Source organism: Tauraco erythrolophus, chromosome 3 (assembly GCF_009769465.1).
Source record: "Tauraco erythrolophus isolate bTauEry1 chromosome 3, bTauEry1.pri, whole genome shotgun sequence".
NCBI classification, from domain to species: Eukaryota; Metazoa; Chordata; class Aves; order Musophagiformes; family Musophagidae; genus Tauraco; species Tauraco erythrolophus.
This window is the reverse complement of record NC_141467.1, coordinates 101,578,000-101,629,758: the sequence shown is the minus strand read 5'-3', so window position 1 is coordinate 101,629,758 and position 51,759 is coordinate 101,578,000. Positions and strand designations below refer to the sequence as shown.

The window sequence follows — 51,759 nt, the reverse complement described above, 5'->3', positions numbered from 1 at the left end:
TACCTGCACCAAGAAGTTATCTTCCACATGCTTCAGAAACTTCCTGGACCTGTTTGTGTCCGCTGTATGATATCCCTAGCTGACACTCGGGAAGTTAAAATCCCTGATAAGGAAAAGGGCAGTTGATCTAGAGATATCCCGTTACTCCTTGTAGGATACGTCATCAGTGTCATCATCCTGGCTGGCTGGGAGGTCTCACACCTGGCTGAGCAGTCTCCCACAACAACATCTGCTTTATTTGCTTCATCCTTGGCCAGAGGCTCTGAGCCGTGTCATCGCCAACCAAGTGCCACAGTCCAGTCCCTCCCTTGCGGTGCCACCTCCCCACCTCGCCTGCCCTGCCTGTCCCTTCTCAAGAGCCTGTAACCATCCATCACGGCACACGGGTCTCAGGACTCATCCCACCAGGTTTTGCATAATTATGCCCATGATGTCACAGCTCTGGGATGGGGCCAAAGCTTCCAGCTCCTCGTTTCTATCCCGTGGTGCCCGCATGAGCATAGCAATGTTTCAGATGTGCTCCAGTGTAGTTGGCACATCATGGAGCAGACTCAGGGAACTTGCTAGCACACTGTCCCTCAAACTTTGGTATGCCACCTCCAGACTTATCTCTAGTGAATCTGGGTTTATCCCTTTCCCTTTCCAATCCAGTTTAAAGCTCTTTCAATCAGTCCTGCTAACTCCTGTGCAAAGATCCTTTTCCTACTTTCAGACAGGCACACCCCGTCCGTCACCAGCAGGCCTGGTGTTGAATAGATCAACCTGTGATTAAAAACCCCTAAATTCTCCCAGTTACACCAGTCATGGAGTCAGGTGTTGATCTGCTGGGTCTTCCTGTTTCTTCCATCATCATTTCCTGCAACTGGAAGGATAGAGGAGAACACTACTTGTGCTCCTGATCCCTTAACCAGTCATCCCAAGTCCCTAAAGTCTCTCTTGACCACCCTTAGACTTCTTGTTGCAATTTCATCACTGCCTACATGAAAAATTAACAATGGATAATGATCCAAGGGCCACACCAGGGTAGGACACTTTCTCCTCACATCTTTAACCCAGGCCCCAGGGAGGCAGCAGCTTCCCTGAGAAGCAGGTCCAGTCGGCACATTGGGCCTTCTGTTCCCCTCCTATGGACAATCTTTTTTTCTTTACAGAAGCAGTTTTGAGACAGGGCACAGGCTGACATAACCTTGGCAACACCTCCAGACCAGATGAACCATCGTCCTCGTCGTCGTTTGGTTCCACCTGCAGAGCCTCAACCCTGCTGTGCAAAGGCACTTGTCACCATTGCTCCCCATCAACTGGGTCACCATGTTCAGCCAGGCTGACAGAGGACAGGGAATCCTCCCTACCATCATGTGCCCTGTCTGCCTGCTGAGCCTGGCCCAGGGAAGGCAGGATGCGATTCCAGCAGTCTCTCTCTCTCAGACTCCCTGATGCTCCTCAACTCACCTCCTCCCGGAGCTGTCACTCAGGGGGCAGTTCCTCCACCCGGGAGCACGTCCCACAGCTGTGCTCGCTGCTGCTGCCTGGTGCTGGCGTAAGAGCCTGGCTCTCGCTCCCCACCGAGGTTCCCTCGGGTCAGGAGCCCCGGGAAAAGTCTCTCTGAGCAAGGGAGAAGGAGAACAGACTGGAGGATGCAGGGGCTCTGGCCGGCCAATCGACACATTTCATAAATTTATAAGCATTTGTAAAACTTACGCTTCCAATTCACATAGCAACCTCTGGAAACCGTTTGGAGAGCGAGACAATTTCAGGCAGAGCCTAAAATTTTCCCGCTGTTTGTCAGCCTGTTTTGAGCCCTGCCAAGCTGCTTTTTAACTGCAAGGCTCAACAAAAGGTTTGCAAAACCTGAGCCCTCAAGCACTAGTGTGCACAGCGATGCAATTTGCAGGAGTCCTTGCCACGGGCCAGCACTGCGTCACGCTGAGCATTGCGTGAGCATAGGCAGAAGATGGGATCTGCCTCAAACTGCGGACTCCAGGATGAAACAACAGCCAGAGATGAGCACACACGAGCCAGTACCAGTCCAGTACCAGCAGGATCCATGTGGGCTTCTCACTGGCAACTAGACCTGGCAAGCTCTCAGTAGGTATCGTGGCCAAGAGGACCTCTGAGGACCACTAGCAATCTGAGGATCCCTTCCTACCACCAAGGGGCCCACAGGAAGTAAATGAAAATCCACTGGAAAACGGAACAAACCCTGCAGCACTGTTCCTGGAGGGTCGTTTCCACAGCTGTCATGCTGGAGCAACGCTGAAATGTAGGTGAACACATACCTGAGCTTTCTCACCACACCAGGAGAGACAAACCAACACGCCATTGCTCTCCTCAAGTCAGCTGAACTGGTATTGCTGGTATTCCTGATCTTGGGGATGGGTTAGTTTCCTTCAAGGATCTTTGCACCTCATGGTTTTGTCTGACATGGTTAAACTCTTCCCCTACATGCTGGTGTTCAACAGCTGGTAGGAAAGAAAGCAGTGCTTTAAAAAGAAAACATCTATTCAATAAATCATGCTCCTATTCGATAAATTTCTTTGGTGTCTTGTATCAAGAAAAATTTACGAGCATGAAAACAGACATTTGTCAGTTTTGTCATCTGACATTTTTACAAGCTGAGTATGACCTGGTTGAGAAGGCAAATCCAGGTTTTAAAAGTCTGGCAGGAATCAAGAATCAATGCAGGCAGTGACAGGCAGGTGGCAGGTTGGTGTAGCTGGGCTCATCTCTGCAGCAAGTGAAATTTCAGCAGCACTTGTGTGTCTCTGTACAGAGAAATATTTAATTCAGTAAATAATTCATTTCACTTACCACCACAGCCAGACAGCTGCCAGGGCAGAAAATACAGAACCTGGAAGTCACAGATGAGGGGCTCAAAGGAGGACACATTACGAGCACAAGCTGGTTTCAGAAAGGCAACCATGCAGAGAGAAAAACCCAGGTAATGATTCTCTGTAGCACACAGATAAGATGCAAGTCAGTGTTAAAACACATTCTTGTGTTGTGTTAAATGTGTTAAAAGTATTAAATGTGTTAAAATACATTCTTGTATTATGTATTGAGTTACACAGGAAAAAAAACAAGGTACAAAGAGAGGCCAGAGTATCAATATAGTGTTTAATATTCTGAAATTGAAAAATAAATCCACCTAAACAGGTAAAATTTCAGTTATCATCATATGATAAAACCTTTCACCAGCACATGGAAAGAGTCAGAAATATTACACAGAGTGTATTTCCAGTAGTTTATAGCCTTATGTATAACAAGAGTAGCAGCCTATTTTTTCCTTCTATTTACAATATTTTAAATCTTGCATTCCACTTTACTCAGCACTGATACAGATAAAATTATTCTGCACGGATTTATTGTTTTACTTGTAGATAACCATCATCAATGGAAAAACCAATGTGCACCAGGAAGCGATCAGGAAGCGCTGCTCAAGACAATCCCCTAGACTGCAATCCAAGGACGCTCACTTCAGGAATTCAAGAGCAGTTTGATGACTTTGCAGTACTTAAAAATTAAGCAGGTGCTACACAAAATAACAGCAGATCCTCCGATTCCAGCAACAGCGGCTGAAGGGAGGAGTGGCTGAGGTTTGCTTGCACAGCAACTGGAAGTTTGCTTCCAAAAGCAAGTATAATATATATGGAAATTAAATAAATTAAGCGCTTCAGAAGGAAAAGGAAAAAAAAAAAAAAACACAAAACAGTATCACAGACTGTTACAAATGCCAAGTGCAGTGCATTGTTTTTAAAGAACAAAAGTTTAAAAAGTAAAACAGTCGAAGAACATCCAAGTATCTTGTTTCACCAGCAAGGAGCTTTCAGTGCTACCAGGGAGAGCCTGTCTGTGTCCACATTTTAAAGAATACGGCACCACCAATACACACGGAGGGGTCACGGACAGTTTTCCCACCTAAATCCAGCTGCTAGTTCAGAAAGATACTCAGCATTTGCAGCAACTCCATAAATACAACAAATGCACTTAGTTTTTTCTTTTCAGTGACCATTTCCAGCTATTACAGGCTGTAAAGACAGCACCCAATCCCTTTTTTTTTTTTCCCAACAAGAGCTCCAGTGGGATTACTGAGCTACCTTCGGCTCTCCCCATGCATTCTGCACCACGCAGCCTGGCCTGTAACCCCGATCCTTGACAACATCACACGTCAAGTTTAAAGCCAGGGACGCCTCTGTTCACATTCCCGTTTCTTTATCCAACGTGTAGCAGCAGCACAAGGTGCAAGGAGAGTTTCATTTCTGTTTCCCTTTTCTACAGCGATGTAAGTATTAAAATAACTCAATAAATACCAAAAAAATAATACTGACAGGTGGTTGAAAAACATGCAGAATGCTGGAGTAAACACAGCCTGAGGTCTTCACTGTTTTCCCACACGTATTTTGAACAGCTGAACTATTCAGCTTTCCAAATGGCAATCTTCCCTTCTTCCTTCCCAGAGCCACTGAGGACATACCTGTCCTCTGCCGAGCACAGCGCCTTCACTGTATCGGCGTGACCAACCAGCTCTTTCTCCACAGTCTTCTTCTCACCACTGATCACATAGATCTTCCCTTTGCTTTTGCCTTGCGATCTTCCACTGCTGCCAACCCACATCTGGAGGAGAAACAAAAAACACCAAACCACGTTCATTTTCACTACTTTACATTTCAGTCTAGGACACATAGAATAGTAGAACAGTTTGGGTTGGAAGGGACCTCAAAGATCATCTAGTTCCAACTCCCCTGCCATGGGCAGGGAAACCCTCCACTACACCAGGCTGCCCAAAGCCTCATCCAACCTGGCCTTGAACACTTCCAGGGATGGGGCAGCCACAACTTCTCTGGGCAACCTGTTCCACAGTCAAGGAGTTTCACACGTCACATAGGTAACAGTGAGGGTTCTCTCTTACTAGGCTGGAAAAGGGAAACACTGAAAATTTCCTGTATATATTTATCTGTTGGAGTGCCTGTCTGTCTCTCTCACACGTTCCCTGCTACTCCTCAACCTGCTCACCTCCTCCGGGAGCTGTCACTAAGGGGGCAGTTCCTTCACCTGGGAGCACATCCCACAGCTGTGCTTGCTGCTGCTGCCTGGCGCTGGCATAAGAGCAGGGCACACCCTGCAGCCTGGCACCGGGGTGGCAGCGTCTTCCTGCCAGAGCTCTGTCTGGGAAGCTGCATCAGTCGTGGTGGAGAGTAAGACAATTTCAAGTAGAGCCTAAAATTTTCCCACTCTTTGTCAGCCTGTTTTAAGCCCTGCCAAGCTGCTTTTTAACTGCAAGGCTCAACAAAAGGTTTACAAAATCCAAGCCCTCAAGCAGATGGATCACAGAGGGATATTTTTCAGTTGTTCCTTTTGTATTGATGAGTTGGACTACAATGTTAGTTAAGGTAGAGCTGAGGGAGGAGTAAGTAGAACAGAAGAGGAACAAAGTTCTTAAGTAGAACAGAAGAGAGCTTAATGCCTTGAGGCTTCCAAACAATCCTCTAGCTCCCCTAAAACGGGGATAAATATACCCATCTCTACTTTGGGGAAGGGTATCTCAAACGTTTTTTCCATTTCAGTTCACAAAGTTAACCAAGGGCTGAATATACAGAAAGCTTCCATGAGGCACTTCTTGAAAACAATAGTTTTTGAGGAAGGAAGGAGGCAAAATCTGAGAAAAAGATTCAGAAAGTTGCATTCCCAGGAGATATATATTAACTATTTATTTGCAAATTAACCCTAAACTTGTCCATGTGGTGGTAGTTGTGTGTCGTGGTTTAACCTGGCCAGCAACCAAACACCACACAAGTACAACCATCGTGCAGAAAGAGGGGGCACGCAGCGGGGGGCCAGTAACGACAGGGACACAGATGCTAAGTAAGGTAGGAAGCCGTTGGCTCCTTTGTGAGTTAGGAATGTGGTAATGAAACCAGAAAAAAGCCAGCCAATTGGCATTTGTTATTTGTCTACTCACCCTTTCCAAGGCTTAGTCTTAGGAGCACTGACATGAAATATCAAGGGACCTAAACTTCCAGTTTCTACGGTTCCCTGAAAATGTCAGTGGCTAATACAAGTCACCATGCACGTAATTTCTGATGAGGCTTTTGGCCTGACACGTGTTCTGAGGTATACCTGTAACAGCCAGTTGTGTTGGGCAGTCGTTGGCTTCTCTGATTTCCAAGAGGAATTAACGTTTCACATCAGTACAGATGGGAACACCAAGTAAGGAAGCTAAACCAACGACAGCCCAGGAGAGCTGCCAACAAACAAAACTTCAGTAAAGAATTTCACAACAGGTGAAAACAGTCCAAACGCCTCTCACCTGATTTTTAACTCTTATCATACAAGTAATCTCAGAGCAATCTTGAAGATGAATCTTTTGAGGTGCACGTGAAAAGTCTCTGGTGTTCCAAACATACAGGTCACTACTCCCTGAGTAAGACGCCCACACTTCATCCCTCTGGAGCACAGAAAGATATGTTTGACATTACTGACAGGAAGTAACTATACGTAGTAACTATGGCTTGTAATGCCATATAATCATGCTTCATTTGAACTCTGTTAGCAGTTTAAATATAATACCTCGGGAAAGAGCTGGAAGCAGAGAAAATGAGAACACACATCCTCCAGGTGATGCTCAATTTTCATCTGTAGTCGAAATTCATGAGTTGACACTACAAGTATGCAACTTCCAGTACCTTCAATATTAAAGAAAGGGTTAGTAACAGACGTGCCTACTTCCTCCATCTCTATAAATCATGGAGAAAAAAGGCAAAATAAAATGGATGCATCCACCAACTGTCTTGTTTCTCAACCAATCAACAGTGAAATCTTTGAGGTATTTCTTACCATCTTTTGCAGTATCTATTTTTCTACATCTGTCCTTTCTCCAAATACTGGTCACTATTCTTCAGTGCATATACCTGCTAGTTTAGAGTCCAAAAATGATGAAAGGAAAGGGAACAAACTTCTTAAAACTAGGATATCTCATACTTAGGTTCTCAAATACATGTTTATTTTCATCTACAGAACTGAGACCAAGCGTCTGTGCTACAAAGTTAACAGGGCTGAATCCTTATTCCCCACAGCAACGGCAGCATCACTACTGCCCACAGCAGGACCAGGAATATCCCAATGCTTCAGCTGCTGCTCTGTTAAGATATGTTTATATCCAGGCTCTTGAGAACGACAGTGCTGAGAATCAGTGCAAAATTCTTGAATTGGTCACCGTTTATGAAGCAACCTCAAGATGATCTTTTACCCTAGCACAAAGCTTTACTTTATTCATCTAAACTCCTACAGAGGGGATGACAAATTTCTAGAAGCAGCCAAAATGCAGGTCTGGGGACTACCAAGTCAGACCAATACCATCAAGTCTAGCTGTCCTGGTTTCAACCAAATGCAATTTTCAACCTCTACTGCCTCTCTGAACTGTAAAAGGACTTTCTCAAAGTTTTCCATTCCAATTTACAGGCATCACCAGGGGAGGTCAGACAAACACAGTGGACCCAGCAGCCACATCCCGCAGCAGGGGCAATACCTCAAGGAGTGATCCAAGCTAGCCAGCTCTACAAGTGTTGGCTGCTTAAACAGACCACATGGAAAACAGGGGAAGAACATCATGTACACATAAGTCTGAGCTTGAGATTAATGTTTTGTTCTAATAAAACAGCAAATTATGTGACGATGTCATCTTATTTGTTTTAATTAATTGAGGAATGAACTTACAGCACCACAGCTGGTCATTATGAAGCTTGATAGAAGTGAGATTTTGGCAGGGCAGTTGAAAGACACGGTTAACTTTCAGAGTGCTGATGTTCCAAGCAATCACTGTTCCATCTAAACTGCTTGAGTACGCTTCACTGTTGGTACGGATCGAACAAAGGAATAACAATAGTGTACAGTCACGTTCAGGACAGAGTGCACACACAGAAGAGGCTTACTTGCAAAATAACCAAATTGACAGTAAGCCAAATTAATGTTTTTCATTTCAGAGACTGGAAGAGTAAAGCACAGTAACAATTTCTAACAGAGACTGGACTGAAGTCCAAAAGGCTTCAAAGCCAGATATTACCATTGTTTTAAGAGTGAACAATTAGACCAGTTTGATTCTTTTGAACAAAGTGACCAGAGTCTTGAGCTGACAGGAGCACATCCATCCTGTGCCCACCAAGATGCCTAGGGAAGGATCTAAATTTTTTCCTTCCCTTATATTCTAGGTAGCTGGCTCTAGACAGCTGAAAGTGCATTTAAGCATCCAACAGCTCTGGGTTGCAGACAGGCATCCACCTTTCAAGCTGCTTACGTCTCCTATCAGAACAAAAGTACTCTAGCACAGCTATTTTAAGATTATACTTTACAAGCTTTACAATTTTAAGATTATACTTTACGATTTACTTTTATCTCTGGAAAAACCACAAGCTAATTCAGAGCTCTAAGTGAACTAGAACATGCATTACATGGCGCATGAGGAGTTAAGTACAACAAAAACTTTCCATATTGTTGCCTGTTGGATTTTCTCTCTCTTTCTCTCAAGTTAGGATAAAAATATCTCAAAACTGTTTTTCTTTGCCTCTGCACCTGAGAATTTTTTTTTTTCCATTTTGTTTTTTTTAACCTGTAACATTTGTCGTCTTCAGATGAGAAAACCTTTTTCAGAAGGTTCCAACAACACCTAAGCAAATTCTCGCTGAAGCCCAGTTACGCCTGCCACGCCACTGGCAGAGCTGTGGCTGATGTCTGGTCTGGCCTGGGAGTTGCCACCCCCATGGGAAGACAGCAGGTTAAGGACCCCAGCCAACACTCTTCCCGGTGCTACCAAAAGATCAAAAGCATTTTGCCTGAACAAAACAGTAAGTATATTCTTTTTTTTAACAAACAAGCAGGAAAAATCCAGGAGCATGGTGTAAACATCCAGTCAATGATGTGCTCCAAGCAAAAATGAAGTGGTCTTTAAACTGCATCTGCATTGATTCATCGCTGGATTCTGCCAGTTCCTAGCTGCTCTCATCCTTGTCCAAAAAAGCATTCCTTTATCCGCTTTGTTCCAAAGTACATAATGGTCTTTCTTTAAAAAGGAAATTTTTAGTTTACCATATACAACATGACAGCTACAAAACCAGGCTAAAATGAAAGCTTACATTAGCAGCATAAGCCCTTCCATATAAAAATTCTTTCCAACAACCAGGAAAGTCAGTCACTGGTTTCCTGTATGAGGTCCTTTTCCTTGAGCACAAGTTAACTTTTTGCCTATTTCAGTCAAATAATTAAAGCACAATACTATATCATTTTGATCTTTAACTAGCCCTCTGCTCACTGCTGGCCAAATTCTCTAGACTGGTGAATACTGTTCTAGCTACATAAAACAGTTTTCTATTTAAGCACAGGAAGATTCTCTGTGTGTCTGTGACTCTTCTGGTGGTACAGATGTCCTTTGCATTGGCTTGTATACGTATTTTTAAGAAAAGATTGTCATGAAATATACCTTGTTGTTCCATTCTTCTTCTCCACAATGATGTCAGTAACATCCGACCGATGATCGTTCAGTTGCTTATTACAGGACATACTGTGGGTGTTGATGATGTAAATAATGGAGTCTTGAGAACCAATCCACACTTGGCTCTGTTCTACCATTATCATGCAAGTCTGGGGAGAAAAAGCAGGATTAAATAAAATCTAGAAGAAAAAAATCACTCTTTAATGTAACATGGAAAAAGGATTTACTAGGAGGCTCCATTTTTCCGGTGAGAACAGTAAGAGACCAAGATGTGGTGCTCCAGTATTCCGTCCTCTGCTCTACTCTGTAAATAACGAGAGGACAGATCTTTTTGCTGAGTTTATCCTTCAGTGAACAGGATTAACAATATCTCGGTAAGGGACTCAAAGCTGTGTTTCCAAACAAAGTGAAAGTTACAAAGGGCACCAGAGGAAATCACAGAAGTTGGTGTATTTCTCTCTTCTGGATTGGAAGCCGTTCTGATACAGTTGTACTTCCTACTTCAGTTGGAGCAGGTGTCTAAGAAAATATTGTCTTCTCTACTGTCTGTGGAACGTCCTTTCCTCACTCAGAAGCTCTTAATTTCTCTCCCTCCTGAGTCTCATCGGTTCCAAACTTTCCTCCTCTTTTCTTTCTCTTTTTTAGGATAGGTTGGTATCCGTCTCTTCTCCCAGACTTCCATCTTCCCTCCACCCGGCCCGTCACCATCAGCTTTACAACTCCCTTCCTGACTCTCTCCCACACTTGCCCACAGCGATGTTTCTCAGCTTTCACACAAGTCACCTATCCAATCCTTTCCCTGCACCTTCTCTCTACTGCATGTTTTCCACTCAGTCTGCAGCTCTGGTTCAACCTTCCCTTTTCATCAAGAGAGTGATTCTTCTCAGGTTGTCTTTCACGAGCAACTCTCTCTAACCTGCTGGTTGAGTCATCTTTTAGAGCACTTTCTCTCTTTCAATATCATCCACCTGGTTTCCTTACACTTTTCCCCAATTTCCAGTTCTTCAGGACAAGTGACTCTCCATCCATTGTTAGGGCTCATCTCATCATCTTTTTATATTGATTCTTTCCATTATTCTTTCTCCTCAACTGTTTCAAACCTGCCTTCCTGCCCCAAGACGCCACGCCATTAGGACGGCAGGTCCTCCTGATATCCAATCCGTCACCTCCCACCAGGTGACTTGTTTCATTGTGAATCCACTTTTTCTCCTTTTCGTTTTTCTCAAAAATCTCCATTTCTCCAAGTGAACTGAAGGCCGACTAACTCAAGTGCCCTTCTTTAACTTTTAAGGAACAACAGTACAGCGTTCCTTAAGCAGATCCAGTGGTCTGGGGTCCTGCAGGCTATAGCAAAAAAGCCATCAAGCTAAAGCAGCAATTGTGATACGTGTGTCAGTCTTACCAGTTTAGAGCGGCCCATTTTGAAACAGTGTTGTTGAATAGACCAGGTAGATGCATCAAAGACCACCACTTTCCCCTCGTTCAAAGCACACCACAGTTTCGGATGAGCATTGCCAGGTCTTTCTGACGGGTCAAGGTGCCCTGGAAATGAAGCAGAGAAGATGAGGGAGGTAAAAGAAAATAAACCTGGTGTAGTGGAGGGTGTCCCTGACCACGGCAGGGGGGTTGGAACCAGATGATCTTTGAGGTCCCTTCCAACCCAAACCATTCTGATTCTAAATCACTTTCGGAGATGCACGGGAAAACTGTTATTGGATAGAGCAGCTTTCTAACAAAACATATCTGTGTTCTGGAGCTTACATCACCAGTTAATGACACTGTTTTCACAATGAACTTGTGCTTGTTCTCATCTCTTTGTTGAGCTCACCTGATGACTTAATCTTACACTTGAAAGTTATTAAGAGCAGAGATAATCTTTTTCGTTGATGACTAAGTATGTAGCTAACTGGGACTGCAGGAAGGCTTTTAAGCCCTATGAAATACCACTAATAAATCCACTCCTCCTGTCTGCTCCATTAAAGCACCACTTAGAAGCCTTAGGCTACAAAGAAAGAAAAACACCACCACACCCTCTACCACCACCCACCAACCCACACAGAGTTGCTTCTGCCCACTTTCTTAACTTTGGAATTCCACTAACCTTCCCCTTTTGTCTCAAATTGCCCAAATTTTTTACAAGGGTGTATAGTGATAGGACAAGGGGCAATGGCTTTAAACTGAAAGAGGGCAGATTTAGATTAGATATAAGGAAGAAATTTTTCACTGTGAGGGTGGTGAGGCACTGGAACAGGTTGCCCAGAGAAGCTGTGGCTGCCCCATCCCTGAAAGTGTTGAAGGCCAGGTTGGATGAGGCTTTGAGCAACCTGGTGTAGTGGAGGGTGTCCCTGACCATGGCAGGGGGGTTGGAACTAGATGATCTTTGAGGTCCCTTCCAACCCAAACCATTCTATAATCTATGATTCTATAAATACTATGAATTACTCATGAACCTACACAAGATGACTAGTAAGGTTATGAAATTGAGTTAGGAACTTCCAGAACTAACATATCTGCTACCTAAATTCATGCCCATTGCACACAGTCCTTAACTTTTCCTTTTTTTTTTTTCTCCAGTGCTTTTTGAATCAGTCAGAAAAGTGGTAATGCTTTCTTCAGGGATGGACTTAGATTACATGTGATGAACAGCACTTTAGATCACATACTACACAAGGACAGTCACGGGCATGGCTGGGATTTCAAGAGGTGGTACACTATTCCCTACGCTGTGGTTCAACTAAACACCCCCATATGACTCTACTGGAAAATAAAAAAAATAACGATGCATATCGATCAGTGGTGGAGCATCATTAATGCTTAATAAACGAAGCAGAAGTCCTAATGGGAAATCAGCACATTCACACATAATTGAAGTCTATTTTAAGGCATATACACACAGGAAGACAAATTAAGACTGTGAAAGCTATGCCTTGGAGTATCTTAATATGCAATATTACTTTTCCTTTTTAATGATCTTCTGCTTTAGTATTCGACACACAATCAAAGCATGTCAGAATGCGAACAAAATCAGGCAGTCATAATACCAGGTGTTACGAGATAACAAGCTTTATCGGCTAATTTAAGCTGGGCTAACATAAAAAAAAGCAATAAATCATCTTACCTGGCGTATAAAGCAAGACATCTACTGCCTGCGGAAACGTCTCACCAGCTGAGGGGTTGATCTTGTGTTTTAGTGTCTCTGAAGTTGTTTTGGGGACCATCATAGGCACTACAATAGATTTTTAAAAGGTCACGAATTGCACACTTAAGCCTGAAATTGATCTATAATTCACATGAAATAAGAATTCTGCACCATTTATTCACATTTCTCGCTTTTCTTTCCCTCTAGCCTTAGCTACCAGGAGAGCGCAAACACCGTTTGTAGGAACTCTGCTAGCAGAAGCATGCACACGACCACTCGAGCAGCCCCAACCACCAAAACAGAAACACAGCAGTCCACACAGAGACAGACACACCAACTAAGATTCTGATGCACAGAAACAAGAGAAAAAAAAAAAAAGCACCCACACTCTAAGCTTTCTATTAATGCTATTTAACTAACTACATCTATGAAAGTGCAAGCAGACTAACATTGTCTCATATTTCTACAGATAATCAGTTTGAAAACTGAAAAATAAACAGAAAGAGGTGAGACAGGTAATGCAACAACAGTAGGCTTTGTAGCATTGCTGTGTGACTGACCTTCATTTCTCATCCTGTCAAAGTAAGACAGTTTAGAGGCTGCGTAGATGGCTTTGGAGGACTGCAGGGCACCAACCACGGCATCCATCAAGAGAACATTTGTCAGGGCTTGCTGAATATATTGAGGATCCTAAAGACAAAAGTCTCACTGCAGTTTATCTATTGCTTGTTATTCTCACAAGTCTCCATGTTCAACCACCACAACACACGACGTGCTCAGCACAAGCACTAGCCTGTTGCTGCCCTGCAGCATAATTCATGCTACTTGCAGACAAACCCCACTCCCACATCACATGTTCCCCTCCCAAGCAAGGTCATGGAGCAGGGAGACAGGAGACAGCGTTAATCCATTACTTCAAAAGAAGCATTTCAGATCTGGCACAGTCTGATACAAGATGTGCAAATGAAACCATTGGAATGGCACTGATGGAAAACAGTGGACATAAGATGGATGCCCATTTTCAGCCTGGACTGCTCCTCACAGGAGAGTACACTTTACTCTTCATCTTGGCTAAAATGATTCAACCCCTTCCTGGAAAACCACCAAGCTATACTTTCACTATTAAATTCCGCAGTTAGAGAGAATTATGTGGCTTAGATGGAAACCATGCTTGTAGGATCTTTGTTCTCGAGGTTTCTGTGGCAGAAGAATACATCTTGCTCTATTTGTTGAAAGGATCTACAGCCACCAGGGTTCCAGCAAAATCCTTTCTACGCATTATATTTTAAAGCAAGGTGGGGAAAATTTTCTGTTAGTTAGGACCACTATTCTCATATGTCATGAACTTAAGAAACTATTTTGCAGAACTAGTGAATAAATTTAAAGTTCCATGCCAACGGATGACCAAAAATATCCTACAGTTTTAAATGTAATCTGTCCTTTTTTTTTTTTTTATATTATTCCAGGAGCATTATATTTAGAAGTAACAACAAAAGTAGTTCATTACTTAGCTATTGCTTGCTGAAACCTAGAAATCCTAAGATTGAGATACGAGTTATTTAGAACAAAGACAGAACACACATATTTCATACTTATTTGTTTAGAAATTTCCATGTTTATACCTTGTGATCATCCGCCATTTTCTTCCCAGCCCACATTTCTTTCACTATCAGGTACCAGAGATCACACTCAGTTTTAAGGTTAGCTTCAAAGACTTCTTTTTTAGATAATGTTTTAATCCTCAGAGTAGGTATTCTCAAAAGGAGGAAAGCCACAGTTGTGCTCTTAACATCCTGGAAACGTAGGGAAACAAGGAAAGCAAGGAAAATACATCACGCAATCACAGATAAGGTGCACTACTCTTTCTACAGGGCAACTGTCCCTATTTATAACTACAGCTAATGATTTCAATTGTCCAAACACACTGTTAAGCAGAGATTGCTTTATGAAAATGTAAGTTGCAAATAACATCATACAGACTTTGCTACACAGCAGGTACAAGCTGGCTCATTGACACTACAGTCAAATACACCTAATGCTCGTGTTATTAAACTTCTCCAGCTCTATATTCCCTGTGCTGTGCTTTGCACCTTTCTGTACACCTAGAGGTTATGACCTACAAGATTTTTATTCTGTCATCCTAGCACCTAACAAATTGTACTACATCAGCCCTGAAATTCTTGGTCCAAAGATCCAGAATTTTGTCTAATCACTCAAAAGTTACTGACTATAGAGGTTTTTCCTACACTCCTTACTGAAACTTTTAAGTTGAGAGACAGATCTCTTAGCAGAATGGAACATGTCCTATATCATAGAATGGTTTGGGTTGGAAGGGACCTCAAAGATCATCTAGTTCCAACCCCCCTGCCATGGGCAGGGACACCCCCCACTACACCAGGTTGCTCAAAGCCTCACCCAACCTGGCCTTGAACACTTCCAGGGATGGGGCAGCCACAACTTCTCTGGGCAACCTGTTCCAGTGTCTCACCACCCTCTGAGTGAAAAATTTCTTCCTTATATCCAATCTATATCTGCCCTCTTTCAGTTTAAAGCATATCCTGAAGCATGCAAGAGAAAAAGAAGTTACTTGATGCTCACCTCTATATCCCTGAAAGCAGCAATCTGGACATAGCCAGGACGTCCTCCTTCAGTCAAAAGGAACAAGCGCTTTTGGGTCAGAGCTATTTTTCCTACACCGTAGTTAGTTTTAACTGAGCAGGATAACTTGTAGACACATTCATTTTTATCTAGACGCTCTATTACTGTCGGTGGCAGATTCACTTCTTGAGCTTCTGCTTCAGTTTCTTTCCAGTAGTTGTAGAAATCTCTGAATGTTTCAGGGTCAATTTGTTTCTGATGTCCTGAAAAGTTTTTAAAACTTCTTTACTGTGAGCAATAATTATATAGATTTGCACAGAAAGACAGCTCTAAAAAAATAAAAAATTTCAAATTGTGTTCCTAACAGCATAATGGGTAAGCAAGGTGCAAAAACTACAAAAAATAGACCTGGAAAAGACTTAAGAGACAAAATTCTCCTCTTGCGGTAGAAATATTCCTCTGCAGTTAGCCTAGGCCATAGGTTCCACGCATCTGGCGTCCTCCCTTCTGCCCTACTCTATGAGGAGAGGGAGCAAACACTGTGCCAGTCTTGCTTTTTTAAATTCATGCCAAAAATCCAGTCTGCCAATGGGAAAGGATTTGTATTTCCCTACTGAACTGAATACTTTTCATTATGACTTTCCAGTTCTTTATTCTACGAAATGCTATTAAATCACATATTACCAACCTGGGATAAAAGCTAAAGTTATAACAGTTAAAGACTTCAGCAATAGGTGCTCTGAGTAATTAATTATTCTAAGAGTTCAAGTGTTTGGACAGCAGAACCTCAGACAAACACAAATTCTTGCGAGATGTGTGTCACCTCTGGTTTCAGAAAGTCTTGCTATTTGAACAATGATTAATCCTTTGCAGACACAGAACATAGCAGTTACCAGAGTTAACCAGGCACAGAAGAGTATTTTATAAAAGCACTCTCACACTACATTTTAGTAATCATTCACAAGATTCAGATGTCATTCAGGAAAGAAAGTTCTCTCAAATATAAATGTAGCCTCTCCTTTTGCTGTGATGACCATCCAAGAAGAATTTCACCGTAGCTACTCTAACTCTGGATTTTTTTAGTTTATTTTTAACAGGCTGCCACCTTGCCATGTTACCTACTGGTTTTATAACACAGAGGTATTTTCCGTTGGCAATTCGGACAGTCTTGTATTCACTTTACTCATAATCTAAGCCAAAGCAGAACTGCACACCACCAGATTACAAAACCACCTCACCTATACAACCTGAAAAATTGTAAATTGTGTGCCCAAATATAAGCAGATTCCTTGTCTTTGTTGTGGATGCAAGCATAGACATTCTTGTATACATTAAATCTACTCTCCATAATTATCCTAATTAAATAAAATTGCCCATAAAGTTCACATATTGTGAGTTTTTAGAGGCCCAGAAAATGTTGAATAAGAATTAAAAAGGAAAACAACTGGAAACAAAAATTTTATTTTGGTTCATAAAAAAAAGCACAGTTGGAAATTGTCACTGAGCCAGTGCAGATAGTCACTAAAGATGTATCTTACACTCACCTACTGTTAGGGCATCAAATAACCGATGTATAGTGTCTATATCTTTGACAACCCCAGACTCCTGGATTCGCTTCACAAAATCATCCAGTTGCATGTGTGTTTTTGGCAACTCAAAATTTTTCACGTGGTCATCTACTTTTATAACTTCTCTTTGCTTTTCCATCACTCGACTTATCAGCTTCTTCAGCTCCGGTTTGCGGTCTGCTTGAGAACGCTCAGAAGCAGGCATGGTTTCCACTATTTTTCTTACAAGATCAGTAGGGAAAATTCTTAAGTCTGTTTTCTCTAGGTTCTGAAAGTCAGAAAGTGCACTTAGTAGTTTCCCTTGCATCAAACTAATAAGTCCCCGGAGGTAGAAGTACCTTGCCAGCAATGCTGAGTTATCAGGTGGTAAGGTATTTATAGCTTTGCTGAGATGGTTGAAGAAGTCTGTATAGTAGGAGTGAACACACTGGAACATCAGAGGAAAGTGAATTTCTGGGATTTTGAAGGTACTGATTGATTTGGAGGGCATTTTCACAGCTAAAACCAAACAAACAAGTACATTCATTAGTATAAGCAGTGAGTGAGAGTGCAAGTATCTTCACAACCAGCTATACTAAAAACAACAAAGAATCCTCATCACAGCAACAAGCAATTACACTGTATGAAATTCAAGTGAGATTACAATTGTACGAGGGACACGAGTATATTCCTATGTCTACCCTTCCTTACTATCAGAATATTCCCTAATCTGATAATAACTATAGGAAATAAAAAAAAATAAAAATAAATAAACGTGGAAAAAAACAACCACGCAGTTTCTACAGGACTTGCTTTGTTAAACAGCAATGAGCCTAAGCCCACGTTTAAAGGCAGCGGAGAACTGGACACAAGGTGGGTGAGGACTGAACATGCTTCCTGACTCAGGAGGCAATTCTACATTTTAGCCAACGGAATCTTGGCATGTATCAGAAACAGTGTGGCCAGCAGGAGCAGGGAAGTGATTGTCCCCCTACACTCAGCACTGGTGAGGCCACACCTGGAGTGCTGTGTCCAGTTTTGGGCCCCTCACTTCAAGAAGGACGTTGAGGTGCTGGAGCGGGTTCAGAGAAGGGCAATGAAACTAGTGAAGGGTTTAGAGAACTTGTCCTATGAGCAGCGGCTGAGGGAGCTGGGACTGGTCAGTCTGGAGAAGAGGAGGCTCAAGGGGGACCTTATCGCTCTCTACAATTCCCTGAAAGGAAGCTGTAGGGAGATGGGGGTCGGTCTCTTCTCCCACGTTATGAATGATAGGACGAGAGGGAATGGCCTCAAGTTGCACCAGGGGAAATTTAGGTTAGATATCAGGAAAAATTTCTTTACAGAGAGGGTTGTGAAGTATTGGAACAGGCTGCCCAGGGAGGTGGTGGAATCCCCATCCCTGGAGGTGTTTAAAAACCGTGTGGATTTGGTGTTGAGCAACATGGTTTAGGGACCCTGGCAGTGCAGGGTGAATGGTTGGACTCGATGATCTTGAAGGTCTCTTCCAACCAGACGATTCTATGACTCTATGAATATCAGTCCTATTGTGACTAATCAGTCTTTTCTGGTACAGGAAAACTTACAGCAGGCCACAGACTGATTTAACACGCAAGGAGAAGCGCAGACGAGCCCCAGCTCCGAATGACTCAGCTCACTATTTCTTTTCAGTATCTGACACTGGTTCTGTGAAAATTATTCAGTGATGTCACTCAAAGACAACAGAAAAAAAACTGTATTTGTTCACCACATTCCTCCCTTACCAACGCCTGTTTCTATTCTTCGAAGTGAGGAATTTCTAGTAGGGCCCTCTGGCATCTTGATATCTTGCAGATTAGGCATACTGATTACCATACGCCTACTCATCATGTACTGTGGATTAAATCGTTTAGAAGCCATTTTCTCCATAGTCAGCCTTCTCGGCGTATGAAACATGAAGTTTAACCTGAGAAAAGTAAAGATAACATATAACTAATTTTAAAATTCAGTATATATACACACTACATTACTACTTGATTTTTTTTTAATATAATAGTATTAAATTACAATTATAGTAATAATTCACAACTTCAACAGCCATGCCTGGACATGTTCATATCACCCTTTTACAGTAATCTTAATTAAATGGCCTATAAATTAGTCATGATCTTATTCACAGATGATCTGATCTCATACCAACAGAGTCAAAAGGGCTTTTATCACTGATATCAACAGAAGATTCAAAACCCTATTAAGGAACGAGAAGGCTTTACCTGTCCTCTTCAGACTGGGTACTCAACTCAAGTCGAGCAAAAGCATCCATCTTTCTGTTCAGACGAGCTTTAAGAAAAGAGTGAAACATGTAGGTCTCTAAAACCTGTGAGACACAAACTGGTTAACTATGGTACATTTACAAATTACTTATTTATTAGCATGTTTTGCTCATTTTTATTACCTTTACATATGCAAAGCTCAGAACTTCCAATTTAGCAATCACAAAACCAAAACCATCTGAAAGCTTCAACAACAGAAAACTAACTCAGTTTCCATTCACCTTCTGTACTTTCATCATATTTGCCTAGTGGCAAACAGTAACCTCAGACTGGTCTCCACAAGATGAAATCACACAAAAAAGAGAAATCATGAGCAAAACAGAGTTTTAGCTACCCAAGTTTAACAGTCTTTTTTCTGCCTATAACTAAGTGCTGTCTATGATTTGGTATAAGAAGTTTGTGGCACGCTAAATTAACATTATGTCATGAAATTGAAAAGACAAGTGAATCATCTTTTCTCCCAGTAACCCTCAAAACAATTGTCTACTCAGGTAATTGCCACATGTCATCCAGAAATAATTTCTAAGAAGTCAAACTGGTACTTTTAGGATAGAGGATACCATAGAAAATGCTAAGTGTGAATTAAAGAGTAGAAAGTTACCATCTCCCAGCATTGCAAATTAAAACAGGATGAAAGCTAGGATGTGAGGCAACACAACACGTACTATATAAATGTTAGTTCTAGCACAGGGCTCTTGATATTGTTTGAAATAAACAATTCAGAAAACTAATCCATTCAGAAAATCAAATGCAAGCTTCATCAGGAAATAATACTGTTATAAAGAGGGATCCCGTATTTATGATTATAAAATCTCCAGCCTTTACAAACTTACTAACAGAAAGACAGTTGCATCTTTGAATGTGACTATGAAAAATCACTTTGATTAATGACATATCCCAGAGACTTGCCTGAAGTACCCTTCTTAGTCTTGGAGTTTATCATAGGACAAAAAAAACACAAAACACCACACCAACAAAAAAAAAAAACCACCAATAAAACACCACAACCCCAAAACCCTACTGATCAGCCATCAGCGTATTTCTAGGACGTTTTTAAAATGCCAAGGAGAAAGATTCATAAGCAATCTAGGTACCGTGAAATTAATGGAAACATTTTACCAACAAATAGGTTGTTCATGTTTATAAATATGGAAAGGGTGACTGTCATGAGGATGGAGCCAGGCTCTTCTCACTGGCACCCAATGATAGGACAAGGGGAAATAGATATAAGCTGGAACATAGGAGGTTCTGCTTAAAAAGGAGGAAGAACTTCTTCCCAGTAAGGGTAACAGAACACTGGAACAGGCTGCCCAGAGAGGTTGTGGAGTCTCCTTCTCTGGAGATGTTCAAAACGCGCCTGCATGCATTCTTGTGTGATCTGATCTAGGTGGTCCTGCTCCAGCAGGAGGATTGGACTAGATGATTCTTTGAGGTCCCTTCCAATCCCTGACATTCTGTGATTCTGTGATTCTTATTCAAGATGCCTTCATCACCCCATTTGCATCGTATTCTGCAAAATGGCATCTCCAAAAGCATTAAGACTTCTGCTTTTAAGGACTTCTCCAGCAGATGGCATATTTTGCTGGCAATTATACCTGCAGGAGACGACAAGCTGCAGGAACTGAGAGTCCTTTCTAAGGTTTTTGGAATTCTTGCAGTACAATTCTAGGTACTACTGGTAACTACTCCATAGTGTGTTATCTTCTAACACTTAATGGAAAGCAAACCTGCCACTATGTTACTTAGCATTTAAGTGAATCGACTGCTCAAAGCTCTTCTTAAAACTGCACATCTGAATTTGAAACTGATTTTAAATTTAAATTCATAAAATCACCACTATTTAATTCATAGCACTAGAAAGTGCTACTGAAAACGTTTAAATCCTCTCTATTATCTTGAAATCCTGGTCAGAACATGTCCAATTAATTTCTCTCCTGATGACGTGTTAATAGGTTCTTTTTAATTTTTCCTTTTCGTTTGTTTGGGTTTAAGAACGTTTGCTAGTGTTGCAAGCTTTATCCAACAAACCTTATTTCCTATTTAGGATTCATCAGTTTGTTATCTTTGAATTGCCGGATATTGGGCCAAGTTTGGCAACCACCGCTGAAGTAAAATGAGATACTTTTCTGATCACTTCATACACTGACGTCTCCTTTAAACCAATGTTCAGAAACTCTTTTTATCATATGTTTGAAGGAGGAAACAAAACAGGAAACAAAAAAGGTGTTGTTATCAACCACAGCCTGTTGATGTTAATGGAGATCTTTCTGCCAGGTGTAAACCAGTTACTCCAGAGAGCCAAATTCTAGCAGCAAAGGAAGCCTCTGGAACGTTCGTATGCACCCACGGAACGTAATTCCAAGCAAATGTAAAATGGCAGCTGCACTTGTTAAATCTCTGCTTTGATCCACAGGTTTGTTAAAGAAGCTGCAGTATCACCAAAAAAAATGAAGATACAACTCAGTAATTTTTACTTTTGAGAAGCTTAAATTTAACAGCACAACATGTCTTACAGAAGGTTAGAAACTACTTTAAATAAAGTATCTGTTAAAAACTACCATGTAAATTGCATCAAAGGGTGAAAGAAGCTGAGAAAGATGTCTTGTATACTAACACTGCCAAGTCCACCACCAAACCATGACCCTAAGCACCGCATCTACATGTCTTCAAAATACCTCCTGAGATGGTCACTCAACCACTTCCCTGGGCAGCCTGTTCCAGTGCAATTTTTCCTAATATCCAATATAAACCTCGCCTGGTGCAACTTGAGGCCATTTCCTCTTGTCCCATCACTTGTTACTGTGGAGAAGAGACCAACACCCACCTCGCTACGACCTCCTTTCAGGTAGTTTTGGAGAGCGATAAGGTCTCCCCTTGCCTCCTTTTCTCCAGGCTAAACAACCCCAGTTCCCTCAGCTGCTCCTCATAGGACTTGTGCTCCAGACCCTTCACCAGCTTCAGCACCCTTCCTTGGACACACTCCAGCACCTCAATGTCTTTCTTGTAGTGAGGGGCTAGAAACTGAACACAGTGTTTGAGGTGCAGCCTCACCAGTGCTGAGTATGGGGGTACAATCACTTCTCTAGTCCTGCTGGCCACACTGTTTCTGATACAATCCAGGATGCTATTGGCCTTCTTGGCCACCTGGGCACACTGCTGGCTCATATTCTGCAAGCTATTGACCAATACCCTCAGGTTGTTTTCCACTGGGAAGCTTTCCAGCCACTCTTCAGCAAGTCTGTAGCGTTGCACGGGATTGTGGTGACCCAAGCACAGGACCCAGCACTCAGCCATGTTGAACCTCATACAATCGGCCTTGGCCCATCGATCCAGCCTGTCTGGATCTTTCTCAGTTCAGGGTAACAGTTTTCCAAACAATTATATTTTTCATTTAACTAAGGTAAACCTTTTATTTGATTAATAAACATGACAAAAAAAAAATCACAAGAGTTTATAACCTTGAATTTTGGCTTGCTGCATCAAGACCGAAATCTCCTAGAACACTGTACGTGGCTAGACACAAACCCTTAAAACATGTAAATTCTGTTTTTCACGTACACAACAGTTTAAATCAATATTTGCTTTCAATTAATTAAGCTAATCAGGTGCAAACATCTTAATGTAAAGTACCCGTCTCAACTGCAAGGATGAAACTCTCAACCTTCCCACTTCTGGGCAAAGTACCCTAACATTGCAAGATACTGTTACAGGAATCCAAGTGCTTAGTCTCTCTTCCTCTTCCTGCTCCTTTCCTTCTGTTCCCCCTTCCTTTTTCCTTCCTTCTCACTGAAAGGAAGTCCAAGCTTTGATGCTTCGTGACAGTCCTACACCAAAGGCATGAAGAACTGCTCTAAATCCTCCAGTCTGGTGACCAAGACGCTCTCATTTTAATGAGAAATTAAACCCACCCTATTTCCTTAGGATACACAAAGCCATGACATAAAAGGCAGACTCACACACCAGTACTGTCTGTGCTCCAGAAGACAACAGACCTGCACCCTTCACAAAAACCTGGTTCACTGCACACACTGGATGAAAACTGAGTCATTTCACAGCTTCTGTAGATCAGGCTTAGGCTAAAGGAAGGATGAAGCTGATCAGGGCAGGTGCAAGAGAGACTCAGGGCTTATAGGGAAAAACTCCACACCTCTACAAGGTTTCAAACTCAGATGAGTATCTAATAAGCTGAGCTAGCAGGAGGGCTAAGAAAAACTGAGTAGGGATTTCAGGTTGTCCTTTAGCCTCTGGCACTATCAGGCCTGGCCCAAGGCCAGGCTGGATGAGGCTTTGGGCAACCTGGTGTAGTGGAGGGTGTCCCTGCCCATGGCAGGGGGGATGGAACTAGATGACCTTGGAGGTCCTTTCCAACCCAAACCATTCATTGATTCTATGCACTATTGGGGTATTACTTCATGGGCTTCACCAGCACATAAAAGCAAGCTACAGTTATACTACCTGGTAAAGCACATGTAAGCTAAATCAACCCATGTCCCGCATGCCCTGTCGCTCTGCAGGCCCCAAGGACACCAGTGCCACTCACGTGCTCGGAGCCAGCAGCACATGTTCGCTGTGACTTATTGTAGGAAACAGGCTCATGGCCCGGAGCCAAGCAGCCACGGTCAACTCCATGCCCTGTTGCTCAGGCTGCAGACAAAGCAGGTACTTCAGTCTGTGCCATTTGAGCTCCCTTCTGCTGTGCTCACGGGCTTGCTGAAAACTCATGTCTACGTATGGGCTGTAATCCAAACAGCTTGGACAGGTGCCTCTGCTTAAAATATAATTGATGTAGCTTTATTGACCATCTGCCATAGGTTAACTTCATCCCCAAGGAATTACATTTAATTTGCTCTGGAATTACATAGCATCTTGTTCTCCAAAGTGCTATCTACTATTGTATCTGTTTTCAGTAAATAAAATAAATTTGGTAAAGCATTATGTGAAAGCTGGTGGTTCAACACTACCACACAGACAAAACTCTGACCATTCTATTAATTTTTGATATTAATCCTAAAATACAGACTAATAACAGAGAGTCACAACATATTTAACATTGAGTTTACCTTTTTGTAAAATGGCTGGTCTCCGATTGCCCTTGTTTTCAGAAATTCTTCACTGTTAAATACTCTATGTTCATAATTTAGATGGTCTTTTACCTCCCTGGAGACAAAAATAAATAGATAAATATGCTTGGAGACTTGTAAGCAAGTTGCAATTTTGCCATAGCAGCAGCCCACTGGTACTACTAGAAATATCAGAAGACAAAATAGAAATATGCTGCAGCATGAGAAGGCAAAATAGAATTATGCTGCAGCATGAGAACGCAAACTTAATTTTAATGAACAAGTCTGAGTTACTGAATCACAGAAAAAGAATGCAAACTCTTGTAAGAAGTAAGACAGGCTACTTGCTGCCACTGCCATCTTAAATCAGTAAATTCACTTAAGAGTCTGCGGGATCAATTTTAGCAACCCACAGAAGAGAATCTACAATTTAAGTCATGACTTGGGCTCCAATCCTGGAATTACATCTACATACACAGTTCCTGAATCACAGTTTCAGCCCACCTGGAGCACTAAAAAGACAAGTGTATCTGTCTGCACAGGCAATTTGAAAGATGTGATCTGACCTCATACTGTCCCACTACGTTGCATCTGTAACACGCAGATGAAATGTTTTAGATTACATGATTTTTTGCTGCACTCCTGTGCTGGGTTTATGCAATGGGCTTTTGGTAGCATGGGAGGGGTTGCAGAGATGGCCACTGTAAGTAGCTGCAAAAAAACTTCCCGGGCTCCAAAACCAGTTGGATCAGCCTCTGGCCAGGTCAGACCTCCCATCACCCTCTGGCCAGGTTGGACACCCCCCCCCCCCCCCATCACCCTCTGGCCAGGTAAGACCCCCCCATCACCCTCTGCAAATGTCATATTTAAGACAGGGACAAAGGAGCCCAAACCAGGCTCGGACCCGCAGAGAAGAGAGGGGGGAGGCAGGGGGCTGCCCCCCTGCCCTGGCCTCCTGGGTGGGCAGCTGCAGCCCCCCTGCACTGGCCGCTGTCACCCAACTGGAGATGGCCGTGGTGGTGCAACTTGGAGACTCCCAAGTGCCCCGCTCCCAGGGCCGCCTGCTGGGTGGAGTTCATCCTCCTGGGACTGCCGAGGTTCACCAGACCCAGCACGGCTGCAGCAGAGAGAGGGCTGAGACGGAGAGAAACGGCCCCACGGCCCGCGGTCAGTGCGGTGGGGCGGGAGGAGGTGCCGGAGCGGGGATCGCCCTCAGCCCGCGGGGAGGGGCAGCGGCCCCTGCAGCCATGGCAGGCTGTGGGGCACAGACCCACCGCAGCCCGGGGAGAGCCCGCGCTGGAGCGGGGATGGCTGAGCCTGAGGGGGGGCGTGGAGAATTATCTTAGCAGGTTGCTGGAGACTGATGACAAACTGGAGATGCATCTGAAGTCCATGGAAAACCCCACGCCGGAGCAGATGGCAGCTCCTTAAGAAGCTGTGACTCTGTGGGGAAGAGCCCACATTGGAGCAATCTGATGGGTCAGGATTGCATCCTGCAGGAAGGACTCACATTAGAGAAGTCTGTGGGACAGAGCAGTCAGTCCCAAGAATAGGGGATCCATTGGAGCAGGGGAAAAGAGTGTCAGGAATCTTTTTCCTTTAAGAAAGGAGCAGCAGAAAGAACGAACTGACCTGCAGCCCTCCATCCCCCCGTGTCACTGGGAGAGGAGGTATTGCTGGGAAGAAGAGAGAGGTGGGGAGAAGGTGCTTTCAAGATCTGGCTGTTTGTTGTTATCCTCTCAAGTAACCATTACTGAATTAAACTGATTTGTCCCCAAGCTAAGCCTGTTCTGCATGGGGCCATGGTTGGTGAATGCTCTCTCCCTGTTCTTATCTCAACCCTTGGGCCTTTTGTTACATTCTTCTCCTGTCCACCGCACTGATGGGGAGGAGTGAGCGAGCGACCACGCGGTAGCTGAGCCGCTGGCTGGGCTGAGCCACGACAACTCTCAAACTCTGTTTATAAAGCCAGCAGTAACTGGAAATGGTCCTAAACTAAAGAGGCTGAACTACTGAAACAAAAGAGAAAGGGAGAAAGAACCAAGGCATACAACCCCAACATCAGAAGGACACTGATCAGTTGGAGCGAGTCCAGAGGGCCATAAAGATGATCCGAGGGCTGGATCACCTCTACTATGAAGACAGGCTGAGAGAGTTGGGGCTGTTCAGCCTGGAGAAGAGAAGGCTCCAGAGAGACCTTCTAGCAGCCTTCCAGTACTTAAAGGGGCCCTACAGGAAAGCTGGAGAGGGACTTTTGACAAGGGCGTGTAGTGATAGGACAAGGGGCAATGGCTTTAGACTGAAAGAGGGCAGATTTAGATTAGATCTAAGGAAGAAATTCTTCCCTCTGAGGGTGGTGAGGCACTGCAACAGGTTGCCCAGAGAAGTTGTGGCTGCCCCATCCCTGGGAGTGTTCAAGCTAAGGTTGGATGAGGCTTTGACCAACCTGGTCCAGTGGAAGGTGTCCCTGCACATGGCAGGGGAGTTGAAACTAGATGATCTTTAAGGTCCCTTCCAATCCAAACCATTCTGTGACTCTGATTTTAGTACATGCATGGTTACAGCAGGCAGCAGAGGCCCTATACTATCCCTGCAAAATCAGATATCAATAGTAACTTCTGCACCCTAAAGGTGAGGTAGAAAAAGTTGTTTCAGGAGCAGAAAGTGGGATTTTTTTCAAGAAAAAAGCTGTTCTCTGAAGTCTGTGAATAAGATACACATATCTAGATTAAATAACTTAACGTAAGTGGCTAAAATCAGAGCTCCTTTCATTATTACATCTTATTTCATCTACTCATGTTGAGTATTGAGGACTAAGACGTTCCCCTGAAAATACATAAATTAAGAAAATTAGTTGGTGAGCTAAAATTTGAACGTAAGCACAAAAAGGGAATCTAGTACCCATGCAGAGAACTGACAGGTCCATACATGCTTGTCTTTCCAGATCACTAATAAAAGCCCATTAACAGTTTATCAAGCCATATGGGTTCAGAAAAAAAAATGGTTAGTAAAAGTACAGTTCTATATAATTTACATAACTTAGCGTGTTTTGCTTTAAACATGGAACCTCCATGCACACAGAAACACTACAGTGCTTCACTGAAGACAGTAGCTACTGGCAGCACAACTGCATCAGAGATTTACTTTCCTTCACTCCAGGACGCTGGTAGGTATAGCATTAGAAGATAGAAGAAACAAGGCTGAAAAAAAGAACAAAGAAAGAAAGTTTGAAGAGGAAGAGAAAGAGAAAGAAAGCAAGAGAAGAATCAATCCCTTTGCAAAACATATTAACTCCTAGAGAGCAAAGCATCTGTTTATTTTTTGTACCCAAGTATTTAGTGCATTAAAGAGCTGAAGCTGTTAGCAGCAAAATGCATTTATCCTCATCTTCACCTGGAACATAATGTTGCCAAACACTGAAATCCACCAAATTCCACAGTGGCAGCACATCAAGTTGTAAATGCATTTCAGTTTCCATATCCAGCTAGCTGTGAAGTCTGTTCTGTGCTCCACACCCAGCAGCTATTGTCCTCTTGGAAGGCCCAGCTATTTGTGTGAACACTCCCTAAGCTGATCCAACAAAAGCAGGCAGGTTAACAGAAACCTGGTGTTCAGACTGTATAAATTAACCCAGCCCCTTCTGACCGAAACGTCAGGGAATATTCACGTGAGCAATTTGGTATCAGATCCAGAGGGGAGCACCATCTCCAGAAAGAGGCAGCAAGAAATAGCTGGGGATGGTTACCTGCACAGCTATTTGCAGACCTCTGTCCATATAACAAGATTCCTTAGAAATACCAGGCAGGCAGTTTCACTTTCATGGTCAAGTATGTTAGTATCTACATAAACAAAAAATGAAGCATGTGCCAATCGGTCATCCATTCGCTGCGCTTTTTTGCACAAATCACCTGGCACTTACGTTCCCTCCCCAAATACAAGCAAATAGCAGCAGGATTTATAAGCAGTACCCGGATGGATAAGATAAAGCAACTGTGGGTATCAACACATTATATTAGATTAAGAACAAGGAAAATTCACATAGCTGGACCTTTTTCTAGGAAAAAAAGAAAACAACCAACAAAACCTACTCATTATTAAAATGTCAGTCCCAGCCACATCCAATACCCAGTATTTCTTATGCCAACACAGTGTCCTGGAGCTTGAATAGCTCCTCTCCCTCCTTCATTCTCCAGTGGTTTCACTCTCCAGATATCTTATCCATTCTCAGCATTTGTTCAGTTAGTCGAAACACACCCAGGTGTTCTGAACTCCCAATCCTGCTTTCAGCCCTTCTACCCTGTCCCAGTTTGAAATCATTTTCCTCTAACAAGAATGACCAAGACTGTGTCCAGTTACAAACTGATATCCCTACTGTGCCTTAAGCTTTTCCCGATTATGAAATATGAGGACTGCACTTCTCTTCCTGGAATCTTCATACGAGAGACATACAAGTTCAAAATTAGAACAGTTTTATCTAAGATGTGCTAGCAAGGTGCTAGAACAGGTTTATCTAGATGTGCTAACGTATATGTACCCCAATACATTAACTATTGATATTCCAGCAGGCTAGCAGGACCTTCTTCTCGTATTCCCTCGCAAAACCTTATGGATATTTTGTAAATCTCTTAAGACAGACAAGAGTATTTCCAGTGACAGTGGAAGTGTCAACCAGTACCATATGTTCTTATAATAAAAAGTACTACATCCACTCACCTGAAGATATTAACAATTAACTGCAAAGTCATTTCCTGAACTTCTGTATTCAGTTTCTGCTGCCAAGCCCTTCTGCGCATTTGGAGTTCACCAAGATCTGTGCTGGTTCGGAGGTGGCAGAGCTCTAGATCATAATGCAGCTGAAGACTCTCCACTCTACACGGAGGAGAATCAAGTTACATGCTAACACCAACGATTTTTTTCATACCTTTTAAAGAAAAAGTCGTTTAGGCCTCACTCACACATCTGACAGGTAGAGAAAGGATTTGCAAGTGTTGACAAGCTAACGAGATTCCTGGAAGTTCTACTAGGACATGTAAATCACAGAGCACTCAGTCTGCTGTGTAAAGAACAGTAAAGTTCAGAGAATAATCAGTATCAGTAATAAAAAGAGAAAAAAGCATTCCAGGTATTGCAAAATAACATGGTTATGATTACGACTACTTAAAGTTACTTGTTTATTAATTAACTGAAATTTTCAATTTGCCCTTATCAAATAGTGGTTTTACATGAATGAAATAATGTAAGATAATAATTAGTAATACAAAATAAAAAAGTTAGTGCATAAATCATGCCCTCTTCCCAAGACAAACACAACTTCAACACCTTTTCACCTTTTTATGAAAGTTTCTGCTGCTTGTGCTGGAACATCTGGAATTTCAGGTTCCTCTTCAACCATTTTTGAATGTGTAATATCACCATTATCTATATTAATTAGAATTAAATCTTCGGCTTCCTTTTAACAAAAGAAAACAGAATGACTGTAAATATACTTATATTGTAAATACATTTACTTCTCCTTTATGTACTCCTCAGACAATGAATTATTTCAGCAAGGAGGTAAACTGGAAAAGGATTGACTTTTTTCCCCCAACTAGAAGACTGGATGAATAACTAAACCATTACTTTCAAGAAAAGTAAATGTCACTAAATGAATAGAGACTAATCTCAGCACCTAAACATTTAGTAACCTAATAATATGCTCTTCATGTAGTATTAAATTAATACTGGATCTCTAAGCCCATCCTTGAAAAGCTATACATTATGAGGATATGTACAAAGCCGTACATCTGCACACAAAGAAGCTCTTGGAAAGCTTTCTCCATTCACCATTTACTCCTCTGCTTACCTCGTGGGCTGGCAGGGAGAGAGAGAGTTTATACATTAGTCTCAAATACAAAAACACAAGCTAATGCACAACAAGTCACATGGAGGTAAAGCCCATGATGATCTTAGATTAGATCTAAAGAAGAAATTTTTCACTCAGAGGGTGGTGAGGCACTGGAACAGGTTGCCCAGAGAAGTTGTGGCTGCCCCATCCCTGGAAGTGTTCAAGGCCAGGTTGGATGAGGCTTTGGGCAAACTGGTGTAGTGGAGGGTGTCCCTGCCCATGGCAGGGGGGTTGGAACTAGATCATCTTTGAGGTCCCTTCCAACCCAAACCATTCTATGATTCTATAATCTCTCAGTTTGCAATTCTAATAACCTTAAAGATCAGTCTGCAATACAGCATGCATATAAGCAAACATAAAGTCTTTCAAATTATATCAAAGTGTGTTCTCTCATCTGCATTTATTTCTGATAGTGACATCATCTTACTGCTAACTAAAATAAATATTTATCTGCTTGATTTTTAACTTAATTCTTTGTTCATTTTGGACTTGCCTAGATAGCCAGTTTAACTTTGACTTATAACCAGATGGAGTCATCTACTATAAATTTATTCAATTTTTCTGTGTTCGATTTCGAACAATTATAGAAACCCTATGTGACACCCTCAAAAAAGTATATTCCCATTAGCCCTCCACTATGAAGGTGAGTTTTTTTTAAATCTTTTCAGGCAAGCAAGATTAACGTTACCCACTGAAAGAGGCTTAATTAAATAAGATTCTGAAAAAAAGAAGACAAAAAAAACCTTCAAAACCTGTGAAATTATATTCCTTACACTGCTTTTTCTTTCTTATTTTATTAAATATTTAACTCCACTATGGGAAACAGCAGCATCATTAGAGTATTTTCAAGTGCATGCTAAATTCTTAACCCAGATGCCTGGAGAAGACATCTGATTCACCTCACACAACTCTGAGCCAAAAATAACCTCCCTGATCTGAAGGGAAACTATTTATACTACACAAATGACATGCAAGTAGAATTTTTCTCTAAATGAAACCTGAACTCACACAAGAAAAATGGTATTATCCTGCAAAGAAAAGAAAAGTAAGGGATACAACACTAAACTTCTTCCAGTAAGCCAGTGCTCACATCAGTATGGCTCCATTACTTTCGATTTCTTCACTTCTCACACCTATATAAACATATTTATATAACAGAAGCAAGTTTCTAGATGCATCTGAAAGACAAAAATGCACTGAAAGCAAACAGCAAGACTGGTAATAGTCTACAACATACCGTGCTAACTTCTTCAAAATGACCAATATGACAGCCCATAAGAAAAGATGTTGGGGCCATTACAAAATCCAGCATTTGACGAGCCAGAATCGGCACAAAAGTGTGTTGCCATTGAAGAGGATGAAGGTACAACATAAAGCATTCAGCAATGAGTGTCAGCAGGGCCCAATCAGAAGAGAAGAAAACTATTCTCTGCTCAGTCAAAATACAGGTCATAATCTGGAAAAAAAACCAAAATGCTAAATGTTTACAAAGAGTTGTATCTAGAACATACAAGATATGCACAAATAGTTCATGTGGTTGTGAAACTCAGCCTCGCAAGTTGTGTATTTTAATATCCACCTTACATATTTATCAATTGAAATAACATCCCCTTAAGGATTCCTACAAAACTAAGAAGAGAGGAAAACAGAAAAGGAGAGAAAATTTCAGTGACAGTGGAAGTCAATGAGAGTTTTGCCACCCATGTCAATGAGGGTAGGACTTAGCTACAGTTCTTGAGAAGACCTGTTGCCTTTCTTTCACAGTGTTAGACTGTAAATTGTCTGTAAAAAGTACCCAGATGAAGAATACAAGCAAACTTTCACGATGAACACAAAGACCATCTAGGTTCTAGACATCTCAGCCAAACATCTACTCAAGACAATAGATAGTCATGTTCCTTATAGTGCCACTGGAGAGCTGTGCTTTCACAGAGCCCCTCAGGAAACATCTGGAGATGTCCACCCTTTTCCACTGACAGAGAGGGACCCAACGACATCTAAGCACCAAACTCAGGTTCCTCAAGTTAAGTGGGATGAATTCAAGCCAGGATGACTAATGGCACACATGGGACATCTCACAGATGTGCTAACGCATAAAACTCCATGCTCAAAGATGTACAAGTTGCAGAGGACCATTCTAAGATTTGAAAGAGTTTTATTCATAACATGCACATGAAGCCCACATGAGTGGAAAAATGGTCATATCCAAAAAAATAAGCCAGTACTGCCTACTCTCAGGACTGAAGTTTACAATCATCCCTGGAAAGAGGCCTCCAACCTGCTTGTGCAAGTGGCACCAATAACTAATGACCTTGAGCAACCTAATTTAACTTCACAGGTGGCCTTTGAGCAGGGAATTGATCAGGAAACCTACAAAGGATGCTTCAAACCAAAGTTATCGTATGATTCTATGAAGCACTAAAAAAAATTCTTTGCAAACAGCTTTTGGTATTTTCTTGGCTTTCTACACCATTTCTGTTTTATTTATATGAGAACACCAACTGTTACCAATCCATCCTACAGGTCCTTCTCTTACACATCAAAAGACTCCTTATGAATCATGTAAAAATGCATTTTATGAGAATTCAAAGTAAAATCTGTCAGTCACCTTGGGCATTTATAGTTTCAAATATATGCTTAAGAAATTTAGCTCCTAATTGCTAAACCACAGGAGAAAAGAATCCAATATGCCTTAATCTGATCTGGTCTATAAATAACAAAATATCTTAATAAGCAGTATATTTTATTGTGCCATATCTCTAACATGCAGAACTACCACTACTCTGAATTCCTGGGTTTATAATGTTTTTTAGGTAGCTAAACATCTTGATTTTTTTTGAAAACCACAAATTACCACTGCTGTCAATCTCTAATACATTTTAAAGTTTCATTTTACCTGCAGCACCTGCTCTGGCTTGAAACACAGCAACGGAAGATGAAGATCCAAGTCAATAATTGGACTGTCTGGATCCTCTCGTGAAGGAATTATTATTTGAAGTGGTTTCATATTAAATACCTGTAATAACAGATGTTTTGTATTTACTTCTTAACAAAAACGTCCCCACAACACATTTAAGTCAGGATTTTAGTTCCAACTACAAACTATGAACATTAATTGAGAGCAAGAAGACAGGTATTTGCATACTGCAGAAAACTGAAATAGAAAGAAAGGGAAATATTAAAAGACATAATAACTAGCTTGAAATATTAACATGGACTTTGTCTCCTTTCATTCTCATAGGTTGTTTAGCCAATAAACCTTTAAATACATAAATATATATACACCTACACACTTTTAACAGAATTAAACTTGCTTGATTATAAGTATATTAAAATAATGGAGCTTATATTTGTAGATACAACTGAGAAATCAAAAGTACTGATAAAATTCATACAGGAAATAGAAAAAATATGAACAAGTGAACTGAGCACAGGTGCTCACGATAAACCAGAACAAGTCAAAACGAATGCGCTCTTTCAGCGTTTCAAATCCTCCAGCTCAAATCTCTGGGGGCCACATCCTGCATGTGCTGCATATTTCAGCACTCAGCAGCTGGTTTAGCGAACCATTCAGACAATTTTCCAGCTATGCTGTTTTTTCCTCCACTCCTAACCCCTCATCCCAAGGTCAAGGAAAGCAGCTAAGGAGAAATCCACGGCTGGAGCACTCCTTCTCTCGGAGCCATTTCAGCAGACAAAAGAGAGCGTGCTGAAATCACTGACTCAGCTAACACACAGCTTGACTTGGGAAGGGTTACAAAGAAGAAAATACAGCCCACACATCTCAGCTTTTACACTGAATACAAATGTTTGTGTGAGTTGCTCCTCTCAGCGAGGTCTTATCCAGGCAGTAGAACGTTTAATCCACTCACCAGAACATATAATCCACCACACACAGTTCTGCTTCCCCAGAGACATTCAGACACAAGAGTAAGTCCAGATCTGTATGTGTTGTTCCAGCAACTGATTTCCTCGGCCTCTTTTCTCTCACAGGGACTGTGCTACTTCTCAGTCCCACAGCTGCATGCCCACCCATCACACAATCAAGATTGCAGCCATAAGCATCTACATCAGGCATCTTGATATCAGACACAAGATCAGGAACTCCCACACTTCAGTTGAGTGATAGTTATATGATTTACTGGAGCTTATCCATGTGTATTCAACGACATGGCAATGGCACATCGTTCAGGTGAAAGGTGAGCCTCCAGTCTTACAGAGCAGCTACAGACTGCAGCTTCCAACCACTTGTAGTAGAGATTATGTGCGCTGCTCCTCTAGAAACCAAAAGCTAGATTATACTGTCCCCAGCCCTGCCCAGGCACCATTTCAGACAGTAATTGGTTGGCATGAGCCAAATCCTTCCCAGAAGAGTATTAAAAATGAAACACCATGGCCAACTGGTGTGCCAGTGCTCAAGCCTGTACACTGGTCACACTTATTTCATGTACTCATAATGTATATTATGTCAAACCTGTGCCATATTTTCAAAGCACAGGTTTGACATCAGTTTTATATCAACAAGTAAAATCTCTGACTTGACAGTGAAGAATGTTCCCCAATTAGTAGAAAATAACATCTTAGTGCCTTGTAACACATAATGTTAAAGTAATTATGAAATTCAGCATCAGTAATTACCAAGTGGAGTGGTCCTGGTGGCGGGCTGGGTATTAAAAATAATTTTGCTGTAAATTCTTTTATGTGCTCCTCGACATCTAAATCCTTGAAAGGTCGCAGTTGCTCTAGTAAGCTGAAATTAAATTACAGAAAATTACTTACAAGCAGTAACATGCAAACAGAAGAAAAAAGCCTTTCTGCTGATAACCTAGAACTAAAAAATAGAACAAAATATTAGGAGCAGTGAAGCTATTATTGCAGCTAACTGATTTCTACTTTATTGGATACTTTAGCAGCTCCATTTAATTTTAACGATGCTGCTGTGTCAGAAGCAGGTTTTTTTATTTCCATGCATAACATACTACTGCATCATATATATCAGAGGATGCAGATGGCACACTGGGTCTCACGATGGCAAAGAAAACCTAGAGGTGAGATCCAGCTAAAGAAAGTGTCTTACAGAGATCGCTTGAGGAGCAAAACATTCACAGCTGCAACATAGTGCCATGGTGCTTCTCCCATCCCAAGCACCAGACATCAGCTCTAGGATGGAAAACAGCATCAGAGGAGAAAAGAGGTTGTAGACATGGGCTTAACTGCAGCTAAAGAGGTAAGACTGCAAAATGTTAAGTCTGACAGCATTTCTGAAATGTCACAAGTAAGAAGTTAGATGTTTGTAGCCAGAAAGGCCATTTTGTTCAATATAAGATTCATGTACCTGTTTATAGTGAAAAAGAGAGACTCCAAACCTTTACAAAATCAGAAATTTAAGCCTGCAAATCTATATAGAGAGAAACTAGGAACTTGGTATGGTTACGTTCTCCCTTGAGGTTTTATTTCAGGTTGCAGTTCTACTGGTTTCCTGCAGAAGAATACTTGCTCTTTGGGAAGAAAGTGGTCTGGAAAGCAACTGAATAGGTCAAGAGATATATAAGAATCCAGGATATCATATTTGTGTATGGCATTTAGGTTCCTGAATAAAAATATTCTGTCATATATTACTGAGCTTTTAATTGGATTAATAAGATGTATAAGTTTACTACATTCACATTTGGGAACTGCCCTGGGCTGAGTACTAGACTGTAATACATATCCCCAAAAAGCCCATCAGCTATTTAGAGGCGCAGAGGAGGCAGAGGGAGGGGAATTTAAGAATTATCAAAGAAAAACAGACAGTAGAGCCATCATTTTAAATAAATACACTGTCACACTTAATAATGCCTTAGATGTGGCCTAACAGCATAGGCAGACCTGCCTTTTTTGGGTTTTTTGAGACAAATAACCTAAATCCACACATTCAGTAAAAGTTAACAACCGAAACAACCTGACTCTGATGCTGAAAAAGCAGCAGATGTACAAAGGACGGTAAGAGCTCCCTAATCAGTACACTGGTCCCATTAATGCGATGTAACAGCAGCTGACAGCTCTGCACTGCAAACGTCTGCTGAAATAAATGAAGTAATCTCTGAAACATGAAAGCAGAGAGCTAAGGAGTTTATGAACCTTCCATTAACTCTATTAACTGTCTGCAGGCATTTTTCAGAAAGCAAGAACATCTAAGAATAGGTCTTTTGTACTGCCTCAATGCTGTGAGCTATTTGCACAGTTCCACCTTTTCTCCAGGCAGCTGAAAGGACTGATACACAGGCTGAAAGATTTACTGTTTGAATGGAGCCTATTCATTCATCCAAGACAGGATTCATCCAGAAGGAGATCACTGCTAGGAATATTTCATTATTCACGTAGTGTAACAGATTGAGGTAAAACCACCTGTGCAAAGTGCCAAAACCTCTCAATTTAAAACTGAAATTTTTCAAATAATGATGTAGAATAATCCAACAGCCACAGTGTTAAGAAATGGTCTAATTGCATATCGTCTTGTTTCGGAGAGAGGCAGACATACTCCACTCAAATTCTTCCGGATTTGGAAGCAGTGTGCTCTAGTAATATGTGAATCAGTTATAAAATTAATTACACAGAATATGAAGACCTTTGTTACTCTGATAAAAGTCTGCAAGTTCCTCTTGCAGTTCAAAGCACCTCCATGGATTTAGAGTTTGATGTTGCCTTTGTATCTCAGTGTGGTCTCAGTTTTCAGTTGTGATTTCTACCATACACTGCCAGTTGAAAAAGTTTAGGAACCTGGGCTTTATCTGGAAATGCTTATGACAATAAAATACCTTTGAGGGCTCTTCTGATTGAAAACAAGTACCACCTCACCGAAAAGTAATCCTGTGCACTGCATAAAATAAGCTATGCCCAGCAGAATTCTGGAGGAAAATGAAATATTTTGCTGCAAAAAGGTCCTGAATGGAAGCAGAACCCCTTTAGATGCTACTTCAACATCAGGCCTTCACTAGCCATAACAAATAGTATTTTTCCACTAGTTCTCATGAGGGAGGGGCTACACACGAGAAATAGATGGTTTGAGGTCCACCAGCGTTGTCGAATCCTCAGACTCACAGAATGATTAATCAGTTGAAGCATCCTGCAAACCACCACGGAGGCACACCAAGGATACGAGTGCGCTGTTGAACATGCTATTATTTGTTAAGCATGCGAGGTACTACTGCTTGAGAACACTCAGTCAACAAAAACATTTAATTACATTTTTCAACCCCTTGGCCACCTGATTACAGCTAAGGCATGTAAGGAAAATAACTCCCTTTCTGGTTTACAGGAAAACAATGTCAATGTTTTGTAATGTCACAAAAAGCTGAAACATTCCCAGCTGTACAGGACACTACACTCAAAATACATCATTGAGGTCTTTACTGTAATTGCTTATATTCCATTCAGAACAGCCACGCATCCCAGCAGCTGTTTCATGCCACATGGAAAAATTTCACTAACACAATCAAAGTAAGGAAAAATGGTACCTCTGCATCTCTTCCTTTCCTCCCACTCAAGGATACTCTGGCACAATAAAATAGCATTTAAAAAAAAAAAAACAAACAAAAAACCGAGAAGGGCAGACATTCTGAAACTATCTATCAAATGGTATCAAGGAAAATATGTGGTGATCATGCAAATTAAAAAAAAAAATCCAGAAGAAAATGTCATGGAAACAATCAGCTGAGCTTCCAGTATAGTGGGAAACATCAGCACGGAATCCGGCTTTGTCACGTGCATTCCTCCTCTCTCGCCAGTTACACACACTTGAACCTCACATCCAGATGCAGCAGCAAAAAGGAGAGAGAAGAGCTGTACAATCATCTGACAAACTCCCCTGTCAAAGGACCAGGACAACACACAGTACTAATGTAGAAGGCTATTGTCCTGTTGACAACTCTTCCATAATTATTCACAGATTTAGAAATCACTTAAAGCTTAGATGGTAGGTTTCTGATAAACCTGAACTCCCCTTAGAAACCAGTACACACTCAGCTTAAAGGGAAAAGCCATGCATAGTAGTTAGCTTGGACATTAACGCTTTAAGTATGTGCAAAAACCTTCTGTATTGAGGCAGAAATGTTTAATTATAATGTTTAAAATACCCACCCAGAGGCAGAAGTTTGCATGTCTAGAGAGTTAACTCCACCTGGTTCCTATCCACACTAAACAAATACAAGGACCTAGAGACATATTTGTAATCTCTGGAATTTTCCATGGTTTTCCTGAACATTTTCTCACCTCTCCCTTAAGGGGCTATTTAAAAATCTGTTTGCAAATTGACTGCTTCTTCCAGCTCGGAGATGTCTCACTTCAGAGAAGAGATTACTCATTTATGAATACACTGTACAAACCACTGATGACACTGTAACTGGAAAGCTGAATCTGTCCTGTCTCCCACCCAGCAGAAAGCTGGCGTGTAGTAAGCCCTCACACAGCCCGAGCTCACCACATAAAAGCAGGAATCCTACTACAAGGACTGGATTTCAACAGCAAAGCACCACAGCTCAGGTACAGAGCTGTTGAAAGTTACGCACACAGATGAGCAGGTCCTTGAGATTTGAGACTATCAAAAGGCAGCAATGAATCAGCTCCTGCAATACCAACAGCTGATGTAATTGACTGAAATGCAAGGAGTGGAAAAGGTGACCTGGGCAGGAAAAGAGAAAGGGAAACAAACATTTCCTTTTCATTTTACTGATTATCTCCATTCCACACTAACCTAGTTTCCATCATGTTGAAGTCCTTCTCCATTAAACCCCTCTACTAATGCTTTGAAAACGCCAGAGCAGGAGCAGCATCAGCGGTGTGTTTGCTCATGCTGCAAAGAGTGACTCATTTCTGCTATCACAGCTTTTCTGGAGGCAACATCTGAACTTCCAACACTGCTTTGTTCCTCCAGGGCTCTCTTCCTTTAAATCGAGGAAAGCCAGTCACTGCTCCAACCAGATCCCAGCGCACAGCATAGGGAAGAAGAGGTGCACGGGCATGGAAATGAGTGTTCAAGTCTTATCCTGGTATGGAATCAGGTGAGGGACTAGTGATGCATCCCAGTTAGTGCCCAGGAAGCACAATCGTACTTGCTCATCTGCTCAGCATACTGACCAGCAGCAGAACAAACTGGAAGATTCAAGCACCGACCTAAAGCCCTAACATCTTTTAATTTACATATCAGAAGCAAATACCTACAAAAGGGAAACACCTGACTTCAAATTTGACTCTAGAAAGCCTGACTGGAATTTAGTAGGGGAAAAAAGACCCTACTCTTCTACTTTTGGACTACAGGTCTGCAAGTGAAGATCACCCAGTAATGTTCAACATGCAGAGACAGGCTCCCTGATGCAAGGTTTTTAATCCATTTCAGAATAGAAGCTCACAGATTTTAAAAATTGAACAATAAGGCAACATACAACCTCAAAATAAGTTAAATTACTAAACAACAAGACACACCAGTGTTCACTTATCTTTTAACTCAACTACCCTGTGGAGTATTTGAGTGTTTCTAACCACGAAAGTACTCAGAATCCTAAGATCTTCTCTCCTAGTTCTATGACAGCCATGTAACCACTGTACTCCCTCCCTCAAGTGACTTGGATTATTTAGAGTGTCATAGACAGCTTATTAATACATAAGTTCGTGTTCTTATGACATTTATTTGGTTGAGTATAAAGAGGCTTTTGTGCCTTCAGAGTGATTTTCTCCCCCACACGTCTCACACTGCTGCAACTTAAAACTAATGCCTGTTCAGCATCATGCAGCTATCCTGACCACATCATGCAAATTCACGTATTAAAACCCACACAGTCACTTCCAAGGGAAACACATAAGTCTTACCAAGAGAGGCAATCCTTGAGGGCATTAAAATATGGATATCTGGATATGACACAAATAGCGAATGGCACAAAACAGGCAGGCATCCTCCCAGTCTGCGCAGATTCCCAATGCGCCTGCCCATTCGAGGAAATGCAGCCATCCTGCAAGAAAACTACAGATTAATGTGTTTATGTTAATCATTAATTTACAGCTGATATTTTCTCGAGAACCCTAGAGATATGATACCCAGTTCCCTCTAAATTTACAGGGGATTTGGATGCCTATCTCCCTTAAGTTCTTCAGAAAAACGTCAGCTTACAAAACTTTAGACATATTAAAAAGAATTTCAGTGCAAAAGATATTTAGAAAGAACACAGGGCACAATCTTCACCGAAAAAGATGTCCAGGGGACAAAGTTTGCTCCGAAATATTCAAAACTCCTAACTGAAATCCCTAATAGTTTTTCCTAACACAGTGATGTTCCAATGTACTTAATTTACAACAGCAATATAAAGCACGATTTGGTCTGTATTCCCACCAACATAAAAACACTTCTGTTAACTCATTTCATAAATTAAACTTGATGTTATTGTCAGTCGTTTGGTTTATTTCACATATTTTAACAAGTTTTAATAAAAGCACGAGTTAAATAACATACTTGCATAGGCTGGTAGTACTGTGCAACAACGCCGTACGTTCTGTTACCACAGACATCTGTGAGGACCAGGAAATGAATGTGGTCCTCTTTGGATTCAGAAGTTAAATACAGTCCTCCTGCAATGACAGCAGAAACTTTTTTTTAAACTACATATTTAACTACAGCTGCTTGAAAACCAATTCATGACAAATAACGCACATTTCCACTTAATTTCAAGAAAAATGTCTCATTTTAAGGGATTAAAATGCACATATGCAAACCATTCGATCTAAGCGTTGTTACAAAGGCTCTAAGCCACACATTACTGAAGAAGCAAAAATATTATATAATTATTCTGTGTTTTAAAAGGCAAAACACAACAGATGGGTTTTGCTCACTTTTTTTCTTTCAATATATTTATAAGGTCTGCAAGAGTGATATGCACATTAAAATTTCTGCAATTAAACCTGGAGGAAACAGTCACTACTTCAGGTATATCTTAATACCAAATGAAAAGTGAATAAGTACTCAGTTATTTTTCTGGGGAAAAAAAAAATTTAAAAGCCTGTGCATGTGTGCACTTCACTCAAACCAAGATTTACCAAGAAGGGCTAAAGGGACTTTCAGCTTCCTTCTCTCACAGGTGTTGCAGCTACTATTGCTAGTAGCTCTGTTTCACACAACACAGCCACACAGAGAGAAGGGCACCCCGTTCAGCTAACAGCTGCTTCATCACTGCCCTGCTCACAGACACATTTTTACATTGTGAAATACAAACAGATAGAGAAGACTATGAAAAAAAAATAATAATTGTCTGTACTATGGGTCAACAAATGCATATTAAACCAGTCCTCACTACGAAGTGTGAACACTACTATACCTGGGAAGCACAGCTGTGGCAAACCAATAAGATCAATGTCCTTCGGAACTGTCACATCTTCAGTGTCAGGTGCTTTCTGCTCCCCATTAAGACTCTTGGTATTTTCAATCTTTGGTCTCTCTTTCTTCTTTCGGAAAGACCGGCGTTTACTTTTATTCAAATTATTACCACTTGTATTAGTCACTTGAATGTCATCTCTGCTGATAAATGGGGGCACAAATACAGAAAGAACTTCTGGATCAAGGGGAGGAAGATTTTTGGGTTTTCTTTGAGTACCCTATAAAAACAAACAAACAAACAAACAAACCCAAACAAAAAAAACACTAAGTTGACACTCATCCTGATAGTTTTTTAAAATCATTTTTAGCCCTGTTTTCTCTCCATCTCTAAAATTGTGGGTTTAGAATACATTTTTTTCTTCTTCCTAAATAATTAATTTTGCCTTCTAATTTCTTGCTTTACATATGTTAATGCAAGAGGAATACTCTGGGTATTTTCAGCAGCTAAAGAATCATTCTTCATTATTCAAAATGCACCATATCACTATTATGCCTTTGGCATACTAACAAATACCAAACACAATATATCCTCCTTTGAAGTGTTAGGATTAAGCATAAACTATACTTAAACAAACATTAGTGGTAAGAGAAACCAGGCAACAAATATATGAAAACAGAGACAGCTGAACTCTCTAGATAAGTCTTTGTTCAACTTTAGGAAAAACGACATTTTAACTCAGAAAAACTGCTCAGAAAAAAAAACAATCACAAACAAAACAACAGAACCACACAAGCTTTCATAAGACACCTTTTAACTTTATAAAGCAATTAAAATAGTACAATTAAAAATTACAATCAGTTACAATAAACACAATTTTAAGAGACTGTACAACATGAAACCATGAAAATTTCTCCGTATCCTGATGACCAAGTGGAACAGGCATCCCAAAAGCACATGAAATGATGACATTTTTCAGTAGGCAACTTCGTAAAGCACTGAAAGCCCTTGCTGCCTTGCTACAAAAAACCTGCGGAGAAAGTGATCAGAAGAGATTTCCTTGTACTTGGGAGCACTTTTTGTATTCTTGACCATATAGTAGAGACAAGCAGCTGCATTTTCAATTACTTCACTGCAATTTTAATTCTTCCTGCAAGGTCAAAACAGCAAGTAAAAGCTTTGTTTAGTCAACAGATATTCGGAAACAGGAAAGGTGAGCCTCACTGTGGCTGAAAAGCTGTTTCATTTTCAACTTTTTGCTAACTGATTAAAAGATAGATGAAGCATACATGCTGCTTTTGCCTTCAAACACGACACATCGGTATTATTTGTGTTTAAGATATTCCTTCAGAACCAACGCTGGCCTGTCTCATCATTTCCCGACCTTTTAAAATAGCCACAACATACAAAGCTCTATTGCTTCACCGAAGCCAATCTTCCACCATCCAAGTTTTGGATCAGAAAGTCTCAGCTTCTTTGCCCATGTAGATGAGTTCACCAGTATAGTCACCTTCACATTTGAGCATCATAGGAAAAATGAGAAGGAATATATTTATGTTCATGATATATTAGTTACTGTATCTTAAGCTCGACCATATTCTATAGTACGACACTTGAAAGAAAGTACTTCAATAAAAATAACAAGTGAAAAACCACTCTTTTTATGAACACAGAGTCTGAACTAGAAAGAAATAAGAGTGGAAAAGGTAAAAGTTCAGATGAGTATCCATTGGGATATCCAAAAGTTAGCCATGACTTTAAAAACCACATTGCAAATTGGGGTACTGAGTGCCACATCCTGCCGTGCTAAAAACTTCAAGTGTCATTTTCCATAGTTGGCAGCTGACATCCATTTGCAGTAAAGAAACTGGAAACACAGATAAATCCAACATGATCACTCAAAATCATAGAATCATAGAACGGTTAGGGCTGGAAGGGACCTTCAAAGGTCATCTAGTCCAACTCCCCTGCAAGGAACAGGGATATCTCCAAAATAACACGCAGCTAACCATTTCAGAAAGAAATTAAGAATTAAGGCTCAGCCTTGAGGCTGTTACACAAGAGAAACACAGACCCACTCCAACAGCAGCAATCTTAACTTGGCAGATTCTGCCCGCAGAGGTTTTCAGACAAAGTTGCTCTGACAGGGCAATCCCTCACTTACACTGGAGGCATCTCCACACTACGGAGTGCTGGATGGCAGCCAGCAATTTCACAGCCTCATGGTGTAACAGCTTCTGAAATGGCAGGTCCTTGATGTCTTGGCTAAAACAGAGGCATTAAACACCTTTTTTTTCCCACAGAACAGTACTGTCAGCACTGCCACTGACCCAGTGACTCAGGTGTCAGCATTCCAGTCAGCTCATATTAACATCTATGGCCAAATTCACATTTTCATAGAATCATAGAACGGTTTGGGTTGGAAGGGACCTTAAAGATCATCTAGTTCCAACCCCCCTGCCATGGGCAGAGAAATCCTCCACTACACCAGCTTGCCCAAAGCCTCATCCAACCTGGCCTTGAACACTTCCAGGGATGGGGCAGCCACAACTTCTCTGGGCAACCTCTTCCAGTGCCTCACCACCCTCAGAGGGAAAAATTTCTTCCTTATATCTAATCTAAATCTGCCCTCTTTCAGTTTGAATCCATTGCCCCTTGTCCTATCACTACACGCCCTTGTCAAAAGTCCCTCTCCAGCTTTCCTGTAGGCCCCTTTTAGGTACTGGAAAGCTGCTATAAGATCATCCCAGAGCCTTCTCTTCTCCAGGCTGAACAACCCCAACTCTCTCAGCCTGTCTCCATAGCAGAGGTGCTCCAGCGCTCTGATCGTCTTCGTGGCCCTCCTCTGGACCCGCTCCAACAGCTCCATGTCCTTCTTGTGTTGAGGACTCCAGAGCTGAACACAGTGTTCCAGGTGGGGTCATTTTCTTACCCTTCCAGTTCAGGGATAGTGAATGGGCAGCAACAGAACAATATTTGCTTGTTTCTATCATTCTTTGAACGTTTTATATTCTCTGCTTCTACTGTTACTTCTTCATTTTGAAATGCTTCTCTTCTGTCGCTTTTTGCTATCTAATGTCCTTGCATCACACCATGGCTTCTTGTAAACACTAATGCTTTTTCTTTCCTGAAATTCTGCAAAATTCCAGAAGTCAGGGATTTTATTCCATGCCCATTTACTGATTATGTTCCTGTACCAATGGTACCCAGTAGGACATGGGTAAGAGACAGACTTTCTACAATGACCACACTATTTCAGACATAAACAAAAAGCAGTGTTGAAACTACGGATGGGAGTGTGACCTCAGCTATTTGGTGTTTCCTTGAACTCACTCTCCTTTTCCCATCACTGAAGAAGTTAATTTCATTTTGAATGTCATGAAACAACTGGCTACTTTAAGGAATAACTGAGCAGGGAAAAAGTATGAAGTCTTGGAAAAATTAGGTTGGCAGGGATCTCAGGAGGTTCTAGTGCAACCCTTTGCTCGAAGCAAGGACAACTTTGAAGTTAGATCAGGTTGCTTCAGGTCTCATCCAGCCAAGTTTCAGAAATCCCTTACAAAGGAGATTCTTCCCTCCTTGTGCTCCAGACCTCATACAGCTCAGCTTCTACTGGTCTCATTCCAATTTGTCGCAGTTCTCTGGTATAAAGGTACCCAAATGTGCGACAGTATTTCAGATTGACCTCAAGAGTGTTGAATAACAACAATAACGGTAATAATCCCTTCCCTGTGCTTGTGAGCTACAGTCCTGATGATGCAGGCCAGTAACTTCTCACTGCCACAAGTGCACACTGCTGACTGACGCTCAACCTGATCACACCTCCTTTCTTTGGCACAACTTAACACGCAAGGGGGCATTATAGACTAGGAAAAACTCGGTTCAGTGGTTATGCGTGCATTAGCAGGGCCAGAAAGCACGATGCAGACACTGTGAGACAAGATCTGTACCACTGACTGCGGTAGGTAGATACAGAACCCAACAACGGAGCCAAGAGGAAGGGCTGTGACACCCCACAGACAGCTTGCAAATCATACTTGCCACATCAAAACCCAGCTTTAGAGCTGAAGATAACTCAGGGGAGAGAAGCCTTATCAAAGATGGCTGGATGATCTTCACTGTTGTACATCTCGTTCTTATGAAATGCACACTTCCAACACTAAAAAAGTAATCTCTAGCTGAAAATAGCGGCCTTTGATCTCTTCAAAATGAAATCTTAGAGCGACAGTTATCTTGGCAATAAGGACAACTGATAGATGACAGTCCAGAAAGCTTAGTTTCATGAGCCTCAGTGCAAAACTGTCTCTTTTTTCCTGGAATCTCCATCGACAACAGGTCAGTCACATAAGATTTTTCTTACTTTTGGGAATGGGTTATATTATGTTCCCACTGACTTCATTGACTTTATTACTCCATATTGCAATGAAGTTAAGAACGCACAAGCACATTTTCAAGACCAAGATCAAGATTTTTACCCTGTTGTTTCATCTTTAAATATCAGAGGTCCACTACTTTCCATTGAAACATTCTTATTTTCTGTCAATAAGGTCTCTTATTTCCACATGCACTGACATTAGACATAAAATATCACCATTTCCTCATGCAGATAGTGCTGCCGAAGGAAAAGGAAATTGAGTAAACGTATAAACTTGCCCTAAGACAGTGACTGAAATCCCTGTGGTGTAACAGCTTGCAGGGACGTTACTATGGTTAATATTGACAAGCATAGGGACTACTTTCCTTTCTGACGCTCCATTTTATACCTTGAGCAAAGAAACAATTCAAAACTTGTAATGTGATCAGAATATCAGAATGGCTTCTACTTTTTGTAGCCAGTTTCCTATTTGTTGTTCTACAGGTTTTTTGGAAGCAATGAGATCAAACTGAGCGCGCGGGAATGAAAATGAAAGTTCCCTTCTTTTAGGTTTACTTCTCACACAGATGCCAAAACAACACATACACACCGATTTCAAAAGTCTGGTGGCGACATTTATGGCATAACTACTTCCCCAATTTGAATGTACACATGAATGAGATCCTGGAATTTGAACCTCTGCTTAGCCGACATGACTTAAGAAGCTGACATCAGCAAAAGCTGTCTCCTAAATGAGTGAGCGAGCAGCAACAAGTTTAACAAAGACTTCTTTATCTAATGCTATTAGAGCACGCAATCAAATTCAAGTTCAAGCAAGACAACCGAGATTCCTGGAAGCAGCTTGGATTTTCAGCACGTGCTGGCACCACAGCGGGACGGTTCCTGGGTATCTAACAAAACTATCAGCACATTTTCACAAAGCAAAATCAGGAAGAGGACTTTAATTGTTAACTCACATGTGATAAACAAATTACAAACCACATACTCAAAGCACAAACCAACCCATCAAGTTCTGCCATATCTGAATTGCTCGAGCTGTGCCAAATTCAGAGCACTAAGCTTAATCTCTACACAGGGATTCAGACCTCAGGCTATCCTAAGCGTACAAGTTACCAAGCTTTATTCCTGTATCTTTAGCTTTTATCTCCTACGGAAGACAGGAAAAGGGATATCACCAAGTAACGGATACGCATTGTTCAGGCATTGTGCTGTTCCTGCTTATACAAAGCTACACTGAACTCTTCATCTAAGCTTAGACCTTTGGAAAAGTGTAATAATTTCAGGCTGCTACCAAATCACCCTTACTTTGTTGATGATTTCCCGTCAAAACGAGTTTTCTTTAAAGTATTTCCGCTCTCGCCGATGATAACAGCAACAAGGTAACCCCACAGCTCTACTCACGGCCGTACCGGGGAGAGAGGCCCGGCCAGGGAGGAGCCGACCCGGCTCAGCCTCCGGGCAGAGAGCCCCGCTGACAGAAGCTGCCTCACAGGCGCGCCGGGGCACCCGGCCGGCGGCCACCGCCGAGCCCTCCCGCCCCGCGCTCCCTCACGGCACCAAAGCCCCTCTCACCTGGAGAAGCGCCCTCACCCGCTCCCGGGGCACGCCGACCAGCAGGCAGACCTCCAGCAGGCCGGAGGGCAGCACGTCCTCCATGGCACGGCGGCGCCGGGGCAGCGGGCGGCGGCGCCTCCTTCCCGCACCGCCGCTCGCCCCTCCCCGCGGGCCGGACCGCGCCAGGGCGGGGGGGCACAGCAGCCCGCCCTTCAAGGCAGATCACGTTTTGATTGGCTGCCTCTCCCGTCGCTCTGAGGAACCGCAGCAAATCAGAACGGCAGCACGTGTCTGCGGCGGCCTCGCGGGCTGGGCGCCCCGCCCCTCACCACACGGCGGAGGGGCGGGCCGCGCCGCGCGCCGGGGGGTCGTTACCCGTTTTTCGTCAGCTCGTCCCGCCGGGGCTGCGGGAGAGCCCCGGGGGAGGCGCGTCCCGACCCAGCGGGCAGGTGGCTCCCGGCGCGCCGCGGGAGGGTTTCCCGGCTGGGCTGTTGTCCCGGAGGGGCTGAGGTGGCGCAGGGCTGCCGGCACTTCAGACGTGTGGGTGAAGTCATGGCCTGGCGCTTTGATAAGTGGAGCCGTTCCCTGCTGTTCGCTGCAGGTGACTCAGCAGGGATACGTGACCGCCACTAAATAAGTGGTTCATATTTATCGTGGGTCGTAGTTTCAGCGAGCTGCGAGCGCAGAGCTGGTGGCAGGCGGCGTGGTGCCTTCACCTCTGGAGCAGCAGCGTTCTCCGTTCTCCACACAGCACAGAAACGACACAGGGGCTTCTCCGGCGCTGCTTTGGGAGCTGTTTAATCTAAATAGTGAGACACTCTGTGTGGATCTTCGCTGAGGGAAATGCGTTTCCTCTGGGACTGGTGCATAAAGTACCCGAAACTGTTCAGAGCGGTTTCGCTGAAACCAAAGGTATGAGACATAGTTTCATCGCAGCCACAAACTCTTTTTTGCAGACTAGTGTTCACGGAATTTAAATGCAAAAAAAAAAAAATCCCTGTGTATATGGGTCCAGGCTTTCACGAGTTTGTCACCAGTGCAGGGTTCAGAACAGACTGTTTCAAGAACGTCAGAAACACGAGGCGCGACCTTCACAGGGATTTTATTACCTGACTTTTTGTGGTGTTAAATCTTATTATTATGGCCTCCAGCGTTCTCAAGTAGCTTATTTAGGGGAAGTCACAAATGCAGAACACAGAAAACTATGTTTATATAGCACTGACTAAAAGAAGGGAATTGCTGAAAACCTGGAAGTTAAGGGATCACTCCTTCAAAGTAACAGAGGAAGATCATAGGCTCAAAGATTTATCTTAATGAACTTTAAGGTCATAAGGGATTGTTAAAATCATCCTGTTTATCTTGTGTAGCTCAGGCCACAGAATCAGAGCGATTCCTCTATTAAATGTGTAACTTCTGCCTGATGCCATGAGTTCCTGTAATAGGGATTACTAACAATCGCTGTTAAAAGTTAGGCATCTCATGTTTAGTTTCACTGTTTAGCTTAGCTTTTTTCCCACTGAATCATGCCTGCTGTTTGAACAGATTCTTTACTATGAAAAGATTTCTCCTTGCAGAGTTCAGATTATTAATCTCAATTTATTTTTAAGAGATTATACAGCTCATACTTTTACCATGTCTTTCCTAATCACTTGTGTGCATCTTTTCTCAACCTTTTCAGTTTTTTCCAATATTTTTTTTTAATTATGAACACCGAAAATAAGCTTTACTGTTGCTGAATATACAGTGGTGACATTGCTATTTCTAACTGATACCCACAGCTAATTAAAACAGGGAAAGACTGATAACATGAATCATTCAAAAAGGGTGTAATGTTTAATTGGTTATCCACTGTAACCCTGTATGATTTTCTTAGAGTTATTACTTCCAACATGACAGTCCTACATCTTACATTCGTTGACCTATGACTGTGACCTAGCGTTTGACCATATTAAAAGAAAATTACAAATGAGCAGAGGCTATTAAGCAATCCAGGCCACCCTGTAGTTAATTGATCTGTATCTTCATTAGTTTGATTTCTTTGCCATCTGCAATGATAAATACTGGATGATTCTTGTTCATAATTAATGTAGCCCTCAAAGCAAAGATACAGTGAAGTTATTGGAACAGAACGACAAGATGAAAGGTACTAATGCGAATCTGATAAAATCTTGAGAACTCTGGAAGTAGGAAACCTCCTATATGGGGTCACTGGTAAGAGACCATATAGAGAAAAATGCCTCTGTGCTACAAAAAGATTCATGTAGTTAAATCAGTTTTTTTCATAAGAGAAATTGTCAGCTGAGGAAGAAATGCCAGCTTTTATTATATGTTTTCTTTTTGTAAGATCACAAATACAGTAAGTTTGTTTGTTCGTTAACTACCTGATGGGGTGCTCAGCTGCTTAGAGCTATGTGCAGAAAAAAACTGCTGACCTTGATACATCCTTAACATGGGCAAGACCTGAGGGCCATGTCCGAACAATGAAAGATTCCCTTGACATAGAAATCTAATTCAGCTTCCAAATAGTGTTTATGTTTTAGCTAGACTGCCTCTGTTAAGAGGAGAAAATAATTTTACAAGTCATGTGTTTCTTTGATGCAAACTTGCTTATAAAATATAACCTACCCAATCAGACGAGAAGCCTTAAACTGACTCTGACTTTAACGAGGCCACCCTCAAAATCTCTTACTCATAGGTGATATAACACAGCCTTCCACGTTCAGACTTACCTTTGAGATACCGTCCAATATCGTCTCCAAACTTCTGCCCTCACCTCTTTCAGATTACTGCTGTAAATTAGGAACTGTGAATGGGATTTGTCTGGCGATTGTGGTGTAGACTGCATGGAAGTTGTTGAGTTGTTCTCTATCAACCCTGAAGGGAGCTCAGAGTAACTTGTGGAGTTGTAGACGCCTATACTGCAAACACCTCAATCTTGAGAGATGTGGGCCAGGTGAAGAGTAGAGTCTGGACCCTGGATTTTAGGACAGCAAACTTTCAGTTGTTTAAGGAATTAGTGAATGGGACCCCCTGGGAAACTGCTCTCGGGGGCAAAGAAGCTGAAAAGAGTGACCTTCTACGATGGAGTGGCTGCATCAGTGGACAAGGGAAGAGCTACAAATGTAATCTACCTGGACTTCTGTAAAGCCTTTGATATAGTCCTCTACAGCATTCTTGCCTCTAAATTGGCAAGATTTGAGTTTCATGGATGAGCTGTTAGGCAGATAAAGAATGACTGGATAGTCACATCCAAAGAGTTGCAATCAGTGGCACAATGTCCAAATGTCAAGCAGTACCAAGGAGTATCCCTCAGGGGTCTATACTGGGACCCGTACTATGTAATATCTTCATCAACGATATGAACAGTGGGACTGGGCGCACCCTCAGCAAATTTGCAAATGACAGACACCAAGCTGAGTGGTGCAGTTGATTTGCTTGAAGGGAAGGTATGCCATCCAGAGGGACCTTGACAGGCTTGAGGAGCAGGCCCATGCAGACCTCATGAAGTTCAGCAAGGCTAAGTGCAAAGTCCTGCACATGGGTAATGGCAATCCTCAGTAACAATACAGACTGAGAGATGGATGATTGAGAGCAGCCCTGCAGAGGAGGACATGGGGGTACTGGTGAATGAAAAGCTGGACATGAAAAGCAGGATGAAAAGCTATAGACAGATAGGAACAGCCTCACGTTCACAAGCCCTCGTCCTCATGGGGGACTTCAACCACCCTGATATCTTTTGGAGGGACAACACAGCAGAGCATATCCAGGAGGTTCCTGGAATTCATTGATGATAACTTCCTTCTCCAAGTGATAGAGGAACCAGTGAGGAGAGGTGCTTTGCTGTGCCTTATTCTCACCAAAAAGGAGGAGCTGGTGGGGAATGTGAAGCTCAAGGGCAGCCTTGGTTGTAGTGACCATGAAATGGTGGAGTTCAGGATCCTTAGGGCAGCAAGGAGGACACACAGCAGGCTCACTACCCTGGTCTTCAGGAGAGCAGACTTCGACCTCTTCAGGGATCTGCTTGGTACAGTACAATGGGATGAAGCCCTACAGGGAAGAGAGGCCCAAGAAAGCTGATTAATATTCAAGGATCACCTCCAAGCTCAGGAGCGGTGCATCCCAACAAAGAGGAAGTCAGGTAGGAACACCAGGAGGCTTGCATGGGTGAACAAGATGCTCCTGGACAAACTCAAGCACAAAAGGAGAGCCTACAGAGGGTGGATGCAAGGACAGGTAGCCTGGGAGGAATACAGAGAAAATGTCCGAGCAGCTAGGAATCAGATTAGGAAGGATAAAGCCCTGATAGAATTAAATCTGGCCAGGGACATCAAGGGCACAAGGAAAGCTTCTATAGATATGTCAGTGATAAAAGGAAGACTAGGGAAAATGTGGGCCTTCTCTGGGAGGAAACAGGAGACCTAGCTACCTGGGGTATGGAGAAGGCTGAGGTTCTCAATGACTTCTTTGCCTCAGTCTTCA

The 51,759-nt window shown here is 42.1% G+C and overlaps 1 protein-coding gene across 1 annotated transcript; it reads right to left on the bottom strand.

The window, feature by feature from the left end:
• Window positions 1–4,048: 4,048 nt before the first annotated feature.
• On the bottom strand, window positions 4,049–47,382 carry DENND3 (DENN domain containing 3). Its single transcript, XM_086609586.1, has 23 exons — window positions 47,299–47,382; window positions 41,355–41,631; window positions 40,496–40,611; window positions 39,859–39,998; window positions 34,654–34,765; window positions 32,912–33,031; window positions 31,253–31,471; window positions 29,459–29,580; window positions 28,845–29,000; window positions 24,132–24,228; window positions 19,012–19,115; window positions 18,523–18,704; window positions 16,760–17,281; window positions 15,216–15,478; window positions 14,240–14,410; window positions 13,178–13,307; window positions 12,597–12,704; window positions 10,881–11,020; window positions 9,467–9,627; window positions 7,711–7,844; window positions 6,565–6,680; window positions 6,305–6,442; window positions 4,049–4,611 (listed from the first exon to the last, which is right to left on the bottom strand). The coding sequence occupies exons 1-23, from the start codon at window positions 47,380–47,382 to the stop codon at window positions 4,411–4,413; spliced, it is 3,813 nt and encodes a 1,270-aa protein (XP_086465712.1). The 3' UTR covers window positions 4,049–4,410.
• Window positions 47,383–51,759: the final 4,377 nt, after the last annotated feature.

Coding starts and splice junctions, on each gene's coding strand:
- DENND3 (XM_086609586.1), bottom strand. CDS start 47,382: ATGGAGGACGTGCTGCCCTCCGGCCTGCTGGAGGTCTGCCTGCTGGTC. Junction 6,443..6,564: donor GCTTCCAGCTCTTTCCCGAG/GTATTATATTTA, acceptor TCTGTGCTCCAG/AGGGATGAAGTGTGGGCGTC. Junction 4,612..6,304: donor TGATAAGAGTTAAAAATCAG/GTGAGAGGCGTT, acceptor TTTCTCCTCCAG/ATGTGGGTTGGCAGCAGTGG.